We start from the raw sequence: 72,089 nt of genomic DNA on the forward strand, positions 1-72,089 counted from the left end.
TCTTTTGGATTATAAGGATGGTGGTGTGATTATTCAAGAGGTGGTGAGGTCATCTCTTGGTGCTGAAGTAAAGGAGAAACAAGTGTTAGTTCCCATTTTGATGTAAATTAAGAATGAAGTAAGTAGGCAAAAAGTGATTGTTTTATAGATTGGTGGTGATGGTATCCTGAGGTACCATAGTGGATTATATATTCCTAATGTTGATGGGTTGCGAGGTAGAATTTTGGCCGAAGCTCATGAGTCATGTTATACTATTCATCCTAGTTTGACAAAGATGTATCATCACCATAAAGAGATTTATTGGTGGAATAATATAAAGCGTTATATAGCTAATTTTTTGGCTAAGTGCATGGTTTGTCAACAAGTGAAGGTTGAACACTTGAGGCCCGATGGATTATCTTAAGAGATTGAATAATCGATGTGAAAATAATAGATAATTAATATGGATTTTTTACTGGTCTTTCATGGTCTTGCCAATAATTTGATATGATTTGGGTCATCGTGGACAGGGTGACTACGTATGCTCACTTCTTGTCAGTGTGGACAAATTTTTTTGCTAAAGATTATGCCAAACTTCTCATTGAGGAGATTGTGAAGTTTCATGGTAATCTAGTTTTCATCGTATCTGATTAGGATACTCAGTTCTCATCTTACTTTTGGAGGTCTTTTCAGTAAGGTTTGGGGACTAAGGTGACCCTTATTATTGCTTTCCACCCACAGACAGATGGGAAAGTGGAAAGAATAATTTAGTTCCTAGAAGATATGCTTTAGGCGTGTGTGTTTGATTTTTTTGGTAGTTGGGTTGACCACCAACCTCTCTTAGAGTTTTCCTACAATAATAGTTATCACTCTAGCATTGGTATAGCTTCGTTTGAGTATTTATATGGTGGGAGGTGTCATTCTCCAATTGGGTAGTTTGAGGTTGGAGAAAATATATTGTTTAATCCCGATTTTGTTCACTAAGCTATAGAGAAGGTGAAGGTGATTTGGGATAGATTTAAGGCTTCCCAAAGTCATCAAAGTCCTATGTGGATGAAAGGCAAAGAGAGTTGGAGTCTAATGTTGGTGATTGTATATTTCTAAAGGTGTCCCCCATGAAGGGAGTGATGCGATTTGGTATGAAGGGGAAGCTCAGACCCCGTTATGTAGGTCCATACGTGGTTTTGAAGAGGGTTGATAATATCACATATGAATTGGAGTTTCCTTCTAGTTTGAGATCCATTCATCTAGTGTTTTATGTTTTAATATCTTGATAGTGCATGGCTGATCCTTCAATGGTTGTTTCTTTAGAGGAGGTGGGTATCTCAGATTCCTTGTCTTATGAGGAATTCTCGCTAGTGATTTTTGATTGGCAAGTCCGTCAGTTACGGACAAAGGACATGACTTTGGTAAAGGTTATTTGGAGGAACTCAAAGGTTGAGGAAGCTACGTGGGAAGCCGAGGAGGACATATAGTCCAAGTATATGTTCTTACTTCCCATTCTGGATAATCATGCTTGAGGTATGAGTATTCCTTAGCATCATTGTTTTCTAACATTGTTAAAGGAGTATTCCTTAGCATCATTGTTTTCTAACATTGTGAAAGGAAATTTTTATTTCCTTCATATCTTTGTTTTCTGTCTTTGTTAAAGGTAAGGTTAGTGCTATATGGAGTCAAATTATGCACATAAATGCCTTGTCCTATCATTTGAGGATTAATGATCCTATGGGGTTAGTATATAATACCCCAGGTTTTTGGCCCTTTAAAATTTTCTGAGTTCTAAGCACACTGCCTTGAATATGACTCACCCTACAACTCGTAGGGTGTCTTGACGTGTTAGGTGACCCTAGTCGTAAGGTACACAGTGAATGGTGCTTGAGTTTCTATCTTGCGTACGACTTAAGGATACAAGTCATAAAGATTCATGACAAGTCTTTGGGGTGGAATTGTAACCAAATCAGTAATTAAGTGGCTAGGTTCTACTCTGAGTATGAGTGGCTTACTACGTGTCGTAAGGACTTGTTATGAGTCATTGGGTGAAAATTGAATAATTTCTAGTGTTTACCCAATCGAGTTATGTGATGACTACGACTGGACCCAATGAGTCGTAAAGTATCATTACTAGTGGTTCCAATTGATTCATATGGTCAACAGTGTGTGGCATAATAAAGACTATCTTTGTTACGACTCGTGGTGAAAAGTCATAAGAAGTGGTGATGAATCAACGGTTGACTCGTAGCCAATAGAGATACTTTCTAAAGCTTTTAAGTTAAGGGCTTTCTGTATATTTCACCTCTTACCCAAATTGAAACCCACGTCTTATAAACCCTTTAGAGTGTCATTAGCACTCACAAACAAATCTAACTTCTCAAACACTCTAAAAGGCTCCAAAAAATTCCCTCATGCAAGTCAATCTAGGGTTTGATTAAGTTGGTCATCTTAGAGCTCTAGGGTCGATTTCTCTCCAAAATTCTTCGTACTTAAGGCATATTACACTTCCCTTATTGTTAATTTATCAAGAGCATATGTTTTAAAGTAGTGCCCATGAGATATTGATGTTGGTTTTGAAACAAAGGTTGGGGTTTTTTAATGCTTAATGGTGAACAATATTTTCCCCTGGTTTACATATCAATTTTCATGCTTTAATTATGGTTTTGAACTTGTGGGTGCATGGGTATGGTGAATGAACTAGGGAATAGTGATTTTCCAAACTTGTGACTTTTGAAGTGGTTATGACCCTAACCCCATAATATGAAATTGGTTTTTAATTATGAGAATTGTAGGAATTTTTAAAATTACCAAGATGGTTGTGAATTCCCCTAAGTGATGTAAGTTTTTGGCTTGTTGTTATTACCTTTCAAGTGTAGTTGGTATGAAGATGCCAACAATGTATGCCTAAATGTGTATTATAGTTCAACGGAGGGGATTGTGTGATAAATGCTTTAATTGGGCTTTAAAAGAGAGTTGTGTAACTGAGTCGTGAAAGGTAAGGTCCGAGTGACCAACATTGGGAACCACACTATCCTATAGGGGGTGTTTATGGGTTGAGGGGTCGAGTCCCCTTTCTTGTGACCAGGTGGTTCGAGTCCACCTTTTTGATATTATTATGATTGGAGGGTTCGAGTCCCCTATATCATATTTAATGATTAGGTGCTTAAGTCACCTTGGTATATGATTGGAGGGTTCGAGTCCCCCGTGCATATATATATATATGATCTTTCTCTAGTTTGTGCGGCTAAATGCACTGGGACCCGACTAGGGGGTGAGATCTGGGTCCCATATTGTCCGTGGGTACTATTATTTGACGGTTGAGCTACACAATCCAGGCTAAAGTTTTGAAGTGCATGTTAAGCCTTGTTCTCTTTCCCAGCATGTTATGTATTTATGTATATGCATTCAATTTTGTACATTGGATTGAAACTGTTGATTATGACATTATGTTACCTTATCCTTGAGTTAGATGCTAGCGTTCACCCCGCTAGCCATCTTCGGATGTTGAATCCCTACGGGAAGCAGAAATTGGTCATACTTTTACTACTCCTGCTCAATGACTAGGATTCAAGATTACCTCGTGAGTTGACATTGAAGTGGTGAACTTCCATACATCGGAGGTCTATATTTCATGTTTTGGTCTCTTATGTCTTAGACTGTTTAGACTATTTTTGGCTATAGTCGGGGGCATGTTCGGACACTTTATTTATATTCAGTTTTGGTTCTTTATTAAGAAGGCTTTGTTTGGACTACTGTGGATATTGGGCGGTGTCGGTTGGTTATTTGGTCAGTCATCGGTTGTACTTTATAGACAAGTTTTGAACTTAATTAATCTTAGTGTATGCTATCTTGTTTTATGTTCGAAATTCATCCAACCTTCGGGAATGATGTTTTTGGTTTGGTTAGGTGCAGGGGTGATCTCCGGTATACATGGGACTTGATATACCTGTCACTGCCTGTCCATGGTTTGGGTTGTGACATGACCACTACGGACAAACCTAACCAGTCCACCCGAATACTCATTACGATCGCTGCACCACTACCATTACATCGTGATAAAGAGAATCATCAAGGCCCGCGATAACGATAGTTGTCCACGTGATCGTAATGAAGGGATTGATGCACTAGAAACTGCTACACCAGTAGCAGAAATCAAGTTAAAAATATCTCCAAATAGACCTCTGAGATTCATTCGAAAGCTGACAGAGATAAATCATATATGATAGTAGGCTAATTTCAACATTTAGGACTCAATGATAATATCAAATTTTCAAAACAAATATTGCTTTCACAAAATTAACCTCTAACACACCTTTTCACTATTTTCTAGATGAAGGATTGATGTGAGAAATAAAGGCCTCAAAATTAATTCAACCCCGCTGCTAACCCAAATTTTACATTCTGGATATGTTGGCAAAGTCTGTTTTGCCATCTAACACTCTAAACAATAAATGTTAACCGAAGTCAACTATCTAACTTCTTAAACCTCTAAAACCATAAAGTCACGCAAATTGTTCCTGATCACATCGGGAACCATTCCAACCATCCTTAGATCTCAAAATCAACATGTAGAAACTACATGGAAGGGCAAAGGGTCAGAACACATAGAAATAGAAAATTCACAAATTCAGGTTATTACAACATCCACCACTAAAACTCTAGTTCATCTTCAAACTAAAAGGCAAGGAAATACCTCAACTGATAAAAAACTGAGAGTAAATACTACACATGTTGGACTCGACCTCCCAAGTAGCCTCCTCAATAGGAAGATAACCCCATTAAAGCTTAACCATAAGAATATCTCTATATTGCAATCGTTTAATTTCCTAGCTAAAGTGGACACTAGCTCCTCAACAAAATTCAATTTCTTATCCAACTAAACCAAAACCCAATGAAACACATGATTCTCATCTAGACTATAGAGTCGGAGCATAGATAAATAAAAAACTAGATGAATGGATGAAAAGTCTGGAGGTAAGGCCAACTCATAAGTAACCTCGACAACTATCTGAAGAATCTTAAAAGGTCCAATATACCTAGGGATAAGCTTGACCATCATCCTAAACCTCATTGCCCCTTTTATGGGCGGCACATAAAGGAAGACTCAGTCACTCATCCCAAACTTTGAGGCACGAAGCCTATGGTCTGCATAACTCCTTTTCCTACTTTGAGCTACCTGAAGCCTATCCTGAATAACTTGAACCCTATCCAATACTCGCAGGGCAAGTCGGTACCATGGAGTCTAACCTCAGGGGTCTCAAACTAACTAATAGAAAATCAAAAATGCCTACCATACAATGCCCAAAAATGACCATTTCATCAATCGAATGGTAGTTGTTATTATAAGTGAACACCGCTAAAGCCAAATGCTGCTCCCACTAACCTTTAAAGTACATAATACATGCATGGAGCATATCCCCCAAATCATAAATAGCCCATTCCGACTGACTATCAGCCTGGGGATGGAATGTTTTGCTATGGTCAACTCAAGTACCCAACTTTTCCTGAAAAGTCTATGAGAAGCTAAAAGTGAACACTGAGCCTTTTCCTGAAATAATAGACACGAGTAATCCATGAAGTTGAACTATCTCACTAACATACATATGAGACAGCTTCTCGCTACTGAGGGAAATTTGAATAAGTACAACATAGGCTGATTTGGTCAACTAATCCATGATAACCCAAATATTGTCCGAACCACGAGAAGTACGGGGAAACCTAGTTACTAATTCCTTAGTGATCCACTTCAACTTCCACTAAAGAATGGGTAAACTTTGAAGAAAACCACCCAATATCTAATTCTTGGCCTTCATATGCTGAAAACACATGCATTGAGCTACAAAATCTACCATATCCTTCTTTATACCATTCTATAAGTAAAGTTGCTTTAAATCATAAAACATTTTGGTGACACCTACATGGATAGAATATCTGGAACAATGTGCCTCCTCCAAAATCAATCTCACCCAATCTCCGACTCTCGACACACAAACTCAACCACCAATCCTTAATACACTATTAAATCAATAGATGCTTTCTTAGCATGACCATTCAACACCTTGTTTTGAATCAACTTTAAATTATCAATGTCAAACTAGTGAGCTCAAATCTGCTCCATCAAGGAAGATCTGTCATCAATAGGCTAAAATATATCAAAGTGTCAAAATATAAAGCCTAACCATTTGGTTAGCTAGGGAATGAACCTCCAAGGCTAAAAACAACTCCTGATTAAAGAGATGAGCTAAAATCTCCATACTAGTGGACTTGTAACTCAAGGAATCCACAATAACATTATCCTTGCCCGAATATTACAAAATATGGAGATCATAATCCTTAAGAAACTCAAGCCAATGTCGTTGCCTAATATTGAGATATCGTTGTCATCTGAAGTATTGAAGGCTACAATGGTCTGAGAAAATCTTACAAAGAACTCCATACAAGTAATGACACTAGTAATTTCAATACAAACACTATGGTTGTCAACTCTAAATCATGGGTAGCAATTTCTCTCACTAGGCTTCAACTAATGAGAGGTACAAGGAATTACTTTACCCTCCTTCATAAATACCGAACCCAAATCAATACTGGAATCATCACAAAATACAACAAAAATCTATACCCTCTTTGGTCAAAGTCAAGATAGGAGCTGAAGTCAACAATACTTTGAGATTTTGAAATCTTTTCTCACACGTATCCGACTCCTGGAACAATTTATTTTTGAGTTATAATGATGATAATAGCCCATCAAACCAATGAATATCCAAATTCAGGTTAACCATAATGCTATTCTTAGTCACCACATGATCTATGAAAGAGATAGAATCCAACCAAAACCCACACTTAGAAAACTTAGCATACAAATTTTTATCACATAGCCTCTGAAGTACAATGCTCAAATGATTCACATGGCTGGCCACAATTTTTGAATAAAGCAAGATATCATCTATAAATACAATTACAAAGAAGTTAAGATACAATCGAAACACCTGGTTCATCAACTCCAGGAATGTTAATAGGGCATTGGTCAATCTAAATGACATGACAAAAAACTCATAATGACTATATCAAGTCTAAAAAGCCAATTTCTAAACATCCAAAACACTAATATTTAGCTGGTGATACCCATTTCAAATCAATCATCGAAAATACTGAATTCTCTAAAGATGGTCAAAAAGATCATTAATGCGAGGAAGGGAAAACTTGTTCTTAACCATCACTTTTGTCAACTGCCTATAATCAATATACAAACACATCAAGTGATCCTTCTTCTTTACAAATAAGACAGACACACCCTAAGAAGTTACACTAGGTCTAATGAACCCTTACTCAACAAATCTTGCAAGTTCTCCTTTAATATTACCAGGGCCATTCTATAGAGAGGAATAGAAATATTCTTGGTACCCAGTTTAACATATAGAAAAATCATTATCATGATCCAATGGTATATAGGAAAATCCACAGGAAACAGACACTTAAATTCATGAATAACTCGAATAGAATCTATAGAAGGCACAGAGGCAATGCTAGTATCATGAATATGAGCTAAATAAGATAAACATCCACTTTTTATTGGGCAACAAACATGCAAATAAGATATAACACCATTTTCACCAGAATTAATTATACCTTTAGATGCTAACCTCGGCATACCTATGTAGCTAAGGTTACGATCTTGGCATAATAGTCTAAAATAAAATGATAAGGAGATAACCAATCCATATCTAAGATAACATCAAAATCAACCATATTCATTTCTAAGATAACATCAAAATCAACCATATCTAAGACAATTAAGTTTACCCAAGTCCCATAGACCGCAAGGTGTCACATAGATCAAACACCCAATTCCCTACTAAAGAATCTTATATAGGGGTAGAAATCTTAAGAGGCATAGCAAGAGGCGCAAAATATATAGACACATAGGAGAAAGTTGACCCAAGGTTAAATAACATGGAATTAGATCCATGGCAAATTAGGATGATATCTGTAATAACAGCATCAGAGGCCTCTGCTTTGGGTGTAGCAAATATAGCATAGAGACCAAGTCTTTTCCTGGATTGAGTAACCATGCAACCACCACTACGAGTACCTTGACCTCTACTTCGAGCACCTCTAGCAATACCTTTACCACTTTGCAAACCACCTCTCACTATAGATATAAGGGTAAATCTAAAAATATATCAAGGATAATCCTTTTCCACATGGACAAAATCCTTACATAAAAAATATCCTCTATAGCCTCACTCAATCTGAGAAGGTGTGGCTAAACTAGAATTACCATACTGACCTAAAGTCTAGATTCCCAAAGAAATTATACCTGAAAGACCACCATTTAATCCCTATAAAGTGATCTAAATTGTCCTACCATAATAACTATGAAAACCTCTACCAAGGAAATCTATACCTTATGATGGATATTCACTCAACTCACCATAATGATGCACCTTATTGGTGCCTACCTGAGTAGCTAAGATGATAGAATTGGTCATCATAGTATGCTCAATAATACTCTCTATAAGGAAGCTCCTGAAACTACTATTTGAATTGAAGCTAACTGATAAGTACCATCTAACCCCTTTAAAAACTTCTAACTTTGCAAAGACTCATTGGAGATGCTAGCAGTTAAATGCCTAGATAAAGTGTGAAAATGAGCCTATACTCAGCAATTGGCATGGAGCCCTGGTCCAAATTATCAAAATCATCACACATCTAATCTCTCAAATTATTTGATATAAATTTATCCAAGAAGGCCTAAAAAAGTGAGTTCAAGTAATAGAAGACAAATCCAAAGACCTGCAACTCACATACGACCTCCACCAATCCCTAGTGACATCCCTCAACTGATACGTAGTATAAGCAACTCCATGAGACTCAAGGTATCAAAGATTATGTAACTTCTCCTGGTAATCAACCAAAAAATCATAGGTATTCTTGACAATAGAACCATTGAACTTAGGAGAACAGAAGCGAATATACCTTTCAAACCTCTTCCAATCATCAAAAGACATAACTGTACCCAAACCAACTGGAAAAATAATAAGTCAGGTTGGCTGACAATCCATACATGGGGGAGTCATAGATAAAGGTTGTACCCTTAATCTGAGAATACCATAATTAAATATGGGCATAGAAGGTGGAACACCATTCAATTCCTGAGGAATACCATAAGAAAATATCGGTACAAATGGCAATACCACACTCAAAGTAAAAGTAAACCATTAGCAGATACTTACACTAATGGTGGTAAGTCAAAATCCAAGGGACACTAGGTGTACTCAAAGGAACACCGCCCAAGTAAGTCAATAACTGAATCAACAGACCCTCAAGAACTAGGGTATAAATTGAACCCTATGGGACTTGAGTTGGCCTCGCGTCTCTTGCACACTCAACCTTGGGCTCGAGAGAGCTCTTCCTAGCATTACCTCTAATTAGGGCAGCTCTTCATGCTTATTCTCTACCTCTGGGACATCTATGACCTCTGTCTCTCTCTATATCTAGGCTCCATCTTTGGGTGCTAGCTCATCATCCCTAGCCTCATGAGATATAGTCCTCACTATATGCATAGAAAAAAGTGGAACACAACTTAGAACATAGGGTAAGAGCAACCCGCAACTTAAGAATCAAAATAGAGAAGTTTTTCCTAATGATATCTTATAGCCTCTCAAAGAAAGATATGAACATCCATATACCTATTAATGAGACTCTACAAGACATGCTCTTCTTACACTTATGAGACTAGTGAACTTAACTATACAACCTTATATGGGTCATGATAGCACTTATCACAGCTCAGCCTTGATAAGTAATCTAATCACTCAAACTGTTAAATAAAAAATGAAATATACAATAAATACAAACCAAAGTGAGACTTTTATAATAAAGTTAGGCTGTAAAACATAAGTAAAAGTGGAAACCCAAAAGAAATCTCATAAATCCCCAAAATTTAGAGTCATAGTGTAAGAACATCTAATACAATATTAAAAACCTAAAAATATATGTATCTATCTCTAATAATCAACATAAAGACAAACAAGGATAGATAAGGCCTGGTTTAACCCTGAACACTAGAGTGGACAACACTTCTGATTCTGGAATTGTCTAAACAAACACTTCTATCACGGGAAGAATTCGTGCTAAGATCTATACCGAAAGGGCATAATAAGGGTGAGTATGGTCCAGTTATTACTTTGTAGGTATTATAGGATGAATGAGCAAGCTAGAAAATAAGATAAGTAAAATATACTATGAGCATGTCACCTGCAAGCAAAAAACACTCAAATGGTAGCTCACACTATCTCTACTAATAGCTTTATTAAATATAAGTACACAAAAAGATAAAAAACATAAATATAAAGGAAAAATACATGGAAACCAAGCATAAGTCAAGGAAAATAAGGAAAACAATCAAGATATGTATTCAAATGCAATGCAATGAAATATGAATGTAATGAATGATGAAAGCCATCATATGTCTTTCTATATGCACCCACCAATCTTGTAGCTACTAGGTAGGACCCATGGAGGGTTTATAACCTATAAACTATCTTTCAATATCAATCACAACTCATTCCACCTCTTCCGCTCGTGTTCACAAAGAAGGTTTTCATAAAAATATCTTTTTTTCATTCAAAAATAGTGTTTCTCAGTAGCACCAGTATCTCATGAATGTATATGTATGGAATAAGGATTTAATTCTCGCAATAAACTATATATATATATATATATATATTATATTTATAAGTGAGCCTAGAAATAATTCAATATGTGAATATTTCATGATCATCAATGCCAATTAGGTACCATCAGAATAAAAATGCATGTAAGCATTATCAATATAGTATCAAACCCTAAATCGGGTATTTCTATCATGATAAAGGCAACCTATGCTCAAATTAGCTCTATAGTAGCAAAATAAGCCCCCCACATACATCATATCTAGAATAATGGTATTCAAATAAGCAGATAACGAAAATGATTTTACATAAAGCCCATACACAAGAAACACATATCAGATATCATAACCAACCACAATAGAATATAAGCCCCAACTCGGGCATATAATAGTATGAATAATCTCAAAATATAAACTTCAGTACTATTTTCCCCAACCAATAGCATACTTTACTGATTTATAACCACCAAACTCAATATGAATGAAGTTAAACCATAACATATCTTAACATGACCAAATATCAATCTAATGTGCTTCCACATGAAGACTTCCCTAAAAAATGGACTCAGTATCAGCAACAACATTCAAATATAGCATCTACATATAAAATGAAAGCCAATGATACATATACTCTGGATATTTAGGATGGAGTAACAATGGGGTCATAAAATGAGTATGAAAATAAAGGGGGTAAAATTAGAATTATATTTTAAAAACACATTCCTCAGGATTATAGAAGCCTACTGGAGAAAACCAACACAAAATGGGTTAAAATAAGGTCCAAATCGAAGAAAGATCCTTTTTAAACTTTACCGGTAAAACCCCTAATTTTTTATTTTGAAATCATTATTAAAAGTTGTTTTTGAGGATATAATGATAAAAAGTAATGGGAATAACATTTTGGAGCTTACCCAAGCTCAAATAGTGAAGAAATCCCCAAGAATTGCCTAAACCCAAATCTTAAACATCCAAAAATAAAGGGAAAACATAAAAAATAAGCTTTTCTGCTATTCATTAAATAGTTCCTCATGATTGTGGCCCCTATATCATGATCTCAAGGGTCAACATTAGTCGAAACTTAAGTAAGTCATTGTGGATGAGATAGAAGGGCCGCAAAATCGTGATGGACAAATCTGACCTGGTCGACCGAAATACTTATTGTTATTGAGGCACCACCACCAGACAATCACAATGAGAGGAATCATCAAGTCTAGAAGCCACAACACTTGTCCATGCAATTGCAATGAAGACCATGATGCACCAAAAAATTTTGTACTAGCCGCAAAAGCCAAATTAAAAATGTCTCTGAATGGAACTTTGAGATTTATTTGGAACTCGATAGGGATAATTCATATATGCTACTAGGATAGTTTTGATATTTCAGACTCAATGACGACGTAGAATTTTCAAAAAAGGTTTTTGTTGAAAATTAACCCCTAGGACCCTTTTTTCCCATTTCCAAATAAAGTGTCAAAATGAGATATAAAGATCTTGAAATCAATCTAACTTAGATACTAAACCAAATTTGACATTCTAAATCTACTAGCATAGTCCATTTTGTCATCTGATACTAAAAAAAATATATATGTTGGCCAAAGTCAACTGTATGGCTTCATAAGCCTCTAAAAACTACAAACTCCCACAAATTGTTCCCTATCGCATTGGGAATCAACCATCTCCAGACCTCAAAATCAACATGTAGCTACTACAGGGAAGGTCAAAATGGTCAAAAACACATAAAGATAAAATATATAAATTTAGGTCATTACACAATACTATATAATTCAAACAAACTCTGAGTAAGAGTTGAGTCTAAAACTCCACCAATAGAACACCTTCCTTAAACTAAATAAAACTCCCATTTTAACTAACCACTTTTCGTGCACTCTATGTTTATTCTAGTATTTCCCTTAATTTAAGACTACTATTATTTATAGAGTAAGAATTCTTTCTTATAATGAATAGGAAGATTGTAGGGGAATTATGGTTTAGATTTTATAAGAATTACGAGACAATGAGAAATTAATGAATGAATAATATGTATACAAGAATTACGAGACAATGAGTAGTAATGAATAAATAATTTGTTTAGAGGTTACCAAAAGTTAGTAACCAAAAAAAGTAATTGTCAATTAGTTACTCTATATAACATGAAACATATATGAGGCTTCATATTACGTGATTCTACTGTAAAAATGCCATATAATCTAACACAAAATAATAGAAAATATAATGTCACAACTATATGTTTCTATACTATAACTATTGGTCTTGTTCAACTTTTCCTTAGCTTCTGCTCTTAGTAATTCTTGTTTCTTTTGTTCTTGTAAATTACAAGTTTGTGTGCTTAGTTAAAAGCCGAATTATTAGGTATAATAGTCCTTTTTTAGGATAATCTCCAATTAATTTGAATAATGGTATTTCTATTAGATAAATTTAGAAGAGGGTAAGAACAACTTAATTTGTATAAACTAAGGATCTATTATTTTTAACATCAACGAATTTTATCATAAAACTATATACCATAAAATTAAGAATAATAAAAAGATCCAAAAAACATAACCAAGCAAATTAAATGACTGTATTTCTATAAATTTCACTCATAACAGTAATACGACATTAATCAAGATTGCCTTGTTGACATTCTACGTAAGCAAGATTAAACCAACACTAACTTGTTAGAACAATAATGACCAGTGTTGAGTACTCTAACCTCTACATACGAGCATATAAACATATTGTAGTGCAACAAAAGAGCTCCTAAAACTCTAATCAAACAAATTAAATGATCACTGTATTTTCATTGTAATGCTCACTCCTATCAGCAACATGACTTTAATTAAGATATCCTTGTCGATATTCTACGTAATATTGATTGAAACAACACTAACTTGGCAAAACAATAATGACCAGTAATGAGTACCCTACTATCTACATAAACATATATAAGGAAGAAAATTCAAATATTAGAATGACTGAGGTTTATAGTTGTTAATTTATTAGGATAGAAGGATTCTTAGTGGCATAGATTTGATTAGTTTTTACTACACCCAAGATAATGGCTTGAGAATACAAAACTTTAAAATTTGATTCATATAATTAATGTTTGTTGGATATAGAGTAATCTACTCCCTCTATTTCAAAATAACTTTCATCAATAAAAAAATTATTTGAGGTTTATTTTACCATATTAGACTTATTAATTATGCTTTGAATATATAAATTTGAGTATATATACTTTGTTAAGTGATTTAAGCTGATGAGTAATGATGCTTTTTAATTCTCTACTATAATGCACAGTAAATAATGATAAATAATTATTTGATACAAATACATTAAATAGTAGAAAATAGTAGTAATAATAATAATAATATACTAAAAAAAATAATTACAACAACAACAGTTGAATTAAAAAAATTTAGAATAAAAAAAATAAAAAAAAAAAAAGAAAAAAAAGAAAAAGATAAATAAGAATAAAGGTCACAGAGAGGTTGTAATGAACCGCTAGGTTATTTTCCATATTTCCGCTCCTTTTCACCATTTAGAGCTTTCCTATATCTTCCTAATGACTTGCTAGAGTTGATAGTGAAATTATTGGGTAGTTCACTTGATTTTTAGAGTCAATTACCTATTTTGAAGTCTTCACTAATTAAATTGGCTACCGGGTTAAAATATCAGTCAAATGACCTCATATGTTAATTATGACAGTTCCAATAGCTCTAAAATGTTAATTTTTGGCTAAGTGAACCCTTGGTTTAGGTCTCCAGCCTTTCAGACTCATTTCGGGCTATTGGTCAAAAGTTAAGAAAAATGACACATGGGTGTGCAACCTATTTCTCATTAAAACAACCTCGAATAAAAAGTTTGACTGAGCTATTGAGTCCAAAACATTGAATTTGATAGGTTAGCATTGTTTGAATATGTATAAGGGATTCCAGAAGAATCCAGAAGGATCGGTGGAGACTTGAAAGAATACCAAGTTTTCAATTGGTGCATGTTACTGGTGCGACCACTAAAACAACCCTTTGGGCTCTTTCCCGGAGAGGGATTTAGTGCCCTTCATGCTTTTTAGTGACCGTGGAATCTTAGAGACTGCCGCTTTAGTAGAAAGTTGGCCTCTAAATTGTAAGACACTTTAGCGCTGGCTTGCCTTCTTTAGTTATCTAGCATATATAGGTAGGTACTGCTTTAGCGACACCTGGGCGCTTTAGTGCTAACTTCTAAAGCATCCCAGGGCCTGCTTTAGCAGCACCTGGACACCTGGGAATTTTATAAATTCCCCACTTAGCTTGTTTTCTCCCATTTTACCCATTTTTAATAGAGTATAACCCTAAAAAGTGTGAAAACATAGGACAAGTATTAGTGGGTAATTTTGGGGTGTTCTTAGCTCGAGTAATGCATGTTTTTACAGTTTTTTTGTAAGCTTCCATCAATTTCTTGACCAAATTCCTTATCATTTTCCAAAATTCTTTAAGTATTGACGAGTTTATTGTAGCACCACTTGAGCTCGAAATTCACCCATTCTTGAGAAAAAATATTCTTTGAGCATAGAAGAGACTTATTGGCAATTTTAAAAGTGCGATTCTATAAGCAGGTACTGCATGTGATTTTTATGTAATTTTTGACTTGAAGTACAAAAGTGCAATATGGGTATAAGGGTGAAGTTAACGGTTTAGCAGATTCTTTGGTTTTTTATTTGACATCCAAGTAGGCTAGGTTTACCTTCCTTGTATATTGAGCTAATTTGTAGTATATTTATGATATTATGCTAGATAGGATATGAGAATTAGGTCTTGAAGGTATGATTGATATAATTAGAAAGTTTAGATGAAATTAACTTAGTTTCTCATGGTTTAGGTAGAATTTCTATCACACGACTAATTCTGGCCTACTTGACATCTGAAAGTGAATTTAGATACCTTAGCCTATTCTGGGATAGAATTTTTCCTTAGAACAAATTTTGGAGATTAGAACTGGTCCTCCCCGGCTCACGTTAGGCCAAGATTCATGTTATATCTTGTAAACTTCTATATATATGTTATACCCACTTTGAAATTCTTATTTTGAGACTTTGAGAAGATTAGATACAGAATGATTATGATAGTTTGGTAATTGAGATTGGTGCTAATTCTGGGCCAAGTACTGTGGTTATTTGTTATGAGTTTTAATTCAAGTCTGGCAAATAATATGGTGATGATGATATTGAGTTTTGATTTGAGTCTAACATTGAGAGTTTATTTATGATATGACATAGTATGGATATATTAATGGTTATATCTTGATATTCGATAAATTTATAGAATTTTATTTATTTACTTTTCTTTGACTGCACCCTAGGCTTATGGGGGCATACTTTGGGTTATTTACTTTTTCGCACTTACTGGATTATGAGGGTCAATCTTGTAGTATTAATTATGCTTTCTTCATACTATATCTATTCTGGTTATTTATTTATAGTGTTAGAACATATTTCTAGGTTCCACTTTTACCTTAACTTAGCTTATTTATCTTGCATCTTATCATTCTTATATCACGATTTAGCTTAGTCGATCGATGATGCCTACTGAGTACATATGATTTTGATAATCATACTACACTTCTATAATTTTTTGGTACAAATTTGAGTATTAGTGGCCGTCATTTACATTGAGATCGCACTGAGTTGAGTTTAGAGATAGGGTAAGCTCTTGGAAGCAAAGATACAGTTTTTTTCTTCTATTATTTATGTCTAGCCTTTCACTATTCGAGATGGATTTGTATTTGACTATTTTAGACCTCTGTTCCTTTTGTTAGTATAGCTATACTGATACTACTAGGTCATGGGATGGTTATTGATGTTTTATCTATCTTTTAGACTATTATTATTGCCTTATTATTATTATTATTATTATATGTCTTTACTAGCAAATTTCCAGCTTTTACACCTTTTTCAACCAAATCAGCCTATTGCTTATGACTCTGGGCTACTGTTTGGATTACCTACTAGAGGGATAAAGTAGGTACCAGCATAACTCATAAAATAGGTTATGACAAATTTGTATCAGCCTAGGTTCATCAGTATTGTTGGTATAAAAGCAAGTGTCTAGTAGAGTCCCACAGACCAAAATAATGACGTTTGGTTCTTATCTTTGGGAGGCTATAGAATATTATTAAAAGTTTTTCACTTCTTTTACTTATTTCATGCAAAAATTTTGAATTGGTTTCTCAAGAATTCCATTGGTTTCACTCTTTCATAGATTGCTAGGACACGTGTTACAGATACATGAGATAGGGATCCTACGTCAGAGCCTAGGGAAGGGGGCTCGGATAGCCCCCTAATGGATAGCCTAGAGATATATCCCCATCTAGGTGCCAGGATAGGGGGCCTTCACTAGAACCTATTCCTACTCCTGTGCTAAAGATTCTTTACCTCAACCAGTGATGGTCCAAGCTCTATTGAGGTTTATTTCATCTTTAGTGCTCAGGGATAAATTTGTTATCTCTTAGGATTGTATGGTGGTGCACCATCTGATGGTGCATAATATCATAGTGTAACTGAGGTAGGGGCGCAGACTATAGCCATGAATCTCAGAGTTGAGGTCCCTCCTGCGGTAGTGGTTGCTTATGTAATAACCTAAAAATTTGATAAAATATATGAATTTGTGCTTTTATGTGATTTAACTATTTTATCCCTCCCCACAGTTGCATTGTGCTATTTCTAGTGTATGAAGGTGATTGGCATGGTTCTTTATGTATTTTGGTACCTTTGTGTGATATTGTGACTTTTGGTGGCTTCAAAAGCCTTATTTTGGACTTATATAGATTTCTTTTGACCATTTGTAATGGATGACAGAACAGACTACATCAGTAGCTCCAAAATATAAATTTTAGGATAGGTAGATCTTTGGTTCAGGTCCCAATGCACTCGAGCTCATTTTGACCTATTGGTCAAAAAATTAGAAAATTAAAAATATGAGTATGGGACCCATATTTTGTCAAAATAACCACAGATAGAAAATTTGACTTTGACAATACATCCGAGATGCTAATTAGGGTGGTAACATGTTTGGTTGGGTTTTATGGCTTTTAAATCTCATTTCGACCCTCGATTTGAAAAATTGTGATTTAGGGTTTTGGGAGTCAGCTCTATGAAAATAATGTTTTCTCAAAAATATGATATTGTCATTGAGTTTGGAGCATCAAATTTAGTGTGGTTACATAGTTTATTTGCGTATATCAAACTCTGAATGAATTTCAGGTACCCCATCGAAGTCCAGTTGGACTAAAAAAATTTAGTTTTTCAAAAAGCTAGTGCAGTTTATTAACGACTCTTTTTTGCCTATTTTTCTCATTCTTTTACCTTTAATCTTGAGAGTTAAACCCTAAAATGGTGTGAGAGCTTAAAATTAAAGCTTGTGGAAGCTATATTTGCATCTATTTCTTGATTCGATTATGGATTTAAGGTGAGATTTCATTTCTTTTAACTCTAATTCTTGATTAATTTCTCAAAATTCTAAAAATACCAGGACTTGATTTTAAACCCCAATTTCACTCTTTTCACTTGAATAATTTTTTTAATCTTATAATTACTAGTTTTTCATCCATTTAACCTTCAAAACAACTATGACTCTTGATTTTAATGCACTTCAAAGATTTTACTTGATAATGCTAAAAAATAATTTTTCTTTGATTTGAACCTCATTTTAACTCTATTTGACTTAGGTTTTTAGCTGTAGATTTCAAAAAATATGGGGAACACATTTTTGAAGTAAAGCTATGGTTTTGCTCTTTTTTTTCGAAAATCCATTTCGAAAGTCCATTTTGACCCGGAATAAAAAGTTGTCAATATGGGTATTGTTAGCTCTATTTTGATGTATAGATTTTATATTTCTTGGTTTTAGTTGATTTAGGAATCATTCGTGGAAACTAAGTTCATGGGTTCGAAGTGTAGCAGCTCAATTTTGATATTTAAGGTAGGTTATGACTTAACTCTTCCATATTAGGCTGGGTAGTAAATGATGGTACAAAATGCATGTTAAGGGTTGGAAATAATCATGAAAAATATCTATATATGTATTGTGTTCATGTGGAGGCCTATATGTTATGTAATTATTGAAATTTAGATATTATGTGATATGTACAGCCGTGTGGGATCCTATATGATATTGATAGCCTTGAATGCATGTGAATAATTATATTATATTGTTACAAAAGATTATTGTGGTACTTTTGGTGTATTGTGATATATATATATATATATTCATACTTTTGACATATGAAACATGTGGAAATTCATTGGTGAATAAAAATAATAAGCGAATATTGGCTCACATAGTTATGAAAATGTATCATTGTAGTTGGTTGTAGAAATACTCATTGTGATTGGTTGTGAGAATTACATCCTCATATCATACTCATTTATGAAACAAATGGTACCACCGTGGAAATTCCTGAGAAACACTGACAATACCTGTTTATAACAGAAAATATGATATCTTATAAAACCCTTTTTGAGGGATGTGTTGGGAAACAGATATGGATATGGATAAATAGATTGTACATGGGTCAGCGAAGCCCCTATATGTATCATGTCGGGGGTCCTACCTTTGTGGGTGTCTATGGAGGTTGTACAACGACCTTGTGCATCATTATCATTATATACACTACACTTGTTGTATAGTGTTTATGTTCTTTTTTTGTTCTTCTTGTATGAGATATTATGTATAATTGTATCCCTCCCTGGTGTGTTGTTGTATTCTTGTTTGGATATTATAGAATTGTTAGTGCAAGCGGTGTGGGCTATCATTGTGGGAATTTTTTTGATTGCAGTTGACGTATCTTTAATGTATATTTTTATGCTTTATTTACTCCTTTGATTGGTCGTCTTAAGATACCTACTGTGTATAAGTGGACCATACTCACACCTATTGCACCCTTTGGTATAGGTCATAGCTCAAATGAGCCTCAAATCAGTTGATTTTGAGCACCTCAGATTTCTTAAGGTAGCGGTTGGACATTCATGCAGCCAAAGTTCACATCTATATTTCTATAATAGTTATATGTTAATTTGTATTTGAAGACAAATGTTGACCATGTATGGATATTTCTGATGTATTTGACTCATTGGTTTGTATTAGTAGTTCTTGTCTTGTTGACACCTAATTTTGGAAATGTATGACTTTTAGATATATTTCATTCTGCATTATTTATATTTGTACAATTTGGCTTCGTTCTAGAATCCTTAACTTAGAGGTGTTGATGAGTGGTGAATTTACAACTTATTTCTACTCAACATTAGTGCACATTACCATGATTTAAATGTATAAATGATACATATGTATGATTAAATGCACTAATATGCACATTTTTAGGCATACAGGTTATGGGATGGAAAGATGTGGACTTGAACTAAAAAGGATCAAAAGAGAGAAAAGAAGTGCAGTTGGAAGACCTGGAGTAAACGAACCTCAGTTACTGCGATCACGGTCAGTCAAGTCATGTCAAAGTACCATGATCGCATGATTTTGACCACGGTCATGGTAGCTGTAACCGCATCTTAGCGGGAATACAGCTAGGGGCATATATATAAATACACACAGTTGATTCCCAAATTCCCATAAGAAGCTTAACCCTACCTCTTTGAGAGGAGATCCGACTTTTGTTGAATTTTTCCACCATCTAGTTTTCAATTTTGAAGACAACTATTATACTAATTTATGGGTGAAGAATACATTAGAGTAGCTTCTACGTGGAGGATTGGTAATTTCCACTGAAGATTTGTTGAACCCTAAAGCTTGAAATTTGCATTCACTTTTTCTTTCAATAAATCAAATTGATGGAGATGTTTGGGTATATCTTTCTTATTAATCTTACGTGTAGCTTGTTTTTCCTCTTGGAATTATGTTTGAATTAGGTGAAATTGTGTGTGGATTATGATACATTTGTGTATATGCCAGTTTATTGGCAATGGGTTCTACTATTCCTTAATTGAATTGGTCGGGATTTGTGGGTGAAAGCCCCAAATACCAAATGGGTTTGTGGGTGAAAATCCCAAGCTCTTGAAAGCTCAATCCATCCTTGAGAGATGGGTTTGGTTGAACATTTGGAACCCATATCATCCTTGAAAGATTGATGTGGGAACCAAGGAAATAGTAGACAATTTATGGGCATATTTTACTAATTTCACTTTCTTTGATATAAGGGGGATTATGAGGTTGACTATATCTTGGGTATCATCCTAGAAATAGGAATACCTAATTGAGGTGTTGGGTAGCTTTATTTTTCACACTCGTTAGGTACTCAAAAGGGACAATGAGTGATATCTTTTAGACTTTGTTGACAAACTAGCCTCAAGGACTCGTAACCTAGCCTACCACATCATTAAAGATTAGAATTTGTACTGACTCATCATGCTCCCATGTATAATTTTCCCCAAGAAAAGCATAATCCCAAGATCCATTTCTAATTGATTATACTCTCATTCTTCCTAGCCCAGAGTTAGTCCTTTAGAAGTCTAAAAATAATCCTACCTTTGAACATAAGAATCCCCTAATTACTTGTATCTTAAGTTTGAGTTTATGAAGTAAAATAAATTTTGAACTTATTTAATCTCCACTCATATTGTTCCTTGTGGATTCGACCCCGACACAAAGTTGGGTAATTATATTGATGACAACTGCCTTGCACTTAATGTGACTTCTAATTGAGCGTTATCAAAATGCTGCCATTGATGGGGAACAATTTGGCGTATTGAGTTAGTTTGGAATTTTATCTACTTTCTTAGATTAAAATTTGTAAATATTTGTTTGTGATTTTCTTTTATTTCTTGTGTTAGGTAGATTTTTATATTTGTTTTCTTTTCACTATGGCATCTTGGGAAAAATATGATTTTAGTAGCAGGAAATCTGATTTGGATAATCCATGTCCATATTGTGACGAACCCTACTTTCCACAAGATTATAGATATGCTCCCTAGAAAGAGATTCCTGCACCATCTTGATCCTAATAGGAGCATGATTGTTCTTTGTGTGGTTATTGGGATCGGCAATGGAGTAGCTATCCACATGCCTCTTCTCCTAGTTATTCTAACCCAAATGCTAGTTCTTCGTATGAGTTTGATAGGTCACATGATGAAATGAAGGAAGAACAACATGCTGGTAACAATAGTTTTAAAGCAATGCTTCAAATTCTTTTGGATAGGGTAACTACATTGGAGGAGGACATTTATGACTTGTATCAATCCAATGAGGCATTCAAAAGGGAAATGGAAAATATTAAAGAAATGGGCAAGAAGTATGATCTTGCAAGTACCATAAATATGCTGATTCTTCAAACTGAGCTTGAAAATAAGGTGTCCTCGGTGATTTCCCAACTAAACGAACCTAATATAGTTAAAGATGCCAAAATTGAGAAAATGATGCTAGAGTCGAAAGAACAATCCAAGAAAAATACTTATAAAGACTAGTAAGGATGCCAATAGGGATGTGATTCTGAAATTTAGGGATAAACCTCATTCAAACTATTTTTTAACATTGTGCTTTGTGGATGTGATGAGATTGCACCCACCTACGTAAATGATGTGTTTTGGGGAGAAGGAGAAACATACCTATATTTTGGAGTTTAACATTCCAAAGTGGCACACGAGAACCCTAAACTCAAAGGCCAAGGAGCTCAACTTTCGATGTTCAACTAGTGGCCTATTCCCACCATTACCCAAGGATCTGAATCAGAAGTTTGATGTGAAATTGGGTAAAACATTAAAGTCTTCAAAGTGGAGGGATAGAAGTCGTATTGCCATGTCCTCATTTCTATCATGTTTCTTCTTGAAAAGTCTAAATCTTTTGTCCCTCTAGCACTCAATGCATAGTGAGTGAAAGTTGGGATGGAGATTCAATTCTTCTAAGTGGAAACACAAGTGGTAGTTAGAGGGGTGTCTTGCCACAAAATATGTACAGCAACCCATCATACGACAAAAGTGGTATATCCTTTTATTTCTGCACGATAGAGTAGATTTTATTTTTGTTTATGCATAATCCAAGGAATTGTGGTGCTATGAGGAGTATTGATTGGAATTGAAAAAGGAAAAGTGTGATATTAGTGTGTTTTAGACTGAGTAGTAGAATGTAGAGGACCTTAAAATTGGTCTCAGGTACCACAATTGCCGTCCATGTCACTACAATCACGATAACCGAGTATCCATAATCACAGAAATAGGATCACAATCACGGACAAAGCATCTTAAAAGACAATCCAACTTCCACTTCTTACCCATGCCTCTTTTTCAAAATTCTCTCAAATAACACTAATTTTACCATGTGTTGAGTGTCCAAGTTGTGCATTTTACCTTATTCTTATCCTATAACTCAGTAAGTATTCCAAACTCGCTCGTTTGTGTATTGTTTTAGGGTTGGAATTTATGTTGTAGGAGTGGGCTTGAAATAGTGTTTCTAATACTAAATCCATGCCTATATGTAGTTATTTTTGTGGTTAGCTATTGTTGGTGTACACACCGATGGAGAAGTCTTGAGTACCCAAAATTTAGTGTAAATTGGTTATAATTAGTGTGTACACCATGTTTTTAGTTGAATACTTCAACAAACCCATTATAGGTTTCTTCACTTTTCAAGAGCACAATCAAGCACTTAGGGTTTGAGTTTCATAAGCATGATTTTCTATTGGCTGGATGGAACTCATTTTGGGGTTAAAATTTGGTGTTTGGTGCTATTACAAATTTGGTCAAAAATGGTCTCTGATACCGTGATTGCGGTCATCAAGACTGAAATCGCGATCAAGGGTTCACGATTGCCATAATCGAGACTAATTTCTAACTTAGACCAAAAATTCTACAAGCCCAATTTTCACGCTAAAACATACTATGATACTACTATATGAGTTTAGCTGGTTAACCTAATATAGTTTTGGTGTGAATTTAATGATGACGATCTAGGTTATGTTGCTTACAGGTAATCAACCACAAAATAGAGGATTATGACCATGTCTGCTACATAGATACGTAGTATCACAATATTTACTATAGTGACCACTCGAAGACAAAGCAACTCCCTGAGAGGGGTATTTGTATAGACAAGTTGCCAAAGAAATTATCAAAATTTTTCAATAGGGTTGCTACTATTGGGTGGATATGTTTTTCCTCAGGCCCCTTTATTGCCAATGAGAACTGGTTAAGAGTGTTCTACAGAAATCATAGCATAGTCTCCCTCTCAAATCCAAAAATAAGGATCAAAGAAAAGGAGGTGCACTTTAGAGCAGAGTAGATTAATGAATTATATGACCTTGCAGGTGCAGATATGATTGAGTTCCAAGCTAAGAGGTATAAGCCAGGGACCTGGATGGCTAACATACTGTTCCCTAGGAAAGGGGTTCCATAGGCTACCATATAGTGAGGGATCTTACTTAATGATTTTATAACAGAGGCTAGAATTTTGTTAAATATCATCTCCAGCCAGGTTTCACAATGCTCACATATGACTGTTGTCACAAATATACGAGTTTAGATGGTGGTCTATATCTTATCAGGCATTTCTCTGAATGTGGGCCAGATTATGATTTCAGAATAGAGGCATTTCAAGAGTCAGGGTGGTATACTCCTTCTTTTTCCCTCTCTTATTACTGAGTTGTATAGAAGGGCCAAAGTAGTAGAGTATTCGATAGATACCTGGGTGAAACCAAACCTTTATATCTTTCCACTAAAAATTTAGGGTGAGGTTGTACCTGGCCAGAGCAAAAAGAGAAAGATCTACTTGGGCAAGTCGATAGCTAAGAAGTCAGAGTATTGTAGACTTTCCACTGCTGGGCCTTTGTAAGATTTTGGTGTGGATATTAGGGTCATAAAAAATCTAGTATCAGAATTTCCTCAGGGGCTAGGAGAGCCCTCCACCATGCGACAGTTTTATGTGTCTACTCAGATTATGAGAAATATCAGAATGAGAAGTAGAAGCAGGGAACCATAGTTTCTTTGATTGATTGGGCATATGCAGACCTAGCAATGTCTCACATAGAGCTTTGGTCCTCCTATGAAAAGTTGAAGAAAAGGGAGAAAAAGAGATATAAGTTCTTAAGCAAGATATGGAAAGGGGTCAAGGGCCCATGGAAGGTCCTAAAATTCTATGATAGACTACCTTCTCCCAGAGTAGAGATTGATAATGAGGCCCCTGCTGAGTGGTCAGGTTTTCTTACTGGTGGTGATGGTGCAGATTCAGCAGGAGAGAGAAATTTTAATGCAGATTCAAGGAGCACCCTTTTCTCTTGCTTTAGTTTTTGTGCAGTAAGGACACTACTATCATTTCAATTGGGGTTTTTTGTCCCCAACCTTGTAATATTTATATACTTTATGGATGTTTTGATGACATTTTGGATTATTTTTATTTTATTTTTAGGATGCACTATTTAGGTTCTCAGATGGTGCCTATATTTCATGGATTAGTTATTGGGTTTGTTCTTAGATTTTCTACTTTACTTTAGCTTTATTTTAGTTTTGATGATAGTGGACGAGCTTTTCCCTATGATAGATTGAGTGAAGACATTCTTTAGGAAAAAATGTCGTGATTGGGTTTTGGTTCATGAATGCAAGTAAAGTTTGAGTACCCGTGGCATTAAGGTCATAAATGCAAGGCAAATTAGAGTACATATGGCATTTTGGATTTGGGATTGCACTTACACCTATGGTGAAGTCTGAATAGCCATATGGTTTGCTCGTATGAAAACCAAAATGTGAGACAAAAGCTTAGATTAATGCCATATTTAGCAAATTGTGCATGGTACAAATGAAAAGAAAACACCCCCTTCTATCCAATATTTTTAAAAATCAAGGGCATAGAGGTGAGCGACCTTGTAATAATTTTTTTTCTTTTTTGTGACTCCAAAAATTTTGGCTTGTAAAAATTGGCAGATACTCTATTTTTATCTCTAGATGAAGGGGCAATTGATCCTCTTTAGAGAATTTGCATGCCATGTTTAGTGAGCTTATTTGTCAAAATCTCATGTGTACTTGTAACATTTAGAACTTTCCCCATTATCCTCTCAAGTCTAATTTTGATTGTACTTGGTTGGTGAGATGATCTTAGGCCATCATTGTGACATTAGAAGTCTACTTTAGCCTAAAAGTCTACCCTTGCATAGATGTTATCCCTAGTCACCCACTTTAAGCCTTAGGATTTTTCATTGGAAAACACATTGCAAGCTATGAGCCTTTTAATTTTTATCCCTCTTTTGAACCCTACCCTCCTTAAACTTAAATTTGCAACTTGAGGATAAAATTCTATGGTGGGGGTGATGATTGAAATAGGTAACTTTGGGCCTCAAAGTTGTAAGTGAGTGCCTATGGGTTTAAGCATTGAAAACAAATGAAGGATCCAACAAAGGAAAGAGAAGTACAAAGGGTGCAAGAAAAGAAATGAAAAGAAAATGGGTGAACCAGGGAAATTAACGTAGGCACATGTGTAAAAAGTGAATACAAAAAAAAGTGGCCCGTGATCAAAAGTTTGATAGAATAGTATGATATAGGTGTTCAAGAAGGGTATAGCCTTTTTGTTCCTAAATAATATCCTACGCTACCTAAAACCTACGTTAATATCTCAAAAAGCCCTTAATGATTTCCAACCAAATATTTTCATTGTAGTGGCAATTGAAAATAGGGGCAAGCTTATGGCATGGCACTTGTTATCATCGAGAGTTCTTGAGAGAGAGTATTTTTCAATTAAATTCCTTGTTGCACATTTTATAACTTGGTGTGTGGAATTTTTTTTCTTGTGAGGAGGCACGTAAATAAGTCAATGTGGGTGATTTTTTCATCTTCTAAAACTTGAGGCAAAAAGAGTATACTGTGGTTGAGTTCAAAGGTGAGTCACTTTTAGAGTATTAGTGATTTTTGCATGGTTTTTTTTTGAAGTATTTTGCACCTTTGAACATTGCATTACATGTTGAAGGAGGTGGTAAGAATAGTTTTGCTCGTGGTTAAAGAGCTACTTATGGTAGTGACTAAGTGTAAAGTCATTATAATCATTGGGTCATGTAGTTAGGCATAAATACGCATTGTCTCATTGTAAGAAGTAGTGTTGCTTGAGGACAAGAAAATCCTTAAGTTGGGGGTGTTGATGAGTAGTGAATTTACCACTCACTTTCACTCAACATTCGTGCACACTACCATGATTTAAATATGTAAAATAAGACATATGTGTGATTAAATAAACTAATATCCATATTTTGCAGGCATAAAGGTCACGAGATGGAATGATATGGAATTGAACTAAAAAGGATCAAAAGAGAGAAAAGAAGTACAGTTGGAAGACCTAGAGTAGAATGAATAGACCGCGATCGTGATCAGTCAAGCCAAGTCAAAGTATTATGATCACAAACTTCTGACCGCGATCGTGGTGGCCGCAATTACGGTAGCCGTAATCATGGATGAGTTACTGTAATCACGGATTAGAGGGAATACATCCCAGGGGAAGAGATGTAAATGCATATAGCTAATTCCTAAATTCCTTTAAGAAACTCAACCCTACCTCTTTGAGAGGATATTCGACTTTTGTGGAATTTTGCCACCATCTAGTTTCCAATTTTGAAGATAACTATTGTACTAATTTTTGGGTGAAGAATACATTAGAGTAGCTTCCAAGTAGAGGATTCACAATTTTCCTTACAGATTTGTTGGACACTAAAGCTTGCAATTTGCATTCTCTTTATCCTTTAATAAGTCAAATTGATGGAGATGTTTGGGTATATCTTTTTCATTAATCTTATATATAGCTAGTTTTCTTCTTAGGATTAGGTTAGAATGGGGTGCAATTTGTGTGGGTTGTGATTCTTTTATTTATATGCTAGTTTATTGATGATGGGTGATACTATTGCTTGATTGCATTGGTTGGAATTTGTGGGTGAAATTCCCAAATACCCAAATGGGTTTGTGGGTGAAAATCCCAAGCTCATGAAAGGTCAATCCATTATTTAGAGAGGGGTTTGGGTGACAATTTGGAACCTATATAATCCTTGAATGAGTGATGTGAGAACCAAGGAAATAGTAGATAATTTTTGGGCATGGTTTGCTAATTTTCACTATCTTATACATAAAGGTGACTATGAGGTTGGCTATACCTAAGGTATTATCCTTGAAATAGGGATACCCAATCGAGGTGTTAGGTGACTTTAGTTGTCACACTCGTTAGGTACTTAAAAGGGTCAACGAGTGACATCTTTAGGTGACTCATCATGCTCCCATGCATAATTTTCCCCTAGGAAATCATAATCCAAAGATTCGTTTCTAATTGATTATACTCTAATTATGCGTAGCCCATAGTTAGTCCTTTAGAAGTTTAAAAATAATCCTACCTTTGAACGTACGAATCCCCCAATTACTTGTATCTTAGGTTTTAGTTATCAAGTAACTTATATTTTGAACTTATTTAATCATCACTCATAATACTCCTCATGGTTTTAACCTCGACTCATAGTCGGGTAATTATATTGACGATGACCACCTTGTACTTAAATTGACGTGTAAGTTGAGTGTTATCAGGTATTTCTTTCTTTTCAACTTTTTGTATTAGTTTGGGTAAATTACAAATTTACTTGCCAAGGTGCGCCCTGATAAGTGTCATCATGGCCTATTAATTCTTTTGGGTTATGACAAATTTGCATTCGAGTAGCCAGGTTTCATTAGTCTCAAAAGTGTAAGAATGAGATGTCTAATAGAGTCTCATGGGTTGGTATATATACGTCTATATCTATTTTCAAGAGGCTATAAGATGTTGTAGGATTAGTTTATCGATGCCTTTTTGGAGAGATTGTTCCTTACAACCTAGTGGATCAGATATATGATGATTTTAACTGCTAGGATAAGGGCTCCATGACTATAGATGAGTATGAGTCACCCTTCCATGCATTGTCCAAATATTCTTACACAGTATTTCCATAGATTTTGAGAAGATTTTGAAGTTTAAGAAGGGTTTGGATGATTCCCTTCAGTTGGCTACATCACAGATGGTCATATTTGGGGCATTTTTTCAAAGTATTGTAGATCAAGCTAAGATGACTGAGGGCATTCTTTGGGCATCTCAATGAGGTGCCAATAAGTTGCACCATCTAAGAGAGTTTAGAGGTCAGTCTTATCATGGTAGAGATTTTAGAGGTTCTCAATGATATCAGGGTAGACTAGTGCAGACATCTTTACAGAGTTCTAGTGGTGGATTTTTTGGTCCAGCAGTTCAGCATGGCCATTAGGATCCAGCTGTATCTTTTTCTATTGATGTAGGTAGTAGAGGTTGTTATTTTTATAGTAAGATTGGCTATATAACTAGGGATTATCCTCTCCATGTGATTAGGGCTACTCTTATTTCAACTGTGAGGGGTAGGGGTGCACCCAAAAATGCGAGAGGCAGAGGTTGTGGAACTCATGGGGGTAGTCATAGGGCCACTCAGGTAAGTGGTAGTTGTGGGTATACTTAGGCAGTTGGTGGTCATGGGTGTTTCTATCTATACCAGCCAAACCTGAGGGAAAGGCTTCAGATGTTGTGATCGCAGGTATGATCCCCATTTGTTTCAGACTTAAAGCTATATTATTTGATCTCGAATCAACTTTATCCTATGTGTCTGTGTATTTTTCTTTGGTTTTTGATTCTTTTAATGAGCCTCTTACCATGCCTGTTCGTGTATCTACCCCATATGTGATTCTTTGGTGGTGGATCAGATGTGCCAATCTTGTGTTGTGAATTTGCTGGGCATGAGACTTTGGTAGATCTACTTATGTTATATATATATATATGTTTTATTTTGATATTATTTTGGGTATAGATTGGTTGGCTCCATATTATGCTATCCTAAATTATTTTTCTAAGATCGTGACTTTAGCTTCACTAGGTGTGTTGGGGATATTTTGGAGGGGTGTGCTTCATTTGTGTCTTAAAAGGGTCATATCATATGTTCAGGCTCGTCGATTGGTTGTGAGGGGATGTTTGTCTTATTTGTCTCATATTCGGTATACTAGTGTTGGTTCACCCACTTTCTTGGATTCTGATCGTGTTGTATGTGAGTTTATGGATGTGCTCCCTATGGATTTTCTTAGTATACCTTTGAATCATGATATTTATTTTTCTATTGATGTTGAGCCGTGAACCAAGCGTATTTCTATTCCACAATATAGGATAGCCCAAGCCGAGTTGAATAAATTAAAGGATAAGTTGCAAGAGTTATTGGATGAGGGATTTATCTACTCTAGTGTATCGCCTTGGCTGATCTTATCTTGTTTATGAAGAAGAAGGGTGGTATATATGGATGTGTATTGATTACCAGCAATTGAACAAGGCAATAATTAAGAATAATTATTCTCTGCCTTACATCAAAGATTTATTTGATCAGCTTCAGGGTGTTGTAGTATTTTTGAAGATTGATTTGAGGTCCGATTATCACCAATTGAAGATTAGATCTTTGGATAGAACAAAGATAGCTTTTTGAACATGATATGGTCAATATGAGTTCTTGGTCATGTCCTTTGGGTTGACCAATGCCCATGCTACGTTCATGGAGTTGTTGAACTTGGTGTTTTAATTATGTCTTGACTCTTTTGTTATTTTATTTATAGATGATATATTGGTTTATTCCAAGATTGAAGCAGCGCATGAGGAACATTTATGGATTGTGCTCTAGAGATTAAGGGATGAGAAGCTGTATGCTAAGTTTTCCAAGTGTGAGTTTTGGTTGGAGTATATTTCTTTCATCGGTCATATAGTGACAAAGGAAGGTATCATGGTTGATCCAGCCAAGGTTGCAGTGGTTCTAATTGGGCTAGACCTACTTTGATCATCGAGATATGGAGTTTTGTTGGCTTGGCAGGTAATTATTGGCATTTTGTTGAGATTTTCTCTTCTATTGCAGCTCCTTTTACTAAATTAACTCAGAATATGATTTTCTTTCAGTGGTCTGATGCTTGTGAGGCGAGCTTTCAAAAGCTCAAGGATTTGTTTACTTCAACTACTAAATTGACTTTGACAAAGGAGGGCATGAGTTTTATCATGTTTTGTGATGCTTCAGGAGTTGGATTTCATGTTGTGCTGATGTAGGAGGGCTATTTGATTGCTTATGCTTCTGATCAGTTGAAGCCTCATGAGAGGAATTATCCTACCCATGATTTTGAGTTGTGCGCGGTTGTATTTTCTTTGAAGTTGTGGAGGCACTACTGTATGGAGTCCATTGTGAGATCTTCTTAGATTATCGTAACCTTCAGTACTTCTTTAGTAGTGAGATCATCATAGCCTTCAGTACTTCTTCACCTACACCGGGAGGGTTGCCTCCGTGGTGTATACAAAAGTTGTGTGATGACTCGTGCATCATTATTATCATCATTATAATCATATACATTGCATTTATTTTATTGTATTTATGTCGTTCTTGTATTGCCATGTTGACTTTTCATCTTTCTATTTGTTCTATATCTTCACTTGATAATGAGTAATTATTCTATCTTCTTTTATTTGTACTTGATGATCATGATAATACATGTTCCTATTTTGTTCTACTCATATGTGATATTGTATATAATTGTATCCTTATCTAGTGTATTATTGTATTATGTTTGTTTTATTGTAGGACTGTTAGTGCAAGCGGCATTATCTATAGTTGTAGGGCATTTTCTAATTGCAGGTGACGTGCCCTTTGTGTGAATTTTGTATGCTTTATTTACTACTTTGCTTCATCAGCCTCTGATACGTACTGAGTACAAGTGGACCGTACTTCTACCTACTGTGCCCTTTTGGTGCAGGTCCTAGCTCGAGTGTGCCTTAGATTGATTGATTCCAAGTTCCTTCATATTTCTCAAGGTAGCAGTTGGACATTGATGCATCCAAAGTTATGTCCTTATTTGTATTCGAAGAGAGATGTTGACCCTGCATGGATATTTCTGATGTATTTGATTCATGGTTTCTATTAGTAGTTCTTACACTATTAACACCTGGTTTTGGATATTTTTAGTTTTTGGATATGTTTCTTTCCGCATTATTCATACTTGTACAGTTTGGCATTATTCTAGAAGCCTTACCATAGGGGTATTACTATCTTTTCCCTTTTGGTGTATTAGTTTTGATTACAAGCTTACTTTTCAAGGTGCGCTATGACAAGTTTCATCATGAACTATTGACTATCAGGTCCTTACAGCTTTGTTGATAGTTTCCCGACCTGTTATGTCTATTGAGGAGTAGAAGATATTTGGTATATTCTTGAGAATGGCTTCACCTAGGTTTTCTGGTGCACCCAATGAGAATGCTTTTGAGTTTTTAATTACTTATGAGGATAGGTTCCATAATTTAGACCTAGTTGAGACTTGTAGTGTGGATTACACTACTTTTCATTTGGACTTGGTAGATCGATATTGGTGGAGAGGTCATCTTGATTCTAGGCTAGCTGGATCTCCCCTATTGACATAAGACTAAGTTATCTTCGATCTTTTTTTGTAAGTTTATGCCTCATAGTTTTAGGGGTCATTTTAATGATCAGTTATCGAGGTTGAAGCATGGCTCCATGACTTTTGTAGAGTATGAGGCTCGATTCCATAAGTTGGCTAGGCATACTACTTTTATTCTGACTACTGAGTATGAGAGTGTTCATTGCTTCATTCAAGGATTGAGACTTCTGCTTCTCTTATCTACATAGAGTTTGGTTGTTGTGAGTAGGTCTTTTGCTGAGGGTTCTGACTATGCTCCAGTTATAAAAGAGATACATGGCCAGTACCAAGGTGGCAGCGATAAGAGGTCATGCTATTAGGGTATTTTTAGTCAGAGCCATAGTGGCTCATAGGTCAAAGGCAGTGTTCTCAGAGTAGGTACCCTCTACGTCAATCCTATCAGCATTAGGTTAAATCTAGTAGGTCCATTCAGGTCATACTTTAGATTACTAAGGAAGGCCAGTCTAGTTACAGTAATCATCCAAGCTAGGGTAGTGTTCAACCTCTGAGGAGTTCATCTTGTAGTTATTCTAGTTGTGATGGTTATTTTTAGTCAGCTAGATTTTCTAGTTTAGTACTGCGCCTGGGGTATGTTATTGTTATGGGGGCTTTGTCCATTTCTCAAGAGAGTTCCCCAGTCATGGAGGGACTTCCTTTAGCTTAGAGTGTTCCACCGATTCGGGTAGTATCTCCCCTAATTAGAGGTGGTGTGCATAATTGTCGGGGTGGTCTATAAGATGATCATAGAGGTTCTCACGTAGGTAAGATAGGATCAGGTGGCAGCCTTTTGTCAGTTGTATTTTGTACCTGCTATATTCGAGGTGGAGTCTTAGGATATTTTTATCACATATACAATCTTGGTGTGCCATCAGTCAATTTTTAATTTATTTGATCCAAGATACACTTATTCTTATGTGTTTACTTATTATGCCTCGTGGTTAGAGTTATCTTGGGATTCATTATCTGTGTCATTATTTGTTAGTAGTGGATCGAATTTACAGATCATATGTTATGACTGTTCAAGAGTATGATACTGAGGCTCATCTTATTATGTTAGATATGGTGGATTTAGATGTGGTTTTGGGCATGGACTAGTTATCCCTCTATCATCCAGTCTTGGATTGTTTTTCCAAGACCATTACCTTAGCCATGCCCGGCATACCCCGATTGTGTGGCAAGGAGCCTTTAGTTATGAGCCAATGTGGATTATTTCTTATTTTTGGGCTAGGAGACTTATTTTGAGGGGTTGCAAGTCTTATCTCACTTATGTTCATGATGATAGTATGGAGAGTCCACCGCTTACCTTTATATCTATAGTTCGTGAGTTTCCTGATGTTTTCCCTATAAATCTACCTGGTCTTCCTCTTGAGCGTAATATTAAGTTTGTTATTGATCTTGATATGGACACCCAACCTATTTCTATATCGCCTTATTGAATGGATCCTACCAAGCTTAAAGTGTTAAATTATCAACTTTAGGATCTTCTTGGTAAGGGTTTTATTAGATCGAGTGTGTATCCTTGGGGAACTCGTGTCCTTTTCATGAAGAAAAACAATGGTCCCATGCATATGTGTATTGATTATAGGCAATATAATAAGGAGATGATGAAGAACTGATAACCTATGCCTCGCATTCATGATCTATTTGGCTAGCTTCAGAGTGTAGTGGTGTTCTCTAAGATTGACTTGAGATTCGATTACTATCAGTTGAGGATTAGGGTTGAGGATATCCTAAAGACAGACTTTAAGACTTGGTATGGTCATTATGAGTACCTGGTGATGTCTTTTGGGTTAACCAATACCCCAGTCGCATTTATGGTTTGATGAACCGCGTGTTCAGGCCTTATTTGGATCCATTTATGATTGTGTTCATCCATAACATCCCTTATGTATTCGAGGAGTAGAGAGGAGCATATGAAACATTTGAGGATTGTGCTCGAGACTGTGGGAGATCATAGGCTTTTTTCCAAATTATCTAAGTGTGAGTTCTGTATTGAGTTGGCGTTATTACTTAGGCATATGGTGTCTAAGGATGGGATTATGGTAAACCCAACAAATATTAAGGCTATTCTTGATTGGGCTAGGCCTACATAATCATATTAGGTTTGCAACTTCATTAGTTTGGCTGGTTACTATAGGCGGTTCATTGAGGGATTTGTAATTATTTCAGCGCCAATGACTAGATTGACCTGGAAGGAGGTTCCTTTCCAATGGTCTGAGAAGTGTGAGTCGACCTTCGGCAAGCTCATGGGATTACTTACTTCATCTCCTATATTAGCTCTTTTTGTTGAGGGTGAGGGATTCACCGTATATTATGATGCTTCTAGTGTTGGTTTTAGTTGTATGTTGATACAGCTGGGTCGAGTTATTGCGTATGCATCGAGGCATTTGAAGGTTCATGATAGAAGCTACCCTACTCATGATTTGGAGTTTGAGACAATAGTTTTTGTGGTTAATATTTGGAGACATTATCTTTATGGTGTACATTGTGAGATTTTCATGGGTTCTCATAGTCCTTAGCATCTTATTACCTAGAGAGAGCTAAATTCTAGGCAACGTAGATGGATGGAGTTCCTTAAAGAATATGACATCTCGAATTTATATCATTTGGGCAAGGCAAACTTACTAGTTAACTACTTAAGGAAAAATGCAGTGAGTATAGGTAGTTTATCTTCTATCTCAGTTTCTCAGAGGCCGTAAGCGTGGGACGTTCAGTTCTTAGAAAACTTGATGGTGTGACTTGATATTTCAGACCCCAAGAGGATTCTTGCTAGTGTTGAGGTAAGTTCATTACTATTTCAGAAGATTCCAACTCATTACTTTGAGTATATGAGACTTTGCATCATTCATGATTAGGTGTTGTGTGGTGAGTCCAAGAGGGTTATCATAAATTTTGAAGATGTTCTGAGGTTTGATGGATGCATTTGTGTTCCAAGGTTTTATGATTTGATTCAGTTGATTTTGTGTAAGGCTCATAACTCCAGATATTCTATTCATGAGGTACAGCTAATATGTATATAGATTTGGGGCAACATTATTGGCGGAGTGGTATGAAGAGAGATATGGCAGACTTTGTATCTTATTGCCTACATTGTCAGCAGGTGAAGGTTGAGTATCAGAGACCTAGTGGCTTAATTCATACATTGCCTATTCTCGAGTGCAAATGGGAGTGGATTACCATAGACTTCAGTAGTGGTTTGCCTCACACCTCTTGTTGTTTTGGTGATATTTGGGTCGTTGTGGATCAATTGACCAAATTTGCACATTACAATCCTATTTAGATATCTTTCAGTCGGCTTATATCGATGTTAGTAAGATAGTCTGTTTTTACGGCGTGCTAATGTAATACCTCGAGAATTCCAACCTATAGTAGAACCATGCTTCAAGCTCATGAGAAATAAATTATAGTGCATTGGTAGTTTTATTATCAAGTTTGGTGTGTATTAAGGCCTTAAATATGTCCTAGGTATTAGGTGAATCAAAACATCCCTTACCGATTGAATTCTTTAGAAGGATTTTGCCACAGTCAACTTCAAACAAGCATATCTTTTGTTATACTACAAAATTTTGAGCTCATGACCCACCAACAGATGGATAATTTAATTGTCTTTCTAATGATACAAATTTTGAAAAAATCTGGTATCGAAGTAAACAATTATGGCCATTATACAGTGAGCAATTTCGATTGCCAAAGTGCAACAGGAAGGCCAATGGATCGCCGTGCCTGCGACAGAGCGTCACCCAAACCATTGGAATTGAGGCATTAAGCCTATTTTCTGGTGAAAAAGTGACGGGTTGAAGGGACGGTCCGACTCCAGGGCGACGGCTCATTGCCCAAACTGTCAGGGATCTCCGTTTAGCGATTTTAAGCCATTTTTAAAAGGATTTTTGGGTGTTTTTGACCCTTTTTAACACCTAATTAAATCAAATCAAATTACATAACTCCATATTCATCCATAGATTCAAAATTAGGGTTCGTTTCATGATCAATCCCCAAAAACAAGGTTCGAAACCTTCTTCAAGAAAACTCAATAATCAAAACATCACCATTCAAGAACCTTCAAAAAAAGCCTCCAAGAACATTCTCAAGGCTTCAAAAGTCAATTTGTTCCATTGAATCAAGCCAAACAAGGTATGTGGGGTTTGAAAAAGGGTAACTTTTTTACCCTTGTGCCCAAAGGTTTATTTTAATTACAAAATTACTTCATTTATGAGATTATTCATGAAATTCAAGTTAGGGTTTATACTCATTATCAATATTTGCATGATTATGAGATTTCTCATGGATTTAAAAAGTTGAATTACCAGATTATGTTTATATCTTCATACCTATTGCTGAAACTTTCCAGATCTTTAGAAGATTATGAATAATTACATTACCAAACATGAATTTTGAGATATTTGACATGAGATTGATGCTTGGGTCAATAGACTCCACTTAAATATTGTTGTTTCAAGATTGTCTGTGATATAGGCACCCAATGACTAGATTATTTTTAGATTTTAGATAAAGATTTGACCTCTTGGTCTAATCTAAGATAGGGATCCACAATATTCAAACAATTTATGATTTAAAGTAAAGATAAGCATAATTGGTTTTCAATTTAGACCTTATGCTATATTTTAAGGTGGATTTTCCTAAAAGTTCGGAGCCTAGGTATGGGAGTAGTATTTATCACCGAGTATGATTGATTCCAACATCTCATGCCGTAGATCTACAAGCCACCGAAGGATTATAATTTACCCAAGTGGGTTAAGATAGTGATCACTAAAGTTAAAGTTCTATTTCGATGGCAAGGGTAGAATAGAACTCCCCAACGTGGGTAAGACGTTGGTCTCCATGTCAGCTCACATGGTTCATGTCGGTTAGAAGAGACTCCCTATGTCCTAAAGTTCTATAATCTCTAAGTTTCAAAGAAGTCCCTTATTCTCCATAAGATAAAAGTGTATGTTTTGAAAGCTATTTTTTTTAAGATTCCTCTTGCTTACAAGTTTTGAGAATAAGATAGAGAATACAAAATTCAGAACTAAGTGTAATGAATCATGAGACTTATGCTATATGCTTCATTATACATGCTTTATGAGATTCAGATTTAAGTTTTACTCAAGCTATGTAAGTCATTTATATCAGCATGCATGATTTTATAAAGATTGACGATATTGTTTACTTATTGCATACATCCCCATATACTCAATACATCATCAAAGTACTGATCTATATATATGTCTATGTGCTACATTGTCTCATAATGTAGGTTTAGGTGCTTAGTCTAAAAAACGAGAGTGATCTCCTAGTACCTTCATCTACACTTCTGCAGTTGGTGAGTCCTCATGGTTTGAGGACCTTTTTATCTGATTTTTAGTCTTGATAGCAGTCATTTAATGTTTTAAGTTTAGCTCGAGTTAGTTGGGGGGTTTGTCCCAATAACTCTCTAGTTCTTTAAGTAAGTAGAGGCTTGTCGGACTATCAGTCCGAGTTGCCAGATTTTCAGTATTTGTTATCCAAATGATGTTTTTCAGTTATTTTACCCCAAATCTGACATGATATAGAGTTACTACTTAATTCATTTATTTTAAAGTAAGTTCTAGACTTAGTATTAGCCTCGAAGGGTTAGCTTGGGGCTACTTGTATCCTTAAGAACCGTGAAACATCTCGGGATGAGATTTTGGGGCATTACAAACTTGGTACAGAGCCTAAGGTTTAAAGAGTCCTAGCGAGTCACACAAGCCGCATTAAGTGGAGTCTTAGTCATCGGTGTAAAGCACGCCACATCTTTGATCAAGAGGCTATGGCTAATTTTAGGAAAATCCATCTCTTTCTTTCAAAAGTCATCATGCCTATAGTTGTCTTTATCCCCTATTAACTCGTGCTCTTTCATGACAGAAAATTCCTCTCCGCAGAGCTAATGCCCGTAGGAATGAAAATCAGCCACCCCAACCTTTCAATCCCCTGATTGAGAATATGTCTCATGTCAAATTTTGGGGTTGTTTTTGCAGATGTTAGCCCAAGGTGTGACTGCTATTGTGCAAGCCAACAATCAAGCTGTTGTTCTGCATCAGCAAAGGGGTGATGCAGTCATAGCCAGAATTCATGATTTTATGAGGATGAATCGCTGGAACTCTTTAGGTCGAAGGCAGGTGAGGACCCACAACTGTATCTTGATAGGGTGAAAAAGATCACCCAAGTTATGGATGTTTATGAGAAAGAGAGTGTAGAATTGGCATTCCATTAGATGAAGGATGTTGCTTATGATTGGGTAGTGATGTGGAGGAAGAATAAAGGGAAGAATGCAGCTCTTATGACTTGGCAGGTATTTTAGGATGCATTCTTGGACAAGTTCTTCCCACTTGATATGAGGGAAGTAAATATAGAGGAGTTCATGAACCTGAGGCAAGGCTCCATAACAATAAATGAGTATTGTCTCAAGTTCAACCAGTTATCTAAGTATTCTCTTGACTTGATAGCTAACCCCAGATCTAGTATGAGTAAGTTCGTACCCGGTGTGTCTGGATTGGTGGTTAATGAGTGTAGGACTGCTATGCTCAATAAATACATGGATATTTCTATATTGATGATGTATGCTCAACAGATTGAGGTAAAAAAGATGAAGGAGAGAGAGAGAGAGTAAGAGAAGATAAGTGGGATAGATCGGAGTAGGTTGAGTATGGTCAGCCTAGATCCCATGAATGGAACCTCCCACAGTTTCAGAATCATTTAGCTATGCTAGCACCTTCATCAGCTAGTGCTCGTGCACCTAAAAATAGGCAGGAAGAGCGGGGTAAGTCTTCCATGTCCAGGTCTTAGAAAAGTGTGAGCGGTAGACCTGGTTATCCTCCATGTGCTAAGTGTGGTAGAACCCATCCCGGAGAGTTCTTGGCCGAGTAGAAGAGTTGTTTTGCTTGTGGAAAGTTGGGCCATAGACTTAGAGAGTGTCTGTATGCTAAGTACAGCCCCTCCTCAGGGTGCTTCATCCAGCACTGCTGGCGGTCAGTGCAAGAATCGATTCTATACTTTTCTATCCTACTGATAACACTTAATTTACATGTCAATTTAGTGCAAGGCGGTCATCATCAATATATTTACCCAACTTTGGAGTCAGATTCGAATCCACGGGGAACAATGTGAGTGGCAGTTAAACTAATTTGAAACTATAGCTATAAGTTGAATTCAAATAAATGATACGAAAAGATAAAATGGGATTTTTGATGATCAAACAAATGTTAAAGTTGTAACTTGCTTCAGAGCTCAAAACTTAAATTTCAATGGTTTAAATCAGTGATAGAGAGGAACTAGGGTTATGATCACTATGATTATTAACTTCCATTTTATAATAACTATAGTATTGGGTTCTTATAACTTGTGGGAAACACCAAATTATCAGTTTCGATAGTCCATCTAACTTTTTCTCAATGTACTTAGATGTTGAACTCCCTAATTCTCTCAAACTTAGGAAATCATTCTATTCATACTGATTTTATCTTAAGTTGATCAATCTTGTTACAGTATTAACTAGTACATGAGTGCTTAACCTTCCCAAATCCTTGTTGATAATTCTCTACCTTTATTTTATTTCTCAGTTTGAGAAAATCAACATAAGGTGGGATTTATTGTTTGCAACCAATAAATAAAAATCATAACAAAGGAATTATCAAGGTGTCTCCACAATCACTCAAACCCTAACCAACTATTAAATCCATGGAAGAATAATCATAGATCCCACAACACAATTTGTAGGTTTTAGTTCCACATGAGAAAGAAAGAGATAGCAATAATTATAATTATCATTCAAAGTAATTAAACTTACAAGAGATGAAGTCTAAAGTTCATTCTCTTCTAAGTTCAAGAGAAAATTCCCACAACCAAATCAAAGAGTTGAAATTGAATTGTAAGTTAAGAGCCCCCAAAGAGAGGTGAACTTCTTTGGAATAAGTTCCAGCCGTTTCACGATGATCAAGATGATGAATCAAAAACCTAGAACTTGTCCTTGAATACTTCAGTCTAATTATGGAAACAAAATCACAGATCACCGATTTTTTCTTAGACAGATGACGTCGTGGGTGATGGGTTATCAGGAGTCTGACGACTTATCAGGAATGTCGTTAGCTCCTCTTTACCTTTTACAATATCTGCCTTAGGTTGACGATGAGACGTAATGGCTTATTTGGCATGTGATGACTTATCAGAATTATCGTTGCTTCTTCACTTAAAATCCTATTCCCTGCCTAAGCCTAACGACGAGCCTGATGGCTTATCACACTTCTGACGGCCTATCACTGATGTCATCAAGAATTCTAGCAAAAGCTTATTCTCTGATTAAGGCTGACGACAACTCTGATATTTTATCACAAGGCTGATGACTTATCAGACAAGTCGTTAGCTAGACTTCCCTCTCTAATTTCTTTGAAATCAACTCTTTTACTTTTATTATTGCTTGTTCTCTTGCATCTTGACTTTTACTGCAATATCAAAGATAAAACAATTAGAAACGACAAAAGTTACTTAAGACTTTACAATTATTCTCAGTTACAAGCCTTAAATATGTTAGAATCTGCTCTCACATCAACACCCTTAATTTAAAATAATTGCTTGTCCTCAAGCAACTAAAACACAACCGAGAGGATACAAAGTACATTCAGCAGTCAACCATCCAAATTATCTCAAAACATCTTCAACATCTCTAAGGTCAATTAATTTAAGAAAACAACTATGCATATTATTGAAGGACAACAATGAGACACACTAGAATCAAGATATGGCCTCAATTTAGCAACAACAACCATGCATGTACCAAGATTACACTACCCAAACAAGTTAGAAACTAGTAACGTAACCAGTGTGCTCTTACAACAAAAAGGTCCCTCCTCACTCATATGTCAACTCAAGCATGTCAATGCGGGGATGGTCAAGAGACACTCACTGTCAGAAAAAAGTTCCAGTCAATGTATGACAAATACCATAAGCTTTCCCTTATTTTCATTACCAAGGTTTTCAGACAGGTAAGATTGGATCACTATAGGTCTTTTTCTTCAGCTTGTAACGTAGGCTAAGGGATGGTATGATACTCGATGATATTTAAGGTGACTAAGCCTCCTTAGCACTGCACTAACTTTTGGGGCCTCACTTATTTGCCTTTACCTAATTCTCTCCTTTTTTGATCACACATACTCCGGATGGGTACAGTCTTTTTGACAATCATTTCTTTTTTTCACCACTTTTCTTTTCTTATTCTTTTTCCTCCACACCCAGCTTTTTATTCTACCTTTCTTCATACTTATTTTACATCACGCACCCCTATGGTAGCCACCCTCAACTTAGGCTATTTTTCTAAGTCAAAGTGCATAATTTCCAATGAGGACCAGGGCCAAAACAGGTTCATTAAGATACAAATGGTAGGGTGATAGGTATAATAAAAATAATAGGAATTCAGGCTCAAAATCAGGATCAAGGGATATTATTTACACATGGAAGGTCATTTAGGATAAAAGTTCACTAATATCAACAACGACCTATGATCCTTTCCTAACCGCTATCCTATAACCAAGGCAAGACCAACCAGGCAAGTTCTTGATTTAACACACAAAGGGAACTAGGTATTATCTCATGCACACATGGCACAAAGGTACATCACAAGCTACTACTTATTCGGTTCATACAATTATTTAGCAATGGTTATCATGTCACTAGTACTAATGCCATAACAAGATGTGTAGTGGTCACACATTCACACAATTATAAAACAGAACATTGGAGAGGTGTTCAAAAATTAATAAAAATATGTTAACTGCCTAAGATACTTGTATTTCTCCTAGTCAACTACAATATTTTACAACAAAATACAATATGCCTAAACATGCCAGCTCTACTAGGAACAAGACTCCGGGGAAAAGAGGCACGACAACAAAAACCCCAAGAGGACATCAACACCCACAAGTAGCCCCTTGCTAAACTTAAAATCATGCAATGTCCCCAATACGTCAAACCAAAACAAGAGAGTTAGAAACATACCTGTTGCACCATGGGTGCAAAGATCTGATGTCAATCACATAATACAAATATAAATAATAAAATACCTTGGGTTGCCTCCCAAGCAGCGCCTGATTTAATATTGCGGTACGACCGAACTCATCTTTTTTCTCTAGCTTGAGGATATGAATTTCTCCCCCAACTAAGAGTCTATTTTCTTGCCTTGCTCGTAGGGGGTGGTATAAAAATTAAGGAACCCAGTAGTAGAATGTGCATGGTAAATCACTCGGCCCTAAAGTGAGGTTTGTTTTTATGTTGTTTGTCTAGTGTAAAATCAAGAATATATGATTCTTGTTCCTCATATTTACACTCTTCTACTATTTTAAATAATTCCACTGACAAGATATCATCTAAATGTAATGTAGAAAAAAGCTTTAAATGGGGAGAAACAAATCCTACTTCAAAATTTACACTATCCTCAACACCTTCACTTATATTCACCTTCTTAATATCAGTCTCACGATCAAGATGACAATTGAGTGGCTGCGATTCTTGTGTTTTCTCCATACATTGGCTAATGTTCTCCTCATATTCTTCTTTGTTTAGCCACTATAGACATAGTGGAAGTGGTAACTCCTTCAGCTGTGCCCACAACTATGTTTGAAACTCTAAAATTTATTTTATCAATTTGTCCAAATTGCTAATTTGAATAGTGGCAGCACACATATCTTCAGAATGATCACTTTGACCACAAGCCAAAAACCAAGTTACAGTCTATTCCCCAGTTAGAACAGTAACCGCATCATAGTGTGAAGGTACCATCCATGCACTTTTATCTAAATATGGACAGTAGGCCTCATAATGTAGTCCCCCACAATAATAACAAGAATCGTCATCACTCAAAAAACCATTTATCCAAGCTGACCTCTCAAGAAAGGTGTGAGAAAAATAAAAATAAAAGAAAATAAAAAATAAACTAAACAAATATTTACAAGTTTGAATTCAAGTAAGTAAGCTAAAATTCCAAACTAACTCAATACGCCAAATTGATCCCTGGCAACGGCGCTATTTTTGATAACACTCAACTTACACGTTAATTTAGTGCAAGATGGTCATTGTCAATATATTTACCCAACTTTAGAGTCGGGGTCGAATCTACGGGAAACAATGTGAGTGGAGATTCGGCTAATTTAAAACTATAGCTATAAGTTGAATTCAAACAAATTATACGAAAAGATAAAATGGGGGGTTTTTGATGATCAAACAACTATTTAAGTTTTGACTTGCTTCAGAGCTTAAAACTAAAATTTCAATGGTTCAAATCAGTGATAGAGAGTAACTAGGGTTATGATCACTATGATTATTAACCTTTATTTTATAATAACTATAGTTTTGGGTTCTCATGACTTGTGGGAAACACCAAATTATCAGTTTCGATAGTCTATCTAAGTGTTTCTCAACCTGTTTAGATGTTGAACTCCCTAATTCTCTCAAAAATAGAAAATCATTCTATTCATACTGATTTCATGTCATGTTGATCAATCTTGTTATGACATTATTATTAGATGAGAGCTTAACCTTCCCAAATCTTTGTTGATATTTCACTACCTTTAGTTTATTTCTCAGTTCGAGTAAATCAACATAAGGCGGGATTTATTGTTTGCAAACAATAAATAAAAATCATAACAAAGAAATTATCAAGATGTATCCACAATCACTCAAACCCTAACCAACTATTAAATCCACAGAGGAATAATCATAGATCCCATAACCCTAGTGGTAGATTTTAGTTCTACATGAGAAAGAAGGAGATATCAACAATGATGATCATCAGTCAAAGTAATTAAACTTACAAAATAAAAAGTCTGATGTTGATTCTCTTCTAAGTTCAAGAGAAAATTGCCACAACCAAATCAAAGAGTTGAAAATTGAATTCTAAGTTAAGAGCCCCCAAAGAGAGGTGAACTCCTTTGGAATAAGTTCCATCCATTTCAAGATAATCAAGATGATGAATTAAAACCCTAGAACTTATCCTTAAATACTTCAGCCTAATTATGGAAACAAAATCACAGATCACAACTTTTTTCTCGAATAGATGATGTCGTGGGTGATGGCTTATCAGGAGTCTGACAACTTATCAGGAATGTTGTCAAATTCTCTTCACTTTTGACAATCTCTACCTTAGGTTGACAATGACTCGGTTTTTCACTTCAAATCCCATTCCTTTCCTAAATTTAACGACGAGCCTAATGGCTTATCACACTTTTGACGGCTTATTACAGATGTCGTCATAAATTCCAGCTAAAACCCATTCTCTGTCTAAGGCTAATGGTAACACTGATAGGTTATCACAAGGATGATGACTTATTATATAAGTCATCAGCTATACTTCTCTCTCTACTTACTCAAAAATTAACTCTTTTACTTCCATTATTGGTGGTTCTCTTGCATTTTGACTTTTACTACAATATCAAAGAGAAAACAATTAAAAATGACAAAAGTTGCTTAAGACATTGTAATTATTCTCAGTTAAAAGCATCAAATGTGTTAGCATCTGCTTACACATCACCCGCTAGGAGTAGGAGGATTCATCGGACGTTGTTACTGGTATGCTTCATGTCTTTCATTTTGATGTGTATGTATTTTTGGACCCTGGGTCAAGTTTCTATTATATGACTCCGTTAGTTGCTGTGAATTTTGAGATAAGTTCCAAAAAGATTTCTAAGCCTATCTTGGTTTCTACCCCAGTAGGAGATACAGTTATTGCTAAGCAAGTTTACAAAAAGTGTTCTATTAGTATTCTTCATAATGTCATAGTTATAGATTTGATAGATTTAGGTATGGTTGATTTTGATCTTATTTTTGGTATGGATTGGATTCATTCATGTTATGTATCTATAGACTATCATAACTGTGTGGTTAAGTTTCAGTTTCCAGATGAGCCAATTTTTGAGTGGTCCAAAAATTCTGTATCTCCCAAGAGTCATTTCATATCTTACCTTAAAGCCATAAAGTTGATTTCCAAAGATTGCATTTATCATCTAGTTCATGTTAAAGACCCTAAATCTGAGTCTTTAATTATTTAGTCAGTTAATGTAGTTAATAAGTTTCCTGATGTTTTTCCAGAGAATCTCCTTATTGTATGGCACCCATAGAACTTAAGGAGTTGAAAGAGCTACTCAAAGATCTTCTTAAAAAAGGTTTCATAAGGCCCAATATTTCTCCATGGGGCGTACCTCTCTTGTTCATGCAGAAGAAAGATAGTTCTTTGCATATGTGCATTGACTATTGTCAGTTTAATAAGGTCACAGTCAAGAACAAATACCCTCTTTTGAGTATTGATGACCTATTTAATCTATTGCAAGGTACAAGTTATATCTCAAAGATAGACCTTAGATCCATCTATCACCAGCTTAAAGTAAGGGAGTGTGACATTCTAAAGAAAGCCTTCCGAACCCATTATGGTCATTTTGAGTTTATAGTCATTTCTTTCGAACTAAGTAATGCTCTAGCAGCTTTTATGGACCTCATGAATCGAGTGTTCAAATAGTATCTTGATATGTTTGTCATAGTGTTCTAGATGATATCCTTGTTTACTCTCATAGTGAGGATGACCATGCAGCTCATCTTAAAATTTTCTTGCAAACTCTCCAAGATCATCAATTTTTCACCAAATTCAGCAAGTGTAAGTTTTGGCTAAGGTCAATAGCCTTTCTCGGTCATATTATTTCAGCCGAAGGCATTAGAGTTGATTTCTAAAAGACAGAAGCTGTAAAAAATTGGCCTAGACCTATCTCTCCATCAGACATTAGAAGTTTCTTGAGTCTACCTAGGTATTACCACTATTTTGTTGAAGGTTTCTCATCTATTGTGTTTCCCATGACCCGATTAACCCAAAAGAAAGTTAAGTTCTAATTGTCAGATTCCTGCGAGAAGAGTTTTCAGGAGTTGAAGACTTGACTCACTTCAGCTCCAGTGTTAACATTGTCTGATGGTACGGATGGTTTTGTGGTGTATTGTGGTGCCTTTAGAGTTGGTTTGGGTTGTATGTTGATGCAAAGAGGTAAGGTTATAACCTATGCCTCTAGACAGTTGAAGTCGTATGAAAAGAATTACCCAACTCATGATCTTGAATTAGCTGCTGTGGTTTTTGCTTTGAAAATCTGGAGACACTGTATGTATGGTGTTTATGTTGATGTGTTTACGGACCACAAAGTCTAAAGTATATGTTTACTCAGAGAGATTTAAACCTTTGTCAAAGAAGGCAGTTAGAGTTGCTAAAAGATTATGATATGAGCGTGTTGTATCATTTAAGCAAGGCCAATATAGTGGCAGACGCCTTTAGTAGGTTGTCTATGGGTAGTCTTGCTCATGTGGAGAAATATAAGAAAGAATTAGCTATGAAGTGCATCGTTTGGATAGATTAAGTGATAGCTTTCTTGATTCAGCTGAGGGGAATTTTTTGGTTCAGAGTAATTCCAAATACTTGTTAGCTTCAGAAGTAAAGGAAAAGCAGAACATGGATTCTAGTTTGATCAAACTGAAGGAGTTGGTTAAAGACCAAAAGGAAGAGGTTTTCTCCCAAGGGGGAGATGGTATGTTTAGATTTCAGGATAGACTGTAAGATTTTAAGATAGACCGTGCGTTCCTTGTGTTGATAACTTGAGGTAGAGAATTATGGCTGAAGTGCATGGTGCACGATATTCTATTCATCCCGGCGCTACCAAGATGTACCGCGACTTACGGGAAATCTATTGGTGGAATGGTATGAAGAAGGATATAGCAGAGTTAGTGGCGAAGTGTGTAAATTTTCAACAGGTTAAGGTAGAGCACCAAAAACCTGGTGGTGCGATGCAAGAGTTTGGTATCCCCACTTGGAAGTGCAAATAGGTGAATATGGATTTTGTGACTGGTTTACCCCTTTCGTGCCGTCATCATGATTCGATTTAGGTTGTTGTAGACAAGTTGACTAAGTTAGCACATTTCCTGCCAGTGCATACATCTTATACAACCGAGGTTTATGCTAAGTTGTATTTCCGAGAGTTAGTCAGACTGCATGGAGTTCCCTTTTCTATCATCTTAGATAGGGGTACTCAGTTTACTTCCCAGTTTTGGAGATATTTTCAAAAGGGTTTTGGTACCCAAGTTCAGCTTAGTTCCGCTTTTCATCCGCAGACAGATGGTCAGGCTGAGGGGACCATCTAGACTTAAGAGGATATGTTGAGGACATATGCTCTTGATTTCAAGGGTAGCTGGGATGAGCATTTTCCATTTATTGAGTTTTCTTATAATAACAATTATCATTCTAGGATTCAGATAGCTCCGTTTGAGGCTCTTTATGGGAGGAGATATAGATCACCCATAGGTTGGTTTGAAGTGGGCGAGGACGCCTTGCTTGGGCCTGATACAGTGTTTAAAGCTATGGAAAAAGTAAAGTTTATTAGAGAAAGATTGAAGACAGCCCAGAATCGCCAGATATCATATGCAGATGTTAGAAGGAGAGATCTTGAGTTTGAAATTGATGACTTAGCAAATTTGAAGGTTTCACCCATGAAAAAGGAGAAGAGATTTGGTAAAAAGGGAAAGCTTAGTCCCCATTATGTTAGACCCTATAGAATTCTGAGACATGTTGGGAAAGTAGCTTATGAGGTAGAATTGGCTAGAGGTTTGTTAGCTATTCACCCTGTCTTTCACGTCTCTATGCTTAAGAATTACACTAGTGAATCCATTGTAGTAGATCCATCAGAGAGCTCAGATGTTCAGAACAGTCTTTCAGGCGAAGTAATTCCAGTTGAGATTCTAGACCATCAGATATGTAGACTAAGGAACAAAGAAGTTCCCTTGGTCAAGGTTCTTTGGCGTAACCAATCAGTTGAGTGTGCTACTTAGGAAGCAGAAATAGATATGTGAGCCAAGTACCGTCATCTATTCGCCGCAACTCAGATTTAGCCGAAGGTACTACTCTTCCTTGATTCAGCTCTTTTCTAAGCATGTATTCAGCTATATAGTGACTTCTTTATAAGTTCATGCATTCCCAGAAGTACTCAAAGGATTAGAATGATGTAGAATTAGTTTAGTAATTTATTTTTGCTGTGCATCCTCAGTTATCTGAGCTAGCCAACCTTATTCGAGGATGAATGTTCCCAAGAGAGAGATATTGTAATACCTAGAGAATTCCAACCGATAGTAGAACCATGCTTTAAGCTCATGAGAAATAAGTTGTAGTGCATTGGTAGTTTTACTATCACGGTTGGTGTGTATTAAGGCCTCAAATATGTCCTAGCTATTAGGAAAATTAAAATATCCCTTACCAATTGAATTCTTGAGAAAGATTTTGGTATAGTCAACTTCAAACGAGCATATCTTTTGTTATACTATGAATTTTTGAGCTCATGACCCACTAACAGATAGATAACTGAATTAATAGTCCAACTATACAAATTTTTCCAAAATCCGGTATCAGGGTAAAATGTTATGGCCATTTTTAGTGAGCTATCTGACTGCCAAAGTGCAATGGGAAGGCCGACGGACCGTCGCAACTAAGGCAGTAAGCCTGTTTTGTAGCAAAAAAGTGATGGGTTGAAGGGACGGTCCATCCCCAGGGCGACAATTCATCGTCCAAACCGTCGGGGAGCTCCATTTAGCAATTTTAAGTCATTTTTAAAAGAATTTTTGGGTCTTTTCCACCCTTTTTTAATAACTAATTAAATTAAATCAAAGCACATAACTCCACATTCATCCATAACATCAAAATTAGGGTTCCTTTCAAGATCAATCCCCAAGAATAAGGTTCAAACCTTTCTTCAAGAAAACTCAAGAATCAAAACATCACCATGCAAGAACCTTCAAGAAAAGCCCCCAAGAACATTCTCAAGGCTTCAATAGTTAACTTGTTTCTTTGAATCAAGCCAAATAAGGTATGTGGGGTTTGAAGAAGAGTAAATCTTTCACCCTTGTGACCAAAGGTTTATTTTAATTACAAAATTACTGCAATTTATGAGATTTTTTAGAAAATTCAAGTTAGGGTTTATACCCATTATCATTATTAGCAAGATTAAGAGATTTCCCATGGATTTAAAAAATTGAATACGAGATTATGTTTCTATCTCCATACCTATTCCTGAAGCTTTCTAGATCTTTAGATGAATATGAATAATTGCATTACTAAACATGAATTTTGAGATATTTGACATGAGATTGATGCTTGGGTCAATAGACCCCACTTAAAGATTGTTTTTTCGAGGTTGTTTGTTCTATAGGAACCCCATGACTAGCTTATTTTCGGATTTTAGATAAAGATTTTACCTCTAGTTCTAAGCAAAGATAGGAATCCACAATATTCATACAATTTATTATTTAAAGCAAAGATAAGCATAATTGGTTTTCATTTAATACCTTATGCTATATTTTATGGTGGATTTTCCTAAAAGTTCTGACCCTAAGTATGGGTGTAGTATTTAGCACCGAGTGGGATTGATTTCAAGGTCTCATGCTCTAGAACTACGAGCCACCGTAGGATTATAATTTATCTCAAGTGGGTTAAGATAGTGATCACTAAAGTTAAGGTTCTATTCCGATGGCAAGGGTAGAACAACTCTCCCCAACGTAGGTAAGATGTTGGACTCCATGTCAGCTCACATGGTTTATGTTGGTTATAAGAAACTCCCTAAGTCCCAAAGTCCTATAATCTCTAAGTTTCAAAGAAGTCCCTTATTCTCCATAAGATAAAAGTATAAGTTTTGAAAGCTATTGTTTTAAGATTCCTCTTGCTTATAAGTTTTGAGAATAAGATGGAGAATGCATAATTTATAACTAAGTGTAATGAATCTTGAGATTTATGCTATATGACTCATTATACATGATTTATGAGATTCATATTTTTGTTTTACTTGAGCTATGTGAGTCATTTATATCATAAAGAATTATTTTGTCAAGATTGATGATATTGTTTACTTATTGCATACACCCCCATATACTCAATACATCCTCAAAGTACTGATCCACATATATGTCTATGTGCTATATTGTCTCATAATGTAGGTTCAGGTGCTCAGTCTCAACAGTGACAGTGATCTCCGAGTACCTTCATCTACACTTTTGCAGTTGGTGAGTCCTGATTGTTCAAGGACCCTTTTCTCTGATTTTCAAACTTGATAGCAGTTATTTATGATTTTCTGTTCAAGTCGAGTCAGTTGGGTGTTTGTACCAATGATTCTCTAGTTCTTTAAGTAAGCAGAGGCTTGTCGGAGTATCAGTTGGAGTTTCCAAATTTTTAGTATTTGTTATCCAAGTGATGTTATTCAGTTATTTTAGCCCAAATCTGACATGATATAGAGTTACTACTTAATTTATTTGTTTTAAAGTAAGTTCTAGACTAAGTAGCAGACTCGGAGGGTTAACTTAGGGATACTTGTATCATTAAGCACTGTGTGACGTCTCAGGATAAGATCTTGCAGCGTTACAACCTATATCTATCATTTTAGATCGGGGTTTAGTGTTCACTTCTATATTTTGGAGAGTTTTTTTAGAGAAGTTGGGTACTCAGTGGATCGTAGTACAACCTTCCATCCTAAGACTAGTGTGCAGTAAGAGCAAATTATTTAGGTTCTCGAGGATATTGGTACGACCCGAGACTACCCCTAGTCTTAACACGGTGCTTGGAACCACAATTGATCCCAATCTAACCAATGCCCTAGCAAATTGCTAGAGAAACTGATTTAAATTGTACAAAAACTAAATTTACTAAGCATAAACATGATCATGAGAAAGTCTGAATTAATTTAATACTGATAAAGTTTACAACATGATAAAATTGAAGAAAGAAACTTGAATTACATGTAATGACTCTGACTGACTGTTAATGAAGACTCTAATATACTGACTATAAATAGCTGGGAAATGCCTCCAAATACCACTAATCAATACATATGAATAATAAAAATACAACACATGAACTACAATAGACTCGATTTCTCGAAATAAGAAAACTCATCACCTGTTGGTTGAAAGCTGAGAACTGTCTGACCTTGTGTATGAGCTACATTTGGTACCTACAATATGAAGGATTAGCCCCAAATGCATATGTGTGGTCAGTATGTTAGAATGCATAGTGTATATGGAGACATGCACTAAATCATGGAAATATTTAAAGCTTTCTTTAAAATTGAGGATTTTATTTATTTGCGGTAACATACATTTAAAACATGGCTACATATGAAAACTATAAGTCGTAGTGAGATTTATAAATCAGGAACTAAAAACAATTCTATAAGTTAGGAAGCTATAAAACATGAATACTGTATGTAAATCTCATGTAAAGATGAACATGTTGTAAAACTGAACTGAGGTTCATGTATAGATACTGACCATGAAAACATGAAAATGTAAAACTAAGAATGCAAGACCAAGGAAACCATATACTGAAATAATCTGAATAACTAAATCTAAATAACTAAAATAATTTGTGAAACTGTTTATGGTTATTAGAATGCACTTAACCCATACTTACCACTTGATTCTAAATCTTACTCCCAACTGAAAGACAGTAAAATACTAATTGGTGCATGCACTGATAATTAATATGCTCAGATCAGGGTATTTTAAACACAATAGTGCATATAAATTCTAAAGTAATTATAAACATACAAACAGATAGTGCTCAACATGATCATATCAAACTGATTTTAAAAATAAAATCATGAGGTGACTGACTCTTTACTTGAAAGGTCTGAAACATAAGTAAACAGGTAGGTATCGGGTGTTCATAACCCATCAGTACTAATAATTAAAAAATGCTGATAACAACACTTAAAATAGTAAGGTAAAATCATAATTCAAAGACCCAAAACATGAGGTATTTCAATAGTTTGATAAATTTCATGAATGTAAACGTGGGAATGAGGTAAACTTGCGAAAATATCATGTTTATACAGTTTAAAGCATAATTTGAGAATTTTGACATGATTTTAAATGAACATGACCTAGGATTTTGGAACTTCAAGCATGTAGGAACATGATTCACATGGGATAAAACTATTAGCATAACTTGAATGCAAACCAAGGAGGAAACATAGATAAATTTCATAATTTACATACAAGATGTTCATGACTTAGATTTAAGTCCATACTTGAACCAAAAAGAGAGTTTCTAGGCTAAATGGGTGAAAGGAAACCATTAATAAATACCCCACATACCTTAAGTATCTTGACTTGTGGAGAAAGTTTGAATCTTGGGATATGAAGGATGAATTTTGGGTGAGGAACCTTAACCTTGATGTTCTCGAAGATGAGAGGAGAGAATATTTTGTTAATTGATTTAAAAAATGGAGAAAATAATGCCTCTTTATGTTTTTAAGTCATGGGTTGGCAGTTTAAAGAGGAGAAAAGACTAAAAACCTTTAGGAACCTTCTGGAAATCATTTGGAAGTCATCCCGACTCGTTTCTTCTAAGTATGGGTCATAGTTGAGTCGTCATTAGGAACCTAGATTTTGAACCCTACTATTGTGGTTGCGACTCCTCCAAATGACTCGTATGGTCTGCTTATGAGTCGTCATCAGTGAGTCGTACCTACTGGCATCTTTGATTGTTCTTCAGTATTTTTTCCATAACTTTTATCCCGATATCGGGTAAAGGCAAAATTGGTATCGTTGGAATGGTAATTCAATTCTCTATCTATTGGTTGGTCTTAATCTTAGAAATTGTTTGTTGAAAAAAGGTTATGATCATTGGAAGATAACTATAGTTATATGAATCATAAGAATTTAATCGTTGGAGAATGTTTTGACTTGTCTATAAGTTAGGAGCTATTTGGGGTCTTAATATATCTTTTTAGTCACTTGTAAGACTACCAAAATATGAGTCTTGATTCTTGGATCGTTTACTGGTTAGGGTACAAGTATTCCCAATAACTTGTAATGTTTGGATTCAAGTTGTATGCTAGACTCATAACTAGGACAAATTCTTGGTTGAGAACTATTATGACAACGAATCCTTCTAAATGACTCATAGCCACTGATTACGAGTCGTATTGAGTAGTCGTAGTTAGTGTAATTGGGTAAATGGATTCACTGGAGTGGCTACGACTCACTCATAATGATTCTTCATAAGTGGTTATAACTAGTTACCTTGATTCGTAGCCATGGCAGTTTATCAGGCCCTTATGAGAAATCTTCCATAACTTTTTGCCATTACCTCGGATTAAGACAAGGCTTGAAATATTGGAAAACTAATTTTGTGGGTTATCCTTTGAGGGGTTTAGAACATAAAAACTCGGGGTATAATAATATCTCCCCCTTGGGATCATTCATCCCCAAATGATACTGACTTGGATGAAATACTAAGGTGAGGCTGAGATGATGTATGAGACACTTATGACCTGAATAATGACTTAATATCTAAATCTGAAACTGATGCATAGTGCATTGGCTAAGCTGAATTAGCAATTTACATGTATGAAAATATTTTACCACATGGAATAGCCATACTCATGAAACTTCAGATAGTAAGACTAGATGAAAGGATGGAAAACCATAGGAGCTTATCTGTCAGATTGCTAACTGAATTGCAAGCTATATGAACTGAATCATACTGGAAGCTTATACTCAACTAGAGTATTTGTCCAAGTCTTTTCTAACAAGTTCTAAAACATTAAGGTGCAAAAAATTCTTGGGCATGATCTGAACAACATTTTTGAATAAGGAATCTCAATTTAGTTGTAACTTTGTAAGATGGAACATAGGCCTATAAAACATAAGCGAGGATAGAATAAATATGCCTTAGGCAATATAACTACGAACTTTCAAGATTTGCCACACTTCTTAAATACTCTCTCAACTATACATTTCTTATAAATAATAGGCTTATTTGATACATAGGAACATATAACGATGTTATCCAAATTCTGAGTCGAACTACACTCTCTCGCCATATTCAAGCCTAACTCAAAATTACAAAGTCCAACACACAACACCGTAATACTAGTCAAAACCATGAAATCGATACCCCCTGTGTGGTTTACATCTTTTATATCAAGAATAATTCCTCTTACCACTTCAATGACTAAATTCAACCTCTCACTAGGAATTTACTAGCGCACAAAACACCCTTCCACTTATATACCAACATGACATTCAAGCATAACATTATAGACACATATGAACTTCTAGGAAAACAACTTACCTAGGAAATTTTTCCCTCTTTCCCAAATATCTTTGGTCAATGACAACTCCTATGTACTATCCTCAATAAAACACATATAAAATTCTCAACTAACCATGACATATATCAAAAGCTTCATCACAATCTTCCTTCACACTTATAGCCTAGGATAAAACAAGAAAAATTTACTCTGTCCTATCCAAAAAATTATTCATCGCCACTATATTTACATAGAGAGAGGTCACTGAAAAGTTAGAACATAAGGACCTGAAGCATGAAAGAATACAATACATAACTTTGACACTTAACTGAGTCCTCAAGAATAGATTATCAAAGGCATTAATTTACTAAAGATATGAAAACTCAGGACATACATGGCATAATCTTATTTTCACTGGTCATTAAGGATGTACCATGATTCATGGGAACTGAACATACTGTAAACCATAAGTACATGATTCATGAGTAGCATAACCTGAGTTTAGAGTTCATAAATTCATGGAATATGATTTGCACTTTTGAGTGAACTAGAACTCCTCATACTAGGAACTGGAAGCATACATGATTTTATGGCAAATGCATGAATATGAGCTATGATCATAGAGCTGACTTGTAAGACATGAGCAGATGTCGTGATGACTGAAGTACAAAAATTCTCACTGAGATATGAATGGGTCGGGTATCTTCCCCCCCACCCCACTATTGTTCTATAATGTACTGGCATCACTACTAAATTCTTAGAGTCTGATTTGGTTCCTTGTTCTATCATCTCACCCTTAGATTTAAGCCATCATTCTAAGTCTGTGAACCCCCTTAATAAACTCTAAACTAAATTTCCACAACTTTAATCTAGAGTTCTAGATATAAAAATACACATAAATAATAAACTCACCCTGAAATACTACACCTGAAAGGAAAAAACCCGCTGCTAGTACAACCTTTTGAGATAACTCTTAACTTTCTATAGCCCTACTAGTCATCATATAATAACTCAAACATTTCCTAACTTAGAATCTTTATTAGTATCACCATCCCCTGACTTCACACCATTTAGAATATCAACTCTTCTTTCTATTAGCTTAATCATCCAAATTTCAAACATAGATTCCAACACTTAACATGGATATTTCCAAACTTTTAACGAACTATATAAACTTCAACCTTGAACACTCTCTTAATATATATTATCCTTAACTTTTCTTAGCTTCAGTAATCATCACATAGTTACAAGCTTCTTGACAACAAACTTGCCTAACTAAATACATAATCTGCCTTTTTTACTTTATAGACTACTAATCCAATATCACTAAACTTATATTTTTCCCCTAAACTATGAGAATTACCATGAAAACAAAATACCTGACCTCAACAACCTATAGCCCAAAACATAGTTGGTAAGAACATCACATACTACAAAACTAGCCCCATTCGCAATTAGCAACTCAAGGGTACTATATAAGAAGATACTTTAAACCTTAGAAGAACTGCAAAATACAACCCTATATAACCTTAGGTACACTTCTAGATTATACCCACATCATCATACATAATTTCAAATCAACAAACTTAAATTCTTGCATACATTGTTTCAAGCCTACTGGTTCACCTTTCACACTACTAGCCCCATGGATACATAATTTACTAAATCTAGGTAAATACTGTCCCCACTTTACTTCTATTAAACTTCTAGGGTCATGCTTTTAACTCTAGATCATATGATGTCATAGGATTTTGTGAATAGATCTAAGGTCACATCTAACTTTGGTCTAGTGTGTGATTTTCCTGAATAAGAATGAACATTCTCAATATTTTGAAATTAAGTTCATTGATGGTATCCTTTTTATCCAGCATGCAGACACCTTGTAGCCTCTCAAAGAAATATACAAATATCTCTGTACCATTCTGTAAGACTCTAATAGACATGGATTCATAGTCACCTTAGGATACTTAACTCTGTGATCTTATACCAAGTTTGTCATGACTCGAGACTGCCCCCTAGTCCTATTATGGTTCTTTGAACTATAAGTTATCCCAAGCTAACCCATAACCTTGCATACTTATAGGGCAACTAATTTAAATTGTATAAATACTAAATTTATTTAGTAGAAAAATGATCATTACAAAGTCTAAATTAATGTAATACTAATAAAGTTTACAATATGATAAAATTAAAGAAAGAAACTTGAATTACATAAAATGACTTTGACTAACTATATATGAATCTCTACTATACTGGCTATAGATAGCTGGGACATTCCTCCAATTACCACTAATCAATACATATGAATAACCAAAAGACAACACATGAACCGTAATAGACTGGCATTCCTAAACTAAGAGAACTAATCACCTGTTCACTTAAAGCTGAGAACTATCTGACCCTAGTGTATGAGCTACAGATGATACCTACATTATGTAGGATATATCCACAAATGCATATGTGTGGTCAGTACGTTGGAATGTACTTAGTATATGGAGACAAATACTAAATTATGGAAATATTTAAAACAAGCTTTAAAACTGAGGATATGAGTTATTTGCTGAAATATACATTTAAAACATGACTATACATAAAAACTCTAGGTCATAGTGAGATTAATAAATCATGAACTGAAAATAATTCTATAAGTTAGGAAGCTGTAAAACTTGAATACTGGATATAAATCTCATGTAAAACTAAACATGCTGTAATAGTAAACTGAGGGTCATGTATAGATACTGACCATGAAAACATAAACATGGAAAACTGAGAATTCTAGACCTTGTAAAGCATGTACTGAAATGACCTGAATAACTAACATAATCTGTAAAACTGATAAATAAATGCTGAGATCTGTCTACTTGATCAAGAAAACCTAAATTGAGATCAACCGAATACTAACTGAAATTATGGGAGCTATCATGTAACTAACATAAACCATGTGAGCTAACATGGAGTCCAATGTCTGACCCACATTGAGGAGAGTTGTTCTATCCTTGCCATCAAAGTAGAACCTGAATGGGAGTGATCACTAAACTCAACCCATATTGGGCAAGGGGAAACACTCTCTGGTGAGGACCCTAAACCTACTATGGCATGTATTTTATGGGTATTAGAATGCGTTTAACCAACACTTTCCACTCGATGCTAAATCCTACTCCCAAACGAAAGACATAAAAATACTAACTGGTGCATGTACTGATAACTAATAAGCTCAGATCATGGTATTTGAAAAACAACAGTGCATATAGTTTCTAAAGTAATTATAAATATGTAAACTGATAGTGCATGATCATAACAAACTGAGTTTAATAGTAAAATCATGAGTTGACCGACTACTTTCTTAAAAGGTCTAAAAAGTAAGTACACATATAGGTATCAGGTGTTCATAACCCGCCAGTACTGAATGATTACAAAACCTCGATAACAATACTTAAAATAGTGATGTAAAATCATAATTAAAATACCCAAAACATGAGATATTTTAATAGTATGATAAATTTCATGAATGTAAACACGGGAATGAGTTAACTATGGGAAAATATCATGTTAATATAGTTGAAAAAATAATTTGAGATTTTTGACAGAATGTTAACTGAACATGACATAGTATTTTGGAACTTCAAGCATGTAGGAACATGATTCACATGGGATAAAACTATTAGCATAACTTTAATGTAAACCAAGTAGGAAACATGGATGAGTTTCATAATTTACATGGAAGATGTTCATTAATTAGAGTAAAATCCATACTTGAACCAAAAAGAGAGTTTTGGGGCTCAATGGGTGAAAGAAAAAATTAATTACTACCCACATACCCTTAGGAACCATCAAGAAATTGTTTGGAGTTTAAAGAGGAGAAAAGACCAAAAAAACCCTTAGGAACCATCAAGAAATTGTTTGGAAGCCAACTCGACGGCTTAGGTCATGACTCGTATGTTCTAGGCTTGGGTCTTTCCTTGAGTTGTCCCTAGGAACCTATATTTTAAACCCTACTATCGTGTGGTTATGACTCTTCCTGATGACTCGTATGGTCTACTTATGAGTCGTCATCAATGAGTCATGCCCACTAGCAACTTTGACAATTGTTTTGTATTTTGGCCATAACTCTTTACTCGAATATTGAATTAAGGAAAAGTTTGTATCATTGGAAAGCTAATTAAATTATCAATCTGTTGGTGTGTCTTGATCTTAGAAATTATTAGTGGAACAAAACTTATGCTCATTAAAAGATTTGATAAAAAAGGTATATCACACTACTTGGGTTAGTTATTCGGGTGTTGAACGAACGTTAGCTTTGTTGTCCCATGTATATTTCTGCACTAAGACGGAAGATGAAATTTAAGGCTACATGAAGACTTGTCAAATATGAAAAATAGACAATATTGGACGCATGAAGGAGGCAGGCTTATTGGAGCCTCTACCAATTCTTACAAAGCTATGGTTATCCGTCTTGATGGACTTTATTTCTAAATTTCCAATGGTTGATTGAAATGCATCTATAATGCTTCTAGACTACCCCCTGGATGTTACGGTGCTTAAAACCACAAGTGATCCCATGATAACCCATGTACTGGCTTACTATTTGAGCAATTGATCTATAATGTAAATAAAAGATAAATTTGTTGAGCAAAAGCATAGTCATGAGAAAATTTGAATAATTAAGGTACTATGATACTTTATATCAGAATAAATCTAAGGAATCAACTTGAATTACATGAATGACTCTGACTAACAATCTACAGAGATTCTACTATATTAACTACAGATAGCTAGGACATACCACAAACTACCACTAATTAATACATATGGATAATAAAAATACAACACATGAACTGTAATGGACTGGAGTCCTTGAAACAGGAAAACTCATCACTTGCTGGCTGAATGCTGAGAACTTTCTGACCTTAGTGTATGGACTACATTTAGCACCTATATTATGAAGGAATATATCCACAAACTCATATATGTGGTCAGTACATTGCAATGTAATAAATATATGGAGATATGTACTAAATCATGGAAATATTTAAAACATGCTTTAAAATTGAGGATATAAGTTATTTTCTTAAACATAGACTTAAAACATGGCTATACATGAAAATTATTAATCATAGTAGGATTTATAAATCATGAGCTAAAATAATTCTAGAAGTTGGGAAATGATAGAAATATGAATACTGAATGTAAATCTTATGTAAAACTGAACTTGCTTTAAATCTGAACTGAGGATCATATATGGATGTTGAGCATAAAAACATGAACATGGAAAAATGAGAATTCAAGACCTAGTATAGCATGCACTAACATGATTTGAATATATAAATAATTGAAATAGTATGTAAACTAACTGACTAAATACTGAACTTTGGCCACTTGGTCAAGCAAACCTAAACAGAGATAGGCAGAGGACTGACTGAAATTGTGGGAGCTATCATGTAACTGACATAAACCATGTGAGCTATCATGGAGAAGGGTTGTTCTATCCTTGCCACCAGAGTAGAACCTGAGCTGGAGTGATCACTAAACTGAGACCATATTGGTCAAGGGGGTATGCTCTTTGGTGAGGCACCTAAACCTATAGTGGCACATAGTTTCTAAGAAGTAGGATGCATTGAACCCACACTTCCCTCTAGATGCTAAATTCTACTCCCAACTAAAAACTAGTGGAACACTAGCTAGTACATGTACTGATAACTGCTAAGCTCGGGTCATGATATTTTGAAAACAACAGTGCATGTAGATAAATAAGTAATCATAAACATATAAATTAATAGTGTTCATCACTGTCATAACAACTGAGTATAGCTATAAATCATGAGTTGATTGACTTATTACTTGGAAGGTTTGAAACATAAATAAATACATCGGTATCAGGTGTTCATATTCATCCAGCATAGAATGACTGCAAAAATATGATAAAATATTTTAAAAAATGATATAAAGTCCTAGTTCAAAGTACCAAAACATATTTTGCCTCACTAAACTGATAAAGTCCATGAATTTGAATATATGAATGTATTAAACTTGGAAGGATAATAATTTCACTTGGTTTAATTCATAATTTGATAATTTTTTCTAGGAATAATTGAACATGACATGAGTAGTTGAAATTCAAAGCATGAAGTAATCTAATTTTAATGGGGAAAACATGTTGACATGGCTTGAACTTAAATTTCTAATATGACATGGATTAAATTCATGATTTACATAGATAATTTTATAAAAGAAGATTAAAAATACATACTTAAATAAAAAGGGGATTTTTCGGGCTCAATGGGTGAAAGGAACCCACTGATGAATACCCGATATACCTGAATGTTGAAGCATTGGATAAATTTATCGGTATTGAACTTGAATTTGATGACCCCTAGTTGGTCTTAGGGTGAAACAAATCACCCCTTTTGCTCAGTGATGGATGATTTTTTAGTTATGATAGGTTAGTGTAGTTTTTATGCTTGATAACTATTGTTTGGAGGGTGAAACGACATAGTTTTGGGGTTATAAGAGTGAAAAAAGACCAAAAAAACCTTAGAAATTATGTGGAAGCCATCTCGACAAATTTGGGTATTACTCGTAAGTTCTGGGTACGGGCCATTCCTTGAGTCATCACCAGGAACCCAAATTTTGACCCTTAAAATTGTGGGTATGACTCATCCCGATGACTCGTATGGTCTACTGATGAGTAGTATTAGCGAGTCGTAACCACTGACGTCTTTCACAGTGCGTTTGTAATTTTTCCATAATCTTTCACCCCCATATTAGATTAAGGTAAAATTAGTATCGTTGGAAAGATAATTCAACTATATATCTATTAGTGGGTTGTATAACATAAGTTATGCTCATTTTAATATGTCTATAGTTATATTATTCATAAGAACTTAATCGCTAAGGGATGTTTCAACTTGTTCATGAGCTAAGAGCTATTTGAGGATATAATATATGTCCAAGTAACTTATAAAGCTATCAAAACATGAGTCTTTATTCTTGGATCCATTACTGGTCATCATACGAGTCATATCTTATGACTCATAATAAGTCATTACGACTTGTAGCCACTACTCATAAGCTGGGCAAAAACTTAGGGAACCTACCTTGTTACTCTTATGACTCAATTTTATAAGACTAGTACCATGATGGTTGGCAGGCTATGTCAAGGTGAAAATTGGCCTTGACATGTGCTGAGATAAGAAATGTGATATTGTGATGGCTTTGAGATAGCAGTTAGCTTATGATAACCAAGGTACTAGAGTGTCGATTAGGCAGCCTTGGGCACTAAAGGTGGTGATAGGCACATAGAACCCATGAAGGAATACATGCAGGCAGTGACATAAGACTCAACAAGTATTGGAATAATATAGTCTGGACAGTGGTATGGCCAAGGCGATGGCATGATCAATATGATGACATAGACTCGATAAAACACTGGCATGACATCGGTGATGACATGGCATAGGCAGTGGCATGGCCTAAGCAGTGACATAGTCGAGGTAACAACATGACATAGGTAGTGGCATGGCGCATGCGTAGGCAACAATATGACACTAGCAAGAAAATACTGTGGCAGAAAGACATGACAAGACAAGGAAAAAATACTCTAAGTATTGGAAGCTAAAAATTGGCTAAGGGGCAAGGCTGCCCATGTGTTTTCCACATGGAGCGAGCCAAATTTTGAAATGAAAGTGAAAGAGTAAGAAAAAAAATATGAGCGCTCCTGCACTATACGGACGACTTTTTGGCAGTAGGGCAGTTGCAAGTTTGAATTTTGAATATTTGTACATGTGGGATTTTCAAAATGTAATTTGAATACATAGATAAGTTTTTTGTGTCATGTGATAGGCATGCAGGCTATGTCCAACAAAATGCCGCCAAGTGGCACAGTTGAAATTATTTGTAACCACCCATGTGTAGTCTTTATATTGTGTTGCTGGAATTGTCTAAGGAAGTGAAAGTTGTAATGCCTTAGTACAATTTTTGTGGATTTGTCATGTTTAATTCTTAGAGAATAATAAAGGTTGGCAACTTGTTTTCTCTACATTATTGAGTGGTTTACATTTCTGCATACTTAGTCTATTCTACTTAGACTATGCAGTATACATGTGGCTGAAGTTGTGCAGTGTGTCATGACTGCTAAGTAGTGGTGCTGAGGAAAATAAATTTCCTTTATCTCAATTGGTATCAAATCATTGCAGTACAAAAATTCTGTCGAACAGTCAACTAAATGAGTATGTTACACATGCTCATAACTTCATCAATATTACTGACAAACTATAACAAAATAAGGGTTTGGTGGAGTTGATAACTCAAATCAATGCCTTAAAGGAAAAACTAGTAGTGGCTGCTTTGGGGCAGTTTCATGAAGGAAGTTCCAAAGTCAAAATTCCATAGCCTAAAGCATTTGGTGGATTTAACAGTGCCCAGGATTTGGAGAATTTGTTATGGGACATGGAGTTGTATTTCTCTATGGCCGAAGTATCTGAAATAGATATGTTAAACATCACTATAATGTATTTGACAGGTAATGCAAAATGATGGTATTGGACTTGGAATACTGATTATGAGAGTGTTGACAGACTTAGAATTGATACTTGGGAAAAGTTGAAGAAGGAAATGAGGGACCAATTCATTCCTAGCAATGCTTCATAGATTTCTAGAAATTAGCTAAAAAGGATAAGGCAAAACGAAACTATTCATTACTACATTAAGGAATTTATTTCCTTGATGTTGGACATCCAAAACATGTCTGATGAAGAAAATTTGCATAACTTTATTTCAGGAATGCAGGCATGGGTACAAAACTAATTAAGGAGGCAGAACGTGAATTATTTGCCTAGTACAATTGCTGTCGCTGACTTGTTGGTTGATTTTACTCAACTCGTTCTAAATCTGAAATTCCCACTACTTTAACATCTAAAAAGAGGCAGAGAAAAAAGGGGAAGGGAAAAAATATGGATCAAATGACAAAGGGGACAAAGGTAAAGCTCCAATAAATGTTGTAAACGTCAAGAACAAGAGGAAAAATGGAAATACTAAGGGTTGTTGGACATGTGATTTACCAAATCTGGCTAAGATTTTTCCCAATAATGAAAGAGTGAATGCTACGCTTGCTGGAAATGTAAATCAAGGTCGGGGTGAACAAGAAGTGGTCAGTTCTTTGGAGAATCCTTGGGGTTTGTCATTCAATTAAGTTAGTTTGTTGAACGTTGTTGGTTACTCTTCAAAGTCATTCAATCCTTATTCTTCCTTAATTAACATTGATATAAAAGGTGATGGCAATCGTATGATATTAATGGTAGATATTGATGCCACTCATACGTTTGTAGATGTCAAAGTTGCTGCGAAATATGGACTGAAGTTAAAGAAAAGTACATCCTATGTCCAAACTATTTGTTCCAAGGCACAAGCCTTACTAGGTATGTCTTATGATGTAAAAATGGTGACTAGAAATTGGACGGGGTTGAATAACTTGATGGCTATTCCATTTGATGATTTTGAAGTCATTCTAGGGTTTAGTTTCCTTAGAAAATATCACTTTGTTCCTTTTCCTCACTTTTATGGAGTGATGATCATGAATAAAGTCAATCCAAGTTTCATTAAGGTTGTTCATCCTTATGGAAAATAAAATAAAATGAAGAACAATACCCTTATCATTTGTGCTATTTCAGTTGAAAAAGGATTGAACAAAGGTGATGAAACTTTCCTTATTGCCACGATAGAAGTGAAGCCAGATATAAAGGTAGAGGTGCCAAATTGTGCTATAGATTTATTGAAACAATATACTGATGTGATGCCTCCGAGATTGCCTAAAGAATTGCTGCTAAGAAGGGACATTGATCAAAAGATGGTGTTGTTGACAGGTTCTATCGCCCCTACACAAGCTTCATTTAGGAAAGATTCCAAAGTGGTGGCTGAGTTGCAGAAACAATTGAATGAATTACTAGATGTGGGTTTGATTTTTCCTTCTAATTCTTCTTTTGGTGCTTCTATTTTCTTTTAAAAGAAGCAGGATGGTTCATTGAGGATGTGTATGGATTACCAGGCATTGAAAAAAGTAACTGTGAAGAATAAGTATCTTGTCCAACTGGAGCAAGATCTCATGGATAGGCTAAGCAAGTCATGTTAGTTCACTAAACTTGATCTTCGATCGGGTTATTGGAATTCGTTTAGTAGATGGAGATAAACTAAAAACCACATGTGTGATGAGGTACGGTTCATATGAGTTTCTTGTTATGCCTTTTGGATTGACAAATGTCCCGACAACTTTCTTCAACTTGATGAATAATGTGTTATTTGATTTCCTTGATGATTTTGTGCTGGTATATTTGGATGACATATTCATTTATAGTTTCTATCTTGATGAACACGTGAAAAACTTAAAGTTAGTATTGTCTCATTTGAGTGAGTACAAACCTTATGTAAAGATGGGAAAATGCTAATTTGCTAAGAAGGAAGTAAAGTTCCTTGGGACTTTGGTCAGTTAAAACTAGATGGGGATGGATCCAAAGAAGGTGCAAGTAATTATGGAATGGTAGGCGCCTAGTGGGGTCAAAGAATTGAGATCATTCTTGGGATTGGCAGACTACTATCACTAGTTTATTATAGGTTACTTAAAGTAATTGGTGGCTTTGACAGATTTGTTAAAGAAAGATGTAAAATGGGTGTGGTCTGAAAAATGTGATGCAATATTTCACACATTGAAGGAATCCATTACTTTAGAACCCATATTAAAGTTTCCAAATTTAGAGATGATTTTTGAAGTACATATAGATGCGTTGGACAAAGCTGTTGGAGGCGTGTTGGTACAAGAAGGTCAGGCCATTGCCTTTGAAAGCTGGAAATTGAGTGATGCAGATTAGCAGTATTCGACCCATGAAAATAAAATGGTAGCAGTAGTGCATTGCTGACAAACTTATAGGGTGTACTTGTTGAGCACACAGTTTACTATACAGACCGATAATATTTCTAACATGTTCTTTAAGACGTAGAAAAAGTTGAGTCCAAAGCAGGCATGGTGGCAGGAATTCCTGGTTGAGTATGACTTCATATGGGAGGATAAAATAGGAAAACAGAACGAAGTTACAGATGCACTCAGTTGAAAATAGGTATTTGCTGCAGTATACTCTATTTCTCGACCTGAAATTAGTTTTCTTAACAAAATCAACTATTGTGCTGCAAATGATGTAAAAAGGATGGGTCAAGTAAAAGAAGGGATAGTTAGAATTAATTAGATCAAGGAATATCTCCTTTATTTTAAGGGGGAGAATCGTAGTACCTCAAGGCAGTGGATTGCATAAAGACTTGATGAAAGAGGCAGATGACACTCCTTGGGTTGGTCATTAAGGTTTTAAACGCATGCTAGCTTTGTTGTCCCATGATTTTGGCCTAAGATGAAAGATGACATTGAAGCCCATATGAAGACTTGTCATGCGTTCCAAAGAGACAAGATTGAATGTTTAAAGGAGGCCGACTTATTGCAGCCTCTACAAAGTCCTGAAAGGCCATGGTTAGCTTTCTCTATTTACTTTATTTCTGGATTTCCAAAGGTTGTTGGCAATGCATCTATAATGGTGGTGGTGGATGGGTTTTCAAAGTATGCTATCTTTGTTGCTGCAGTAATTATTTGCTCGTCTGAAGGTGTTGCAAGTTTATTCTATAAGAACGTGGTGAAACACTTTGGTTTACTAAGTGACATTGTGAGTGATCGAGATGCGCAATTCACTGGTCGGTTCTGGCAGACAGTATTCAACATAATGGGGACTGACTTGTTAAATACAACATAGTTTTGCTATAATCTACACCCGTCATCAATGACAGAGAAAATCCCATTTGAGCATGTCTTAAGCATACAACCTATGACACTGCTAGAGGTAGTTACGCAGAAAATTCATGGCATTTGCCTTGCTACTTACAAGTATGCAAAAGACAAGCATAACATGCTTGTTGAAGCACAAGACAGCTTAAGAAAGTCCCAGGAACGGATGAAGAAGTATACTGACTAGCATAGACATGCGATGGAGTTCAACATGGGAGACAAAGTTCTTTTAAAGCTCACTCCACAAATCTAGAAACAAATTGTGAGCAAAAGAAGACATAAGGGATTAATCCCAAGATATGATAGCTTGTTCGAAGTTGAGAAGAATGGTGAAGTGGCTTACAAGTTGAGTTTGCTGAAAAGGTTGAAAATTTATCCTATTTTTCATGTCAGTTTTCTAAAAAAAGCATCATGAAGATGCTGAAGACCTAGGCAGGAACAAGTCTAAGAGGGCTTCCTTTGATTCTGAAGTAGTATAAGACCAAGATGGTGAAAATACATAATCATAGGATTGTACAAAAAAAAAAGATTTCCTAGACAGAATTTTTGATAAAATGAAAAGGCAAAAGTGAAGAAAATAAGGTTCGGGAGAAGGCTCAAAACTTATAGCAGTTTGACAAGCATATTGAGGACTACATTAAAACAACCTTGACGAGGGCATAGAGTTATTGTGGTGGGGTTGCATTGTTAGACCCCCAGTCTAAGACATGATAGTTGGCAGGCCATGTCAAGGTGCACATTGGTCTTGACATTTGCTGAGACAAGAAATGTGATGATGTGGTGGCTATGAGATAGCAGGTTGCTTATGATAACTGTAACGCCCTAAAAATGGGTTCCGAGATGTCACACGATGCTTAGGACCACAACTGATCCCAAGCTAACCCTTCTACTGGTATAACTCATAAGCAACTAAATACAATCCATAAAACTAAATGAAATAAGCAGAAGATGACTATTTTCTAAATCTGATCAATACAGAACTAAATTAAAATAATTACAACTCTACTTTTACAAAACAACACTAGAATCAAATACATTAACTCTACTGACTGTCTATGAATCCTCTACTAGTATTGACTATAGGTAGCTGGTACATGACCCCCCAAATCAATGACTGAATAAATAAAAATAAAATATTGCTCAAACTATATGAATGACTTGAGCCCTTAAATCAAGAGGACTCATCACCTGCTGACTGGAAGCTACAAACTATTTGAATATGGTATGTGTGCTACAACTTAACTGATACCTACATTATAAGATACTGTAGCACATAGACATATATGTGGATCAGTACTTTTGAGGATTTACTGAGTGTATGGGGGTGAATTCATAAGAAAAAAAAATCATCTCATCATTATAATTTGTAAAATAATGCATGCTAAATGTAAATGACTCATATAAGATGGAATATCTAAAATGCTGAAAATAATAATCATGAGAAGCATGTCATGCTTTATAAATATAGTGAGTCACAACATTTAGTTCTAAAAGCTATACTTGTATTCTATCTATAAATCATACTGTCTAAGTGTAAGAAGGACTCACTTTTAATTCTGAATCTGAAGGCTAAAATTTATAGCTAATATCTTTTTGTAAAGCATAATCTGAGTAAACTGTGAGCCTTTACACTAGGTATTATTTTAAATCTTTACTATTAAACTGTAGGGAAAACACTTTATCTTAGAAGTTTAGAAATTTGAAAACTTATTCTGCATGGGAGATTCTGCTAACCGACATAAACCATGTGAGAATTCATGGAGTTCGACGTTCTTGTCCCCCTAAGGAAGAATCCTCACATTGGGGAGAAGAGTAATACTATTGCCAGGGAGTATAACCTATCTAAGTGATCACATATCTATCATCCACGTAGAAGTAGGAACAATCTAAATCCTTTGTAGGCATATAGTTCTGGGGTATGAAACCGTAGTAACATACCCAACTCAGTGCTAAATACTACTCCCACTAAATATGAATGCTCGTTCTGATGGAAATCCACTTTAAAATAGTATAATAGTTTATAATGAAAGCTAGCTGTAAATCTGTAAAGCTAAATCCATAATCTGAATCTATAAAGTAGATTTCATAGCTATTTTAAGACCAAAATGTCAAATCTTTATCAATAATCTGAAAAGGAATCTAGTCATAGGGTGCTTATAGCACAACAAATCTTGATATAATAATATTTAATTAGGGATTAATGACCCATGCATCAAATTCATGTTAAAATATCATACTGTTCATGCTTAGTAATGTAAACATTTATAAATCGACTTAAAATCTTGAAATTTTTGTAATATGCATGGAAATATGAACATAATCATGTAATTCAACTTCTAAATCACTGGAAATCTCATAAGCTTGTAAATAACAATAATGGGTATAAATCCTAACTTGAATTTCATGGAAAGTCATATAATATTCAATAGATTTGTAATTAAAATAAGTTTGTTTGGCACAAGGATGAAAGGATTATCCTTGCTGAAAACCCCACATACCTTTATTGAAGATTTGATGAAGAAACTTGATCTATTGGTTCCTATTAGAGTTCTTGAAGATGGATTCTTGATTATCTTGACTTGGGAATCCTCAATTTTGAGCTTTCTTGGAGAATCTATAGAGGATTTTTGATTTCTTGGAGAAGAATCTTGGGAGCTTTAGGATTTTGCTTTGTGAAAGAATAGATGAAAATTGGGCATAAAGTGCTTAGAATAGGCTTAAATCTTATGTTTGGATGGATTGGGGCTTAGAAATTGACCAAAATACCCTCTTTAAACCCCTAAATGAAACTAAAAAATACAACATTTTTTCAAACTGGGTGGCCACCGTGACGCGCCACTATCATCGTAGCTTACTAGAATTTTGACAATTGGGAGCTGGGCAGACTCCACGATGCGTCACAATCGTGGTGCCCCTTTAGAATGTCATTTTGGCCACCTTCGCAATGCGCAAGTATAACGTTGGGCTACTGGATTTTAACACTTGGGAATTTGGACCTCTCTATGACGTTCCAATATTATGGAGGACTATTGAAATTGAGAATTATGAAATTGTCCTTCACCACAATGCGGTGGTTGCTCAGATGGGACACTATCAACTTAAAAATGCTCTAACTCCTAAACCGAGTATTGGATTTGGGAAAATTTGGTATCGATGGAAATCTCATTCAACTTCGCACAAAATAGAAATTCTAAATCTGGAAAATACCTCATGAAATAAAAGGTATTCATATTTGAAGCAAATTTTTGACATTCTAGGGATTGTTTTAAGCTAGGAAAAATGCAGGGTGTTAAAATATCTCCTCCTTGGGAACATTCGTCCTCGAATGTGGCTAATTAATATTCAAATACTGAGGAATCGGAGGCTTTAGGATATCATGCACAACTAAAATAAACTATATGACTGAATCTCAACATAGTGAGCTACTGGACTGATCTGCTAGTGCATGAATTCTCATGAAAATAGCTATATGGTTGAGATAGAAACGAAAGCGTCAACTTATGAGTAATCATTACTTTTGGCTGGATTGGATTTCATGAGAAAAATATGAGAGGTTTATGACATGAAAACTCAGGGTATTACAATATCTCCCTCTTGGGATCGTTCATCCCCAAATAATACTAATTTGGTTGAAATACTAGGAAAAGACTAGGATGATACACAGGATAATTACGGACTGAATCATGACTTAACATCTGAATCTGAAACTGATGCATGATGCATGTACTGAGCTAAATTTTGCAATCTACTTGGGTGCAAATAAACTACCTATTGAAATGGCCATACTCATGAAATTTTAGGTAGTAAGACAAGACTAAATTGGAAGATGGAAATCTATAGAAATTTATCTGTTCGACTGTTAAACTGGGTTGCTGGCTATACGGACTGAATCATACTGAATGCTCATAATCGGATGAAGTATTTCTCCAACATTCTTATAAGAAATTTCTAATGCTATTAGGGAGTAAAGAACTTTGGACATGATCTGAACAAAGTATCTTAATAAGAAATCAGAACATTTCTACCACTCTATAGCATGGAAAATACATCTATAAATCATAAGCTAGGATAGAATTACTAGGCCTTAAGTAATGCAACTTCTTACTTTCAAGCTTAGCAACACTTCTCAAGAACTCCCTCAATAATACTATTCCACTTTAATACTATATTCACTTGATTCAACTTGTAATTCTCACATAGGCATTGATAAATCCATCTACTAAAGTCTAAACTGAACTAAATCCCCTCATCATGTTCAAGCCTAACTCGAAATCGCGAGGTACTGCACATAGCACCATAATACTAGTATGAACCATGGATTCAATACCCCAAGCATTGTCCTAAATACTCACTCTAGGATGATTCTTCTTACCACATTAATAACTATATTCAACCTCTTACTAGAAGTTCATAAATGCACAACACACCTATCCTCTTATTTACCAACATGACGTTCAAGCCTATCTTCATTTCCACATATGCGCTTCTAAACAAATACCTATAAGAGCACCTTTTTCGTATTCTCTAACACCTCTATTAATAACATTTTCCATGCACTATTCTTAAGAAGGCATGCATAAAATATTTTTCACTATCCAAGTCATACAGAAAAAGCTTCACCTCAATATTTCTTTATTTATAGTTGTAAGATCCCATAAAATTCTAAGCTCAACTCAGGCTTTTAAGCTTTCTAAGGGGTCCCCAGACTTATAAAATTCTATTGAAGTATTTAGACTTAGTATTATTTTGGCCTTCATAAGTTGGTAACTCTATTTCATTACTCTTATGACCTTAAAGTAACGATCTTAGATTGATTCATGATAAAAAAATGTAAGTAGGTGTCCCCGGACAAGTTTCAGATTTTTCAAACCTAATGTAGACTATGTTCAAGTAAACAAAATAGTGAGTCGATGCGGTCTCGACGCATCACATCATCCATCGCATCGAGAAATAATTTCTCGATCAGCTCAGTGCAAATTTCAGTGAACCAATGCTGAGTTGATGCAGCGCGTTGGCCATCACATCGATGCCAATGATGCAGCACATAGATCTGTGCGTTGACAGTTCAGTTTTAAGTTATTAAAAAGTCACTTCCTTAGGAGTATTTGGGTATTTTCCCATTTCCTTCAACCCTTAAAAAATATAAAATTTAGCCTTCTATTTGCAACATACAATCATTATTTCACAAATTTCTCAAGAACAACAACCCTAGGTGATTGAATTTCAAATTTAAAGCTCAAGATTCCATCATTAATCTTCAAGAATTTAGCAACCAAGTTATGTCAGGTGTTCATCCAAGGGTTCCTTCTACCCTTGGATTCCAAGAAACTCTTTTAAACTTCAAGTAGCTTGATTTCATGATTTTCATGATTTTGATTTAAGTGTATTCATTATTATAATGTTGATTGAATTTCTATTCCATGATTAAGTGCAAGATTTATGTAAAAACAACTATCATGAATGTAGTATTATGTGAATTAATGTTAAAGCCTTGAAATTGTGATACTCAGGTGTTGATTAGTACTATGTGCATATACAATGCCTTTCAAGTGTTTGATGAGTTGTTCATGAGAATTAAATAATGAAATTATATCATGATAGCATATATTCAAGTTCATGCCATGCAAGTGTTTGCTAGAAGGTCCCAATGAATGAATGATGATCAAATAGTTGTTATCATGTTTTTAGATTATGCCATGTCTTATAATTTAAGCTATCGAGTCTTGGGGATATTTAATACCCAACAAGTTAGCTGACTTCCTAGAGCCATGGTCAGTCTCAGGATAGTATCAGTCATATCACGATTAGTAGTACTATCAGTTAGTTACAAAACTCAGGAAAAACTCAGTAGACTCAGTATAAGTCTAATCCAGTTCAGCATTCAGTTCAGGCCTCAGTAAATTAAGCTAGTTAATAAAATTCATTAGTATTCCATTATTTAATAAAACTTAGTGAACTCAGTCTAGTTCAGTTAGATAGTATAATTAGTAACAGTTCAATCAAGCCTAGTATGAGCTAGAAATTAGTTCAGTGTCTATTTAGTTAGGAGTAATATTCATCATCGAGTTAACCCAGCAATGAGGGTATTCCTGCCAGCAGAGGGTTTGA

Source organism: Capsicum annuum, chromosome 4, assembly GCF_002878395.1.
Source record: "Capsicum annuum cultivar UCD-10X-F1 chromosome 4, UCD10Xv1.1, whole genome shotgun sequence".
Taxonomy (NCBI): domain Eukaryota; kingdom Viridiplantae; phylum Streptophyta; class Magnoliopsida; order Solanales; family Solanaceae; genus Capsicum; species Capsicum annuum.